This window comes from Siphateles boraxobius, unplaced genomic scaffold (genome assembly GCF_051911475.1).
Source record: "Siphateles boraxobius isolate OS27281-9 unplaced genomic scaffold, OSU_SipBor_1 31, whole genome shotgun sequence".
In the NCBI taxonomy this organism is placed as follows: Eukaryota; Metazoa; Chordata; class Actinopteri; order Cypriniformes; family Leuciscidae; genus Siphateles; species Siphateles boraxobius.
In genome coordinates, this window is record NW_027508931.1 from 14538573 (window position 1) to 14610661 (window position 72089).

A 72089-nucleotide genomic window follows, 5' to 3' on the forward strand; every position below is an offset into this window, starting at 1 on the left:
GTAACTTTTTCGTCCATTTGCATCAGTCTGATTAGAAACAATTTTAACAACTGTTTTATTATGTCGACTGATACGGATGAATTTATGATAGAATCCACGATTTTATGCCTGAAAGAGATCACCTCGCCATTAACAGACTTAAACATCAAACGAAAAGGTATGTGTCTAAGTTTGCACATGTTTATTAGTTTAATTATCTATCTTTGCACTCTGTTCATTTTCATGGCATCGATCAAAGATATTATAACAATGTTGTGTTGTGTGGTTGATGGTTCAGTGTGTTTTTGTGAGGAAAAAACAGGAGGATGCAAGATGCAAGTAAAAAGTCCAGTTTATTACAGAGAGTCAGATGTAAGACACAGGTCGGGACAAACACTCAGGTGGTACGTGAAGCAGGGACGAGATGGCGATCCGGTGGTGGTGCTGTGAAGAGCGTGCTCGAGTGGACACAGGAACCGTGGAACATCCAGACGACATGAGGAACTGACGAAAATCCAGAAGACGAACTGATACAGCCGAGGCACGAAAACAGGACACACACCGAGGAACAACCACAACGATCTGACAACAAGAGGGAGAAAATGCTGGGCATAAAAAGGAACTGGAATTGATGACAGCTGGTGACACTAATCAACACAACGAGTAACCACACCCACACAATTACACTCACGCAGACACTTCAGCATGAGACAGCCGATTAGTGAACCGTGACAGTTTTTAAAGCATTAATGACGATTATTATTGGTTACTGAATATTGTTAATAATAATATAAATAATGGGTATTTGCACCTTTGGTTGCTAGAATGGTATGTATGGCTTATAATTTATAGTTATTCATATTTGTTATTTGTGTCTTTCAGAACCACACACATTTTAAAGTTGTATAAACTAATATAAATACTGACTGTAACCAGTACAGTACAGTGTTTTTTTGTTTTTTCGTTGATTTTTTTTTATGGTCTCATTTTACAACTCCCATAGAGAAAAACATGAATTTGACCATTTTTGAATCTGTTCAGCTAATCTCTAGGTCTGGTGAGGGGCACTTTTAGTTTTCATTAAATCCAATTGGTCTAGTAGCATCTTACTCAAAAATGAAAAGTTAAGCTTTAAATAGGCTAATTATTGAAACTATTTGGTAATTTAAGCGCAAGATGCTACGGACTAATACGATTCAGTGTGTGAAGGAAAAACCAGTGAAGACGTCCAGGGTATGTGTGGCAGTCGCAAAGTCTTACTGGTCTGATTTACCCAAGTCGCTTCAGGACATCGAAAAAGCTCAGCAGACAGACATCTTATGCCAAGAGCTTGGTCACACCACCTGCCAGCACTCACCGGGACGTCTTCATTATCAACAACAGCAGGGGGTGTTGTACCGGGGTGTACCGTCTAAGTATGGTGGATTCAATTACCAGTTGGTTGTTCCCGCAAGGTTAATTCCAGAGTTCCTGACTTACTTCCACGACAGTCCGTTTGGTGGTCATCTGGGAAGGATGAAGACTCTTCTGAAGATTCTGGAGGTAGCATGGTGGCCAACAGTTCGCAAAGATGTTTGGAGCCATGTCCGAGCTTGCCATATTGGTCAACAGTACAAGGGATCAAATGACAAGCCAGCGGGCCTCCTCCAATCTACAGAAGTCAAAGCACCAGGGGAGATGATAGGAGTGGACTTCATGGGGCCATTCCCACTCAGCAAAGCCCGGAATTCGGTTCTAATGGTGGTTGTTGACTATTTCAGTAAATGGGTGGAACTGTTTGCTTTGAAGGATGCCAAGACTCCAAAGGTCTGCCATATCCTGAATAATGACATCTTTACACGCTGGGGGGTACCTGCCTTCCTCGTATCCGACCGGGGGCCCCAATTCACTAGTCACTTATTATCCAGCCTGTGTGAATCCTGGGGTGTTACCCAAAAGCTCACGACAGCATACCATCCCCAGACGAATCTTACGGAGAGGGTCAATAGGACATTAAAGACTATGATCGCCTCCTTTGTCGGGGAACATCACCAGGACTGGGATCGGTGGCTGTCTGAGTTCCGGTTGGCTATCAACACAGCTGTGCATGAGACCACTGGCGTGTCCCCTGCAGCGCTGGCTTTGGGTCGTAACCTTAAAGGTCCATTAGAGCGTCTTATTCACAAGTCTCCTGCACCCAGCACAGCTGCATACCACACACTACACTCACATGCACTACTACTGAAGGAGGTTGAAAGACATGTTGGAGTGGCAAAAGCTAGACAAGCCAGGTACTATAATGCACAACGCAAAAATGTACACTTTGCAGTTGGGGATCTGGTCTGGGTTAGGTCACACCCGCTGTCTAAAGCCTCAGCCAAATTCTCTGCCAAGTTTGCACCCAAATGGTCAGGACCTGTTAGGGTAAAGAAAAAACTAGGTCCTGTAAAGGTCCTAGGGGGGATGTAATAGTCACCTATTCTGCCTTCATGTACAGCTTTTAATGTGTGGGTAAACAAACATAATTGTGTGAATTGGTTTTTCCTTCACATGTAAGAAAAAAAAGAACTGTTAAATCAGATGCCTATGGTGTAATCACGGATTGTTATAAGGATTTTCCTTTTATGTGTTTGTTTTTCCCTTATTGTTTTTGCCACTGGGATGTTGCAGTAAGTCCAGGAAAAATGGCTGCATATAATCCATCACAGAAGAGTTTTTGTCCCTTGGTTGAGTTCCTCTGGCAAACATTACACAGAGCCCGCTAAAACATGACCGCTTCCCCGGTTACACTCCAGAGGGCTCTTTTTCCACGTCACTTCCCACTCTTCTGTTAAAACTTACGGCTAAACAGACTGTGGCGAGGTTGCGTAAGTTAATTGTGGACTATTACCAACTGCGGCGTCTCGCCACGCTTCACAAAGTTTTTCTTTTTGTTTTGTTTCTTTTTTCTTCTCGTTACCGAGAAGGACACCTAATTTAAACCGGACTCTTTGAGTTGTTTGAATAAACATTTAATCTGCTGGGACATTGGGGTTTTGAGGGTTAATTGTGTGGGGAAGATTGTGGTAAGGTTTGCAATATGTTGTTTGATGTGTCGGAGTGCGGCCGAGCGTCCAATATCTGTGTATTGCCCGACGCAGTATAAACCCGGTGTATCTGTATATACGTTGCCTTACCTATCAATATGGTCTTTTTCGTTAAAGGGGTCATATAATGGTACATGCACTTTTTCAAGTTGATTGTACTGAAATGTGTGCTGGCAGTGCCTATACACAACCATCATATAATGATAAACATCTATCCAGTGTTTTTGTTTTAATCTCCTTATATGTTTTCCCCTGCCTCAAATTGAGCCGTTCGATTTTGTGACGTCACTAAATCGGACGCCCCTCCCACGAATGTTGATTGACAGCAGCGTTTCAACAGATCCCTGCCCTGAGCGAGCTGTCAGTCATCATAGTCCGTAATTGTTGATACGCTGGAGAAGAATGGCGTCCAAGCGATTGTGGTGTTCTGTTCTTGGTTGTAATAACGAACACAATAATTTTGATGTTCGTAAATCCGAACAATCCGAACAAAAACAAGAGTTTTGTTTTCGAAGGGAATATTCCCCACGAGCAATGTCAATGCTTTCATGTTTGCGCGATTCGCAAATCTTTTCTCACCAGACTGCTTTATTAACGAAGGAAGTAACTTATAAAGCAGATTTTGATAAGAAGCTGCTCCTGAAAAAAGAATCGTTACCAACTATCCATGTCTCCCTGCTGTGCCTCCAGAAAAAGTAAGTGTAAAATTTTATTAACCTTTACTGCAGCCATATTAATCTTTGCAAATCGCTTCACGATGAATGCGGCTAAGGTTTACACTCAGGGTACATACGGCATGTTTTCTATGTAAGACCTTCTCAATATAATTCATAATCCCACGTTTATAATGAACAACGCGTTATGGTTATTGTGTTATTACAAACTGAGTACGTATAACTTACATCAGTAAACACATAGCGTTTGTACATCTCACTAAGTTACTCTACCCTGCCAGTACACAAAGATAGATCAAAGTGACAATATAATAACCAACCATTCAGAAACGTCATGTTCGAGCCTTAATTGTCGAACTTCTTCGGGCTGTCATCTTGTTCCGACTCCGGTTCAAACTGATACGGTTGCATAGATGTGTCCTCCTCAGAGACTCCCGCTGCCATTTTTTTCCTATACTCTCAACTGTTGTCAAGGAAACACTCCACGTGCGGTGTGGTCATAACGCTGTTATGAATGCCCGCAGAACAGAGGGGTGGAGTGAGCGAAGCTCATTATCATTTAAAGGCATATGCACTGAAATGGCGTGCTGAAAACAGAGCTGTTTTTGACCAGGTAAAATTTGTGTTTTCTTACAATACTAACGAAAATTTGTAATTAAAGTATATTACAAACTTTTCATTTAGACCCTAAAGAATCAAATTAACTTGTATGTAAATGGCATTATATGACCCCTTTAAGGTATAATTATTTTGAGTGTATTCAAGTGCTGATTGATGTTGTTTACGGTTTACGTAGGGGTTGATTAACGAAAGTAAGCAGGCTGATGGCCGTATTCACCCCCAGCAGGTATCAGATCCACCCGTTACCTTATGATTTGCGTGATGTATTATTCCCTTGTTTTTTTAGCGTAAGGGAATTGTTACAAGTGATCTGTGCTAAGCTAAACTAAAAGTGCCTCCGCCAGACCCAAAGATGGTTTGAACATATAAAAAAAAATTATAAAAAAAAAGATCAAACACATCTGCTTTTCTCTAGAGGGATGTAAAAAAAAAAAAAAGTCTATTTCCAAAAAACGGGTAATGTATTGCAATATAATTAATACTGCAACAATATTGTATCATAACACATGTATTGTGATTATTATAATATGGCAACGCTGATGATGCACACGCCTTGTTGAAACTAATGTATTTGACAGAATGCCAGCTTTAATGCCTGAAAGAGATTGCCGTGTTATCAGCTGAATTAAATGGCAAACAAACAGGTATTGTCCCATCTATTTGCATTGGTGTTATTAAAAACAATATTAGCCAACTGCTTTATTATGTAGGTTTATACTAATGTATTTATGACAGAATGCACGATTTTTTTATGCCTGAACGAGATCACCACGCAAACAACTCAAATCAAACCTCAAACAAACAGGTAACTTGTATGTCCATCCATTTGCATCATTGTGATTTCATGTCTGTTGATACTACTGCTTTTATGATAGAATAGCCATTAGGGCTGGGAGATAAAATGCATATTAGAGATAATACTGCACTAATTGTAAGGACAATGTAGAATTTTGGAATATCACAAATTTAGTATATTTTAGATTCAAGCATGCTTAACTAAAACATTGTTCCAAGCGTCCAGTATTGCCCCTTTTTATATTCATATGTTTTATATATTTTCTTATATATATATATATATATATATATATATATATATATATATATATACAGGTCCTTCTCAAAAAATTAGCATATTGTGATAAAGTTCATTATTTTCCATAATGTAATGATAAAAATTTAACTTTCATATATTTTAGATTCATTGCACACCAACTGAAATATTTCAGGTCTTTTATTGTTTTAATACTGATGATTTTGGCATACAGCTCATTTAAACCCCAAATTCCTATCTCAAAAAATTTGCATATTTCATCCGACCAATAAAAGTAGTGTTTTTAATAAAAAAAAATGTCAACCTTCAAATAATTATGTTCAGTTATGCACTCAATACTTGGTCGGGAATCCTTTTGCAGAAATGACTGCTTCAATGCGGCGTGGCATGGAGGCAATCAGCCTGTGGCACTGCTGAGGTGTTATGGAGGCCCAGGATGCTTCGATAGCCGCCTTAAGCTCATTCAGAGTGTTGGGTCTCTGTAGCCCAGGTCAGGCGCTTCTGCCGCTGTTTCTGGTTCAAAAGTGGCTTGACCTGGGGAATGCGGCACCTGTAGCCCATTTCCTGCACATGCCTGTGCACGGTGGCTCTGGATGTTTCTACTCCAGACTCAGTCCACTGCTTCCGCAGGTCCCCCAAGGTCTGGAATCGGTCCTTCTCCACAATCTTCCTCAGGGTCCGGTCACCTCTTCTCGTTGTGCAGCGTTTTTTGCCACACTTTTTCCTTCCGACAGACTTCCCACTGAGGTGCCTTGATACAGCACTCTGGGAACAGCCTATTTGTTCAGAAATTTCTTTCTATGTCTTACCCTCTTGCTTGAGGGTGTCAATGATGGCCTTCTGGACAGCAGTCAGGTCAGCAGTCTTACCCATGATTGTGGTTTTGAGTAATGAAACAGGCTGGGAGTTTTTAAAAGCCTCAAGAATCTTTTGCAGGTGTTTAGAGTTAATTAGTGGATTCAGATGATTAGGTTAATAGCTCGTTTAGAGAACCTTTTCATGATATGCTATTTTTTTGAGATAGGAATTTTGAGTTTTCATGCCAAAATCATCAGTATCATATATATATATATATATATATATATATATATATATATATATATATATATATATTTTATACGTTTGCATTTTACTCCATAATAGCTGTTTTAAAGTAGTTCTTTTATTTTATTTTTTTATGGGGATACAAGAAAATCAAAATTTTTGTATTTAAAAGAAAATGCAAACATATTGAGAAATATATTCAATATAGTTAAGAAATTTGACAATATCAAGATATCAAATAATTGTGTCTGAGTGACGGAGACCTGGATCCGTCCAGAAGACTCAGCAACCCCTGCTGCTCTCTCTAACAAATTCTCTTTCTCCCACACCCCTCACCAGTCTGGGAGGGGTGGGGGTACTGGTCTTGAAAATCATGCAATTATACTTACAACTCCCATTAGGATCCATATTGTAGTTATTTATCGCCCCCCAGGTCAACTGGGAAGCTTTGTTGAGGAGCTGGATGTGCTGCTGTCCTCTTTCCCTGAGGATGGCACCCCACTCGTAGTCTTTGGTGATTTCAACATTCATCTAGAAAAGGCATATGCAACAGACTTTATCTCTCTTCTAGCCTCATTTGACCTCAAACAGCTAATCACCACGGGTACTCACAAGTCAGGCAACCAACTGGACCTGGTTTACACACGCAACTGCATCACAGACAACATTTTGGTGAAACCTCTCCATGTTTCAGATCATTTCCTCATTACTTTCAATCTACAACTCACTACCCATGCTCCACCAACTCCCCTACCAGTTACTTTCAGACGTAAGCTGCGCTCACTTTCTCCTTCCTATCTTTCCTCTGCTGTGTCATCTTCACTTCCCTCACCCTCACAATTCTCATCTCTAGATGTGAATACGCAACAGATACTTTATGCTACACTTTAACTTCTTCTTTAGACAATATCTGCCCTCTCTCCTCCAGGCCAGCATGCACTACTCCCTCTAACCCCTGGTTATCTGAGGTTCTTCGTGAACACCGGACCAAACTCAGGGCAATGGAGAGGAAATGGCGCAAATCAAAAGACACGTCTGACCTGAGTATGTATCAATCTCTGCTCTCTTCCTTTTCTGCTGATGTTCACGCTGCAAAATCTTCATATTTCCACAGCAAGATCAACAGCGCCTCTAATGGCGCTTTTCCACTACACAGTACCAGCTCGGCTCGGCTCGACTCGACTCGCCTTTGTTTGGTTTTCCACTGTGTAAAAGTTGTACCTGTACCTGCTTTCGGGTACTTTTTTTCGTACCACCTCCGGCGAGGTTCTAAGCGAGCTAAGGCGATACTAAAATGTGACGTGAAAACAATGCCGACTGCTGATTGGTCAGAGAGAATCGTCACTATTCACTGCGTCATCATTGCACGCGCCAGATGGAGTATCCAGAATAACCCCGCCTTTTTTAAATAGTTTAGCCAGAGATAGTTACTAAACTTACTACTATTATTATGGCAACTCGGAAGAATACGCCGTGGTCAAACGAGGAGGTGCAGACATTCCTTTGTTTGGTTGCCGAAGAGAGGATCCAGCGAGAGCTTGATGGGGCAACGAGGAACGAAAGTCGTCGCTATGACGACCGGGTACTATTTGTGGCGATACTTTCTGCAATGGAAAACGGAACGAAAAGCGAGCCGAGTCGAGGCGAGGCAAGGCGAGTCGAGTCGAGTCGAGCTGGTACTGGTAATGGAAAAGCGCCATAACACACGAACACTTTTCAAGACATTTAACTCTCTCCTCTGTCCACCTCCACCATCACCCACCTCCTCTTTAACTGCTGATGACTTTGCTAACTTCTTCACCAACAAAACAACCTCTACCAGCAGTCAGTTCTCAACTCCACACACACAGGAACCCAAACCATCCTCTCCCACTACCAGAAACCTTCTCTTTACCTTCTCTCCGCTAACCGAGGAAGAAGTATCTAAACTTCTCCTCTCCAGTCCTCCTACCACCTGCCCTCTAGACCCCATCCCCTCACACATTCTACAAGCCATCTCTCCCACACTTCTACCAGCACTCACACACATCATCAACTCGTCCCTCCACACTGGCATTTTCCCTACAGCATTCAAGCAGGCTCGGGTAACTCCACTGCTTAAAAAAACAACATTAGACACATCACTTAGAGAATTACAGACCTGTCTCTCTCCTACCATTCATTGCGAAAACACTTGAACGAGTTGCTTTCAACCAAGTGTCATCTTTCCTGTCTCTGACCAACCAGCTAGATGTCAACCAATCTGGCTTCAAGAAAGGCCATTCAACAGAGACTGCACTACTGTCGGTCACAGAAGCCCTGCGGATCGCAAAAGCTGCTTCCAAATCTTCAGTTCTCATTCAGCTGGATCTTTCTGCTGCCTTCGACACTGTGAATCATCAGATCATTCTGTCCACCCTCTCATCACTGGGCATCAAAGGAACTTCCCTCCACTGGTTTGAGTCCTATCTCACAGGTAGGTCCTTCCGGGTTACATGGAGAGGCGAGGTATCCAAAGCACATCAACTGAACACAGGGGTTCCTCAGGGTTCAGTTCTTGGACCGCTCCTCTTCTCCATCTACACCACATCATTGGGACCCATCATACAGGCACATGGTTTCTCTTACCATTGCTATGCTGATGAGACCCAGCTCTACCTCTCATTTCAACCAGATGATCCCACAGTAGCTGCACGTATCTCAAGCTGTCTGGCGGACATCTCGGCATGGATGAAGGAACATCACCTGCAGCTCAACCTGGCAAAGACTGCCAAGCCGTCTCTACAGCACGACTTCACTATCCAGCTAGAGTCATCCTCAATCACCCCATCAAGGTCGGTCAGAAATCTTGGAGTAATATTCGATGACCAGCTGACCTTCACAGACCACATTACAAAGACAGCTCGATCATGCAGGTTTGCAATGTATAACATCAGGAAGATCAGGCCTTTCCTAACTGAGCATGCAACACAACTTCTCGTCCAGGCCCTGGTTATTTCTAGGCTTGTTTACTGCAATGCTCTTCTAGCTGGACTTCCATCATGTGTTACTAAACCACTACAAATGATCCAGAATGCTGCAGCCCGCCTTGTCGTCAACGAGCCCAAAAGGGCTCACGTCACTCCTCTGTTCATCTCACTGCATTGGCTACCACTCGCTGCTCGCATCAAATTCAAAGCTTTGACGCTTACTTACAGATCTACCACAGACTCAGCTCCGTCCTACTTTCACTCCCTACTACAAGTCTACGTCCCTACCAGAAGCCTACGATCGGCCAAGGAGCGACGGCTCATGGTGCCATCACAGCGAGGCACTAAATCACTCTCCAGAACATTCTCATTCACGGTTCCATGCTGGTGGAATGATCTCCCCACCCTCGTCCGTAATGCAGAATCCCTGACAGCATTCAAAAGACAACTGAAAACTCATCTCTTCTGTGAGTACTTAAAAAAAATAAAAATAAAAATAATATATATATTTATATATATATATATATATATATATATATATATATATATATATATATATATATATATATATATATATATATTCTCTTTTAAATCTTTCCTTCCATTTTAAATCTTCCCTTGTCTGGCTTTTGCTACTCTGAGCAATGCCTGAACTTTGTATTTTGAGCACTTCTTGTGTCATTCTTCCCTCTTCACGATGACTCGCTTGCTTTAGTCCTCAGATGTAAGTCGCTTTGTATAAGCGTCTGCTAAATGACAAAATGTAAATGTTGTGTATATGGCCCGGCTGTAATAGCTTATTTTTGTAGATAGAAATGATTATTGTTGGTATGGTTTCAAACCATGAACTACAACAATCAACAATTTGTTTGTTTTTTTAATTCTTTTTTTCTAGATTGTCTGACAAATTTTCTTTGGCTTAACACTGAAAGACCCATTTAGATATGTGGAAGTGTAATACCTGTGAGTTTTCAGCATCTTCTAGATCAAACTTGTTGAAACATTACAAGTTAAAGTATAAACACTTTGGCCGAAGCCACTCGTTCCCATGCATGCATTCAAGTTGTCCTTGTTCTTTTAAGACATGGAATGCTTTATTGGTCCATCTTAGTAGAGTCCATGCACATCATCAAGATCCTGCACAATCAGTACTGACTACCTTCAGCTGTCCTTTGTGTTCAAACTGTGGACTTTGTTGTGAAAATGATTATTTTGCTCACATCAGAACACAAATTTGAAGAAAAATGAAGTGATTACTTGCATATTTTCTGGTTGTGATTTTCAGACAAATGTTTACGGTACCTTTAGGTCCCAGAAAAACAGAAAACACACTCCCTATTCATTGAGTGACTTTAAGTTTGGTGTAGTATCTACGTCTAAAACACATGTGTCTGACAACGACATTCACGAAAGTGTACAGGTTAATGAAGTTGCTTCTGATAATGTACGTTTTGAAAGCAGTGCAGAAGTTCAGGACCTACCTGGTGGTGTTGAAAATTTTGCAGCAATGTTATTGAAATTGGAACATTTCTTTCATGTTCCAGGCATAGCAGTCAATTAGTTTTTAGAAGAGCTGCACTTTTTGTTGAGTACCTCATCCCAAACTGCTATGTGACAGGCTCAAAGATCTGTTTCAGGAACACAGTCTTGCCTGTGATGACGCAATTATTCAAGACGTTGCTAAAGCTGTTTGTGAATCTCATCCACTGCACACAGCAATAGGACAGCATGGTCCACTAAACACAGTGTATCGGCGCAAGGAGTTTTATAAAAGTCACTTCTGTGTTGTTGAACCTGTTGAGTACATCCTTGATTCACAACAGGGAAAAACCTTTCAGTATGTTCCCATTTTAAAGTTCCTGCAACAGCTGTTGGCCAATGAGGACGTGATTGAAACAATACTGGCAAACCACATATATGAGCGTAAGGAAGCTGTTTATTCATCATATCAGGATGGCAGGATCTTTAGGGAAAATGCATTCCTGTCAGGAGATGATTTAAGACTTTTGTTAAGATTTTACGTTGACGATTTTGAAGTGTGTAACCCTCTTGGTACCTCTCAGAGAACACACAAGCTCTGTGCAGTGTATTGGACTCTAAGCAATTTGCCTACAAGTTCTCATGCAACAATGTCGTCCATTTTCTAAGCTGTGTTGTGTAAAAGTAATGACGTGAAAGAATACGGCTTCAGTAAAATTCTTGAGCCTCTTCTACAGGACCTTAAGTTGGTCATTTTGTGAAGGGTACTGTTCATGTTGTGATTGCAGACAACCTTGGGGCCCATAGCATAGCTGGTTATGTTGAGAGTTTTTCTTCTGAGTATTACTGCAGATTCTGCACTGGAAAGAGATCGGAAATTCAGACTAATGAGGTTCGGTCAGGTAGGTTTAGCCTTAGAAAGAGAGAGCTATGATGCTCACCTGAAATCTGCACAACAGACCGGCAGCTGTTGTTTTGGTGTTAAAAAAGAATGTGTATTCTCCACACACCTTGCTCATTTTCATGTTCTCCATGGCTATCCCTCAGATGTCATGCAAGATGTTTTTGAAGGTGTTGTACCATTTGAGCTTAAGCATTGTTTGTCAATGCTTTTATCAAAGAAGTACTTCAACTTTGAATTTCTCAATGAGCGTGTTGTTAATTTCCCCTATAAATGGACGGATAAGACAAACAGAGCTCATGCAATCCCTCGCTCAATGTTCAGCCAGAATACTATTGGAGGCAATGCTCACGAGAACTGGAACCTGATAAGGTTGCTTCCATTGCTTGTAGGACACATGGTGCCAGAAGATGAGCCTGCATGGCTGGTGCTTATGGATCTCAAAGATATTGTTGAACTTGTGGTATCACCAGTTCACACTGATGAGTCAATTGCATACCTTGATGGCAAAATTTCTGAACACCGACAGAGGTTTCAGGAAGTTTTTCCAGAAGTTAATTCCAAAACAGCACTTCTTGGAACACTATCCTGAACTTATCAAGTCATATGGTCCACTTGTGCATCTGTGGACTATGTGCTTCAAATCCAAACATAGCTTTTTCAAGCAAGTTGCTCGGCTTACCAATTGTTTCAAAAATATCCCCCTTACACTTGCAGCTTAGCACCAGCTAATGATTTCTCACAGTTTGAATTCGTACCATCTTGAAAAATCTGCACTAGACGTATCAACTGTGTCAACAGTGCCTCTGACTGTTTTGAGAACAGAAATAACACAGGTCATCCAATACAAGTACCCAGGCACTGAATTCATCCAGATAACCACAAGTGTCACCAGTAAAGGCGTCAGTTACAGAAATGGGATGATTGTTGTTTGTCGCTCTTTAGACGGTCTCCCTGAATTTGCAGAGATTATTCAGATGTGTATAGTGCAGAAGGGACTGTGTTTTGTACTTAAAGGTCTTTGTGGTTGGTATAGGGAGCATTTTAGGGCCTTTGAACTGACCTCTTCTCCATCACGGGAGATTTTCTTTCTTGAACTAAGTGAATTAGCTGATGGCTATTCATTGGCTGACTACAAGGTTGGAGGTCTTCATTTGGTGTCACTGAAAAGACAATTTCATTCATAACAGGTGCCATTTAAATATTTCTTGTTTGACTGTATGAATGAAGCTTATGTACCTACAGTCTAAACAATACACTTTTTTTTCTCACCAACAGGATTGTAAATATGACCTCCACCATCATCCTGCAGGTAATTCTGGGAGAGAACGATGCACAGAAAGATAAACTTCAGAATGGGTTCCCTTGTTCTTTGGCAGAATTAAAGAATGAGATACAGACACAGTGTAATTTGTTGGGAGAAATCAGACTTCAAATCATGAACCCTGACTTTAATGATTTTGTGAACCTGACTTCCGCAACTGATGTTCAGAACAAAAGCACCCTTAAGGTCATGAAACTCTGTGACTCTTTAGCAGTATCTCCATCTCCCTCATCATGTGACACATACATTCTAACTTCAAGATCATCCTCTGAAGCATCATCTTCATCCCTTGACCCCCAAGAGTTGACTTCGAATAAAAGGTATTCTTGGCCAACATGTTTTGTTCTGCCCCGTTTCTCCTATGATGCAGAAATTAAGCTGGAACAAGGCAATTCAGAATCCCAAAAAAAGGCTCTCTACTGAATCCAGACCTAAAGCTGAAATCAGACATTTTGGATGGACTTGCTGAAGAAATAGTAACATTCAAAGTGTACCTCTCTGATGCTGAATTCAGTGGCAGAAGCCCTTATAAAACGGCATCCTTGCCTTAAGGAGCAGGGATCCTTAACAGGCTGCAGTGGCTGGAAAAGAAGCCTTAAATATAAAATGTCAAATTACAGAATCAAGCTGTGAAATCTTGGTTGTAGTGAAGTGACCGTTAATTCCATGAAGCACAAACCTATGGGTGTAAGCAATCCAGGTTTTGGTTTCAAGAAGCCACGCAAGGCTGAAGTAAACTTTTGTCCCTCATTTCTTTCTGGTGAAACTCCTGACAGCATGGAGCAAATCAGAGTCTCCCTTCTTTCTGAGGCTAAGAAGAAGAACAACGAGCAAACTGTGAGAAGATTAATGGACCTTTCATTTGCATTGAGAAGACAAGAGGTTGTCAAAGAATCTCCACTTAATGCTGACTTTATGAGCAGATGGCTGGCTTTGTTCCAATAAAATGAGGTAATTCACCCTAATGTCTTTAAGTGGGATTTAACATAAAATGAAATGTATTAAAATGCCAATAAGTCAAAAAATAATAATATCACCATATAAGCAAGTTAGAACACATAGGCTAGCTAGCTTTTTTGGGCATACATTAAAGTTTTGGTGTTTTTCTCTGTGTTTTAGGTTTGATCTGAATTTGCACAGGTAACAACTGTTGCCTTAATTTCAAAACTCTTCTCAAAGCTGGATGAACACACTCTAAGTCTTCTGAGGATCTTTGCCAAGAGAGGTGGAGCTCAGGGACAAAGGATAAGGTAACTTCTTGTGCCACTTACACAGGTATGATGACTGTGAAAATTGTTTTTCTAGATAAATTAATCATATGTTTTTCACTTATGATTTGTGTGACTTGAAAATGTATTAGTTGATTGGTACATGTTGCTAATTTTCTTTATTTTCCCTAGTGTGCCAGCATTAATGTTAAGAGGGAGTGTGTCCTCAAAGCCCTGTTTGTTTATCTAAATGAGGATCCTGAAAATCTCATCAAGGAGTACATTGTATTGACTGAATATTCTGACAATATTTTGTGTATAACAATACATTTTATAGTACATTAGTATTAATGTACTTTGTTTCTGTTTATAGGATGTAGATTTTTCCAACACTGAAGCTGCACTCAAAGAAATGTTGATGGCCGTTTTTGTCATCAGATGTGAAGGATGTGAAGTTGGTGATGAACCTGCAGATGTTGGAGTAGTTCTTGAAGGAGTTACAGCACTAGAAGGGCTTGGTAATGTAGCTAATGGTATTGCATTCCTGATTGGGGTTATTTATACCCTAAATATTAGTTATCCGAAGGAGTCTCGATACACCTTTGAACTCCTGCAAAAAGTGTTCCTGGAGCTTGATGGACACAAACTCTCCACCAAAGTTAAAACCCCTCAAGACCAAGCTTTTTACACCTCATTAAAGGACTGATGAACACCCTGATCTTTACCTTGAAACTGTTTTTTGTGTCAAATAGTCAAAACATGTTCATGTTTCATGTTCACCTTGAAACTGTTTTTTGTGTCAAATAGTCAAAACATGTTCATGTTTCATGTTCACACAATTTTAATGCCTTTATTGATTTGAATTTTTTTTATTATTTTTTGTACATCAAGGCATATGTGAAGAGGAATAGTTTCCTTAAAAAGTAAATTTGTCCTTAAATCACCCAAAGAAGGTCAAGGAAAATCATCAAGGGTTTCAATGACTCATGGGCAAGTTAATGGTGACTATTTTAATTATTTATTTATTTATTTTTTGTCAAACTTGCCTTTTTAAACACTTTTTTTCAATGACGGTTTTAATGGCTTCTGACTGTTCTTCAAGGAAAGACGTTTGAATGACAATGTATTTTAAATAGTTTTCAAAGATGTTCCACATAGCACACATTGTGTTTTCTTTTCCTTTACAAAAATTATTCAGGCACATTTTGGAATTAGAATACATTTACAGACAGCTTGATGGACACAAGCAGTTTGATAAAGTTTTGCACTTCAGTGGAGGCCTGATGAACAAACATAACCCAAACATAATATTATTTTTTTCTGTGGAATTGCAGATTACTTTCTTTTTGTGAAATGCATTAAAAGCAAACACACTTTGCTATTTTTTTATTAATGGGTTGTTGTACATGTAGGAATGTAAACATGTTGTTTCAGTTTGCATTGTAAAGGAAAACATTTCTGTACACATTTGTGTTTTATATAAATTGTCAAATTCTGGCTTAAGGTGTTATAAGTGTTTGAAATGTATTTGAAAGTGTGACACCTGCTTAAGCTGTTCCCTAGTAAAAATAATTTATTTCATATTTGCTGCCTCTGTAGTCATCATTGAATTATGGGGAAAACGGGTGATATTCATTAATTTATAACATAGTAGTAACTTGACTAAATGGGATTCATTGGAAGTGATGTAAACATATCGGCTTAACATCAAGGATTACATTTAAGATAACATGATTAATTGAAGTTCAATAAAAAACATTAATTCAAGTTAAAAATAAGTATTTAAATCATGTTTAGTGAATGTCATCTGTTCATGTTAAATGAACACAAATATTTCAAGCTGGTTGAACATCATCCATTGTTGTTAAGGTAATGTGGTGTAATCACGTGGAACCACTGTCCACGATTAAATCAAGTTCAACCAATGTGCTATTTTTTTTAGTGTGGTTGAACAGCACTAGAAGAAGACGACCTCATTTTATTAGCGTGCTGTTGCCATGTCGAAGAAATGCTGTTTTCCCGATTCCAAAATCCCTTTGCTTAGCCTTAGAAAACGAACTAAGAAAACAGTGGTTTAAATGAATTTTAACAGTGTTCCTGAACATTATAACCCCACATTTTATCTGTGCACTACACATTTTACGGAGGACAGCTTGCAGAACCTAAGAGAGTACAATGCCTGCTACGCACAAAAGCTTCTCATGAAAGGCAGAGCAGTTCTCATTTTGTAGTGACAATCAGTTTATAGATCACAACCTGTAACTATGTTTTATTATTTGTTGTTGTGCTTTCTATTAACAGTTCCAATTATAAGTTTTATCTTGTTGCTACAATGTAAACAAAGGGAAAAGCTGTTTGGCTTGAGCCAGACTGGGAAGAGACATGCTGCAATAATGTAAAATATGTGATAACATAATCTATACTATACTCCCTTCAAGTATTATCTTTATGAAGTTTGACAGCAAGTTAAACTCATCCACTATAATCACAAAAATGCGAGTTGAAGTTCTAGCATTTATTAAATCTTGATGTCACAACATTACGATGGATCAGAGTGAAACTAAAAGAAAGAGATACAATTTTCAATTAGACTCATGACTAAACATAGCTTCAAATAACACAAATAATAATATACAGATTACAGTAATACTGTTGATATCAAACACATTTGCATATCAAAATGGATTACGTGAGTATTTCCTAGAATATTTACTATTTGCATTACAAACTTAAGATAGCATGTCACATGCTTAAATTACACTTTCTAATAACTTTACATGTTAATTACAAAATATACTTTTGAGATACTCAGAGCAATTAAATAAAGAAAACTTACAGCTCTTGCTCTCCAAACTTCCAAAACTTTCATCACTGTGGTTGAATTTGAAGCTATTTTGTGGAGTTTTATATTTGACCTTGCAAGAGATTTCTGGGTAGGCTTCAGTAGGCTGATGGCATCCTCTTCGATTGGCAGAGATATCAGACCATCATCTACATAAAAATGTCGCTCAACACATTGGCGAGTGTCTGACCCATGTTCACGTTCACCTTCCTGTGCAGTGCGTCTCAGACCATAGATTGCAATGGCAGGAGAAGGGCAGTTTCCAAAGACGTGTACACGCATCTGGTAATCAGTGATCTCTTTTGACAAGTCATTGTCTCGGTTCCACAAGAACCTTAGGTACGTCCTGTGATTATCCTGTACCACAAAGCAATAGAACATTTGCTGAATGTCAGCAGTCACGGCTATGGGTTCTTTTCGGAAGCGCAACAACACTCCAAGGAGGGAATTGTTCATGTCTGGTCCTGTGAGAAGAATGCTGTTCAAAGAGATACCATGGTACTGTGCACTGGAATCGAAGACTACCCTTATCTGGTCGGGTTTTCGTGGATGATAGACTCCAAAGGTTGGTAGATACCAGGATTCCTCATTCTCTTCGAGTGGAGGAGCTAGTTCGGCGTGCTTGTTTTCTAACATCTTTCCCATGAATTCTTGAAAGTTTTCTCTAACAACCGTTTTTTTGTCTAGAGTGCGTTTCAAGGAGAGATGTCGAGAGAGTGCTTGATCTCGATTGTTAGGGAGAAGTGGTCGGGTGATTTTAAGGGCAGAGGAGCGACCCAGAAGTTTTTTATCATCTTTGTGAAAGTCCCTCTCCATGATCTTTAGAAAGGCTTGATCTTCAAATGAAAGAGCACACTTGTTGTCATCTTTAGTTCTCTCAAAAACTGAGTGACCAATGTCATTAGATATCTTATGGACCTTTGTAACTGCATTTAGACGATTATGTTGGTTGGACTCCCCGCCATTATTTGTCCTCTCTTTCAAAGATATGTGACTTGCACAAGGAGTAAGGAAGGAAGGTCTGCCATTTTCTAGCCCATTCGTCCTAATGCTGCTTACATTCGGCTTATGAGCATTACCGAGGCAGACTTCGCCGATCAGGACCCAGCCTAGATCAAGTCTTTGGGCGAAGGGAGAATTATGCAGACCGTTGATTTGCTGCCAGACCTTATGTACTCTAATAAGATCTCTCCGCAACAAAAGCAGGATTTGGGCATTTGAATCTAGTTTCGGTATGAATCTTGCAATAGATTTCAAGTGAATATGACAAAGTGCTATCTCTGGGATTGGAATTTCTGACCTGTTGTCAAGGATTTCATTGCATTCGATAAGTGGAGGAAGATCAATGCTCACACCTCCGCTAAATGCTTCTATCTGGAATCCATATGCTTTCGTGCCCATCATCTCCATGACACCTGCACAGGTTCTGAGTGAGTAAGGACGTGGGCTACTTTGAACGTCAAACAAGTCAAACAATTCTGAACAAGCCAAGGAGCGATTACTTTGGTCATCAAGGATTGCATAGATGTTGACTGCATGCTCTGATTGTCCTTTCTTATACACCTTCACTAAGCATATTTTCGAACAAGAACGAGCTGAATGGTTAGTACCACATACCTCTGTGCATTGGGAACTTACAGCAGCTGAGTCACTGAGGTTCTCTTCCCTTTCGATTTCATGTTCTGTGCGCTCTTGTTCTGCTGAGTTTGAGGTCCAAGGAGCCGGACCTGGATGCATAGCTGTGGAGTGGAATTCACATTCTCTGCATTTCAGTGGCATTCTGCAGTCTCTGGCTAAGTGAGAGGTTGATGCACAACATCTAAAACACAAATTATTTTCCTTAAGATAGGTTATGCGTTCCTCCATGGGCGTCATGACAGCAAGTTGAAGGGGACAGGAAGAGATAAGAGCACATCCGGTGAAACCGGCATTAGCTTCGAAAATTGCCGAAGCAAGTCGATCACAGGGATGCAGGAAGCATGGCAGGGCAACGCATCGTCTCGTTCGCTTTCAAATGCCTGAGTGTCAGCCTGTTGTCATAACTCCACTGAGCATTAAGCACCTGAGACCGTGGGGCAGTGTCAGGTGCAGGCTAAAAATCTGACGAATGTGAGTGGTGAGGACCAGCCCGCCGCATCACAAATGTCTGGAGAGAAACTCAAGATAATAAAGCTTAGAAGCGATACTCCTAGTAGAATGAGCCCTGACCACCAAATGGTTGGCCAGAGGACACCAACATGTTGTCTGTGGGACAAGAACCAGAGTTTCCTCCATATAACCAAGGTGTGGGGATACTGCCGCGTGATCTTGATTGTACGGAGTGGGTTTCCCCTGGGGGAGAAGCCTCTGGCCCTGAGCCACCACTGTAAAGGTCTCACGTACAGCAGGTCAAAGGGTATCACACTGGATGCTGCTGCCCTGAGGCCTAACAGTCACTGTCACAGAGCAACACATGATGGCCCCTTAGGTCTGGGAGGAGATGTCTCAACGCATTGAAGACGACCATCATCTGTAGGCAATTCATGTGCCAAGAGAGATGATGACTCCACCACAAGCCCTGAGCTGAGCGGCCTTCCAATACCGCTCCCCAGCTGGTGAGGGAAGCATCTGTCGAGATAGCAACTCGATGGCAGAGAGCTCCCAACACCGGAACCTGGGACAAGAACCAGTGTTTCCTCCATATAACCAAGGCGCGGGGATACTGACGCGTGATCTTGATCGTACGGAGTGGGTTTCCCCTTAGGGAGAACCCTCTGGTCCTGAGCCACCACTGCAAAGGTCTCACGTACAGCAGGCCAAAGGGTATCACATTGGACGCTGCTGCCCTGAGGCCTAACAGTCCCTCGTACTGTTTCACAGTGTGTGACTGGCTTAGCTTTAGCTCTTTTGTGGCAGTAAGGATAACAGCTACATGAGCGGCTGACAGAACGGCTTGCATCGTGACTGAGTCCCAGACCACTCCAAGAAAAGTGGTCCTCTGTACTGGAGAAAGCACAATCTTCTTGGGATTGAGCCTCAACCCCAACCTTCGCATATAAGCGAGGACGACATCTCGATGCCGAACCGCTAATTGTTCTGATTCCTCTAGAATCAGTCAGTCATCTATGCCAGTAGTTCCCAAAGTGGGGGGGGTCGCGGAGTGGGGAGCGGGGGGTCGCGAGATGATTTACAGAAACGTAAACAATTTTTTATGTTAAAAAAGGTTGTAATGATGCTAGTATAAATTTAGGATCATTTAAATAAACTGGAAATAAAACTTTGTTTGCTCCCATTAATTATGACAGTGTGACGTGTCAATCACAATTTACAGCACAACAACATGCGCTAGCTAGCTAGATGCACATTTGGTGTTTTGCTAAACAGCGACCGGTCTATTTTGAGATCCAAACTTGATAAAAAATGAAACGGTGGTTATTATCATCAAAAGAGAACGAGAAGGGAGCAGAGATGCCTGCTGATGAGAGAGCGGGATCACCAGAAAATACAGAGGGCAGAGAAGAGGATGAGCCGCCAGGACTACCCTCCACCTCTGGAAGGGCAGCCCGCCAAACCCGTGCCCCGCAAGCGGAGCATCCCTCCTCGAAAGCCAGAAAATACAGAGAGGAATAGATAAACTATGGTTTCACGTGCATTGTTATAAATCAGGTACAACACCCTCAATGAGTTGTGTGCTCCGAAGTCCTCGCACATGAGAGTCTGAAGCCCGTGAAAATGCAAAGACACCTGAACACCAAACACCCCAGCCTCACAGATAAACCCACTGACTTTTTTTCGCAGAAGGAGAAAGAGTTGCAGGGACAAAAAAAAGTAATTTTTAAACAAACCGCTATCCCCACTAAAGCTCAGAAGGCTTCATATGAAGTGGCATATTTAATTGCACAGACCAAAAAGCCACACACCATTGGAGAAACTTTAATCAAACCAGCAGCAATAGTTATGAGTCGCATCATGCATGGAGATAAACTGGCCACTGAGCTGGAACAAGTGCCGCTCTCTGATGGGACTGTATCCCTCCGCATTACAGACATGGCTCAGGATATCAAGTGTCAACTGATTGACAGAGTGAAGAAGAGTGGGAGGTACGCCTTACAACTGGATGAATCCACAGACGTGTCCAGCACCGCTCAACTCCTTTTATTTGTCAGATATATTTTTGAGGGGAAACTAAATGAGGAAATGTTATTTTGTACGCAACTGGAGGGAACATGCACGGGCGAGGACATTTTCAATAAGCTGGACAGCAAACTTAAAGATGAAGGACTATCTTGGGGTGAGTGCATATCAGTGTGCACAGACGGAGCTGGGACAATGCTGGGAAAAAATAAAGGACTAAAGGCACGAGTCCTCCAAGTTGCACCTCACCTCAATTTCACGCACTGCATCATACACAGAGAATCCCTCGCGTGCAAAACCCTGAATGCGGAGTTTAAAGGGTTAGTTCACCCAAAAATGAAAATTAAGTCATTAATTTCTCACCCCCATGCTGTACCAACCCCGTAAGACCTTCGTTCATCTTCGGAACACAAATTAAGATATTTTTGATTAAATCTGAGAGCTGGATCACTGCTACATAGGCTGCCAGAGGGAATGAAACTTGACGGCCCAGAAAGTCATTAAAGAAAATGTTTAAATATTCCATGTGCCTACAGTGGCTCAACTATAAGTTTATCAAGCGACGAGACTACTTTTTGTGCGAAAAAAAAACATAAATAACGACTTTATTCGACTATTCCATTACTTCCTTGTGGGCCTGAGACGAGAGTTGAAGAGATTTCCAGAACGCATGCGCGAGAACTGAGATGAGGACTTTCTTCTTCTACTACTTCTTGTTACCGGCTGCTCACCGCTTAGGAGTATTACCGCCACCTACCGTATACGATGACGTGTTGGAAGCGCAAAACTTTCTGTTTACAAGCAGAGGAAGACGCGCGCTGTACATACGCTTTACAATTCGTAAATATGTCTGCTGATTTCGACGTAGATGAAGACTTACATTTTTTTAACCAACCGTACCTATTCGAACCAGAATACACTGACACTGAACTGCAAGAGATGGAAGAGGCTGCAACACAACCGCAGTCCCAAGCTCTTGCAAGACCGAGAGCATTGGAGAGCTGGTGGTGTAAATGCCATCAGTGCCAAGCGATGCCTACCGAACAGGAGAGCATGTGCTGTATCGATTGGGACATTGTAATGCCACAACTGGAAAATCTGGAAGACGCAGACAATGGGACAAGTGTATCTAGCTGTATAACAGAGGATCCCGGTTTTCCGCCCCTGCTAAGTCGCAGTGTTTTAGAAGTTTTTTTTATTTGCCTAAAGTGAACTGGAAGCGACGTCCGAGACCAGAAGGACCAGGTGGCACACTATCTGTAGAGTAAGTAGGTTTGTTTAAACTAGAGTTAATACACGTGATGCATAGCTTTCTACAATGCATGTTTTACTATGCTGTGCGTGTTTTAGTGTGTGTGTGAGAGAGAGAGAGAGAGAGAGAGAGAGAGAGAGAGAGAGAGAGAGAGAGAGAGAGAGAGAGAGACACACTTGGCAATAAATATTTTTTGTGATTATGATTCATTTTCTGTTTTCAGTCAATGCAGACTGGTGGCGTACCGGGTTGTTCTAGAGTGGATACTGAAAGGTCAAAAACTTGGAAGACACAACAGAAAAGCTCTGCCGTCATGTGTTGTGCAAGCCATACGGGAAAGATATCCATCATCATCAGGAGTATATGTTGGTTTCAAGGAAGCAGAAGAAGCTTTCATGCCAATTTAAAAAAAAAAAAACACCACAATAGACATATTTTAAATCTGTTTTATTTTTCAATATTATTTTAAATATGTTTAACTAACTCGAGAGGGTATTGCTGCTATACATCTCTATTTAAATAAAAATTTACATTAAAAAATTGGCTTTTGTTTGTCAATTACAGTTTACCAAATATGTTTTTTTGAAATGTTGATTAGATTGTTTTACCATATGAAGTAGCTTCTATATGTTTTGTTATCACTGCAATAGATAATCACTTTGTTATTCTGAGATGTTTTACACATCAAACATTTGTTCTAACCAAAATAAAAACGATTACTTAAAAAAACATGTTGAGGTAGCATTTTACCAAAAGAAAAATCAAGCAACACGAGGTAGCATTTTACAAAAAGAAAAATGAAGCAACACGTTCAAGTGTAATACAACTATTACAGTATGACACTGACTGTCGTTTAATTGCTAAACCTTGACGCATGTTTTGCAATAACAGCTTCCTTTTCCGGTTTCTGTTTTGTTGCGATATTGCACGGTAAAACGGGCAAAGAAACTTGAGAGGTTGGGTCCTTGAAAAGTACAGTAGGGTCATTGCGCCGGTCCAGTACCTTTTGAAGAAGTTCATCCCTGAATTTTTGTGAAGTTGGTTCATAAATTTTCCTGGCCAACCACTCTTTATTTTGCTTGGGAAAAACAACGTTGTATCGAGGAATACCTATAAAATAGAAATGTATATAGTTAAATGCTATTATTTTATAGAATAATTAACTTACCCAGTTCATTTTTCTCTTAGTGTGTGTTTATATATATATATATATATATATATATATATATATATATATATATATATACACACACAATTCAACTGTGCATTTAGTGTTGTAAACACCCCACTTTTGAGAAGCTAACTACTTGCCTGATCTGGTTGTGGCCTGTTGACGGTTTACATTTTCATTGTGATCCATGACAGCAAGTTGAGAACGTGCTGTCATCGAGGAGTAGTGGAAATGCAGGTTCTTTCTACAGTATTTCAGAAGAACTGAATGGTAAACCTCAAGACTGCCTAAGAGAGAAAAAAAAATGGCTAAAATTTATAGTGTTTCCATTTACTTGTGAAATTGAATACATATTTGTTTAGCAGTAACTTACCAGTGTGCTTGAATAAGGCCATTTGCCTCATGTCCTTCAAGAGATTTTGGTGTAAAACAAGAGATGTTAGTGTGTGAAAGGCAGGAGACTCTATACGTAGCCATCGTTTCCTTTTTTGCTGGTCAGGAGTGAGGTCATCGTGGGCACATCGTTGTTGCCGTCCATTTTCTTCCCACTGGTGTTCACCGCAAAGGTGATGGAGAAGGGATTTCCACTTTTCTATCAACACCTGTTCAAAATAATTTACAATGTAATTTTTGTAATGTGTTTGCCGATATAAGATTCTTCCAAAAAAAAAAAATTGATAACATACATCGGGGTCGCCGCTGCAGGACGCACAGGCATACCACAAATGGTTACATATGCTTTTAATCCATGGCTGAAGGTAAATATTTTCTTTTTTTTTGGAAACTGACAGTAATTTTTTGAAGAAACCTGAAAAACATTACGACAGTTATCTATTCAACAATTTGTTATGTTTTGTGGTAACCCTAGTGCATACAAATATTTGTTATATTTTATGTTATTGTTAAAATGCATGTTATTTCAAAGCTTTTTTATGTACTAATTTAGAGATTATCGAACAAAAATTACATTATATGTAAACAAACCTATAAACAATTAAGAAAACATGTACATACCCTTCACTACATGCCAGATGTCAAACTCGTGATGAATTTGTGGATAATCAACCCTCATAATCTTTCTTATAGATGGGGATCTGTCCGTAGTCATCACTTCAATGTCCATTCCCATTTCCAAAAGAGAGTTTAGACCTCTCTTAAAGCCCACAGGCTCCATGCCAACTGAGCTTGATGCTTCTGTAACCTACATTTTATTTGTTTATATGTATATAATTATAAAAACAATTGTTATTACTGCAATAACCTTATTACCTTTTAATCATAAAAAATTAAAATAAAGACTACGCATACTTGAATTGAATTAATGAATTAAAAGGTCAAATATCCATGTAGATGAATAGTTAGAAATAATTGCATGTACACTGACCTGCACCAACTCGTAGTGGACTACCTGATTGGTTGAATCGTCCATTAAACTGTATGTACAGTACTTTGCTGAGAATCCAGGGCTGTAAAAATAACATCAATGGTGATAGAATAGTTATCACCATTTAAAAAGAAAATATTTTACAATTTGTTTCACTTATACAAATAGTTATGATTTACACTTACCTGTCATTTCTCCCATCCCCAGACAAATGCACAACTTTTTGCAGTATGTTCTGCATCCGCAAGCCTTCCAAAATATTCTCCTGTTGTTCTTTGTACATAACATCTATAACAGGGATTAGATATGAGGACTGGATAGCGTAGAAGGTTGTTTTCTTTGGTAATTGTAGGTTGAGCAATGTAGCCCAATCATCAATGTCCACATATGTTGCCCCAGTGAACAGTGTACACGCTGCCACAAGAAGGTTGTTAGCTGGCATTCCTCGAATATCATCACATGAATCCCATTTTCCATGATGACCATTACAACATTCCCATTTAACACGTATTAGGCTACCACAAGTTGTTTTTTGGGTCTCAATTACTGATGCTCCACAATAATGGCATCTATTAAACAGCTCCATCAAACTCGACTCATTCACAATCCATTTGCGATCTTTTAATCTATTTTCCTCATCATCCTCTGTAGTCGGAGTAGATGTTGAGGTGGAACTTGTAGGAACAAAACTTGTGTCTTTCTTTTCTGTCGGAGGATTCAGGGAAAGCATGCTGACATCAAGACTAAGACATTCAGATAGGTTGTCATTTTCAGCGTCTGTTTTTTCACACTAAATGGAAAAAAAAATATATGATTTACATTTGTGTTTGAAAATAATTAAAATGAACAACCACAAAATAGTAAATAAAGATATAACATTTTTAAAAAAATCTTAAAATGTATGATATTTTTATTAAAAAAAATCTGAATAGTAACATTTTCATTATAAAGTTAACTCACGAATTGATCGGACTTTGCTGCAGGGAAGGCGTTGTACGTCCCTGATGTTGATGGCTTTGAAGACTTTACAGCTGTAGCTGGACTTGATAAAACCAAAAGAAGACTTGACGGCAAGGTATAGTCCGGTTCTTGCTTAGAACTACGGATTCTATGTTGTTTAACTGGGGTTGACTGGGGAACAGCATTTAAATATGAAGCCGAGAATATTTCCTCTGTTACAGTGTTTTCACTTAGATCAGTTTGTGGGAGAAAACTGGTAGGGACTGGATCTGGTGAATCGGGGTCCTGACTGAGCTGAGATGGTTCTTTAGTCTAAAAAAAATAAATAATAATTCACTGTTGTAACTCGGATGTAATAATTTTGTACCATGTGCAATTTATTATATATACACATATATATATATATATATATATATATATATATATATATATATATATATATATACATATACATACGGGTAAACAAAATTAACATAACTAATATAAAGTTAAGTTATTGTTATTTTAACAAACACCACATGCCGCTTACACTTACATTGTTGTTCAGTATAACCAAGTTTGGCACAGCAGTTGATTTCAGTAATCGTCGACTGTTTTTTTCAACTGGCTTGAAGTCGTCAGGTGTAAAATGTTCACTGCACAACCTCATTTGTTTGACGACTTTCAGTGGTAAATTAACATCCCGCTGAACAGCCAGCAGCCATAGCTTCATTCGCTCAAGATCATTAAATGGGAAAGTGAAAAGGGTAAGCCGTTCATTTTGCAACATTGAAGCACTTTTACGTTCTCTGGTTGGTTCCTCACGATTCGGACATCCTGGAAATGCACACTTTTTAACCATTGTATATAATATAGCGAGACCTACAGCACATTAAGTGTCTAATTGAAAAGCGTATGTACAGCGCGCGTCTTCCTCTGCTTGTAAACAGAAAGTTTTGCGCTTCCAACACGTCATCGTATACGGTAGGTGGCGGTAATACTCCTAAGCGGTGAGCAGCCGGTAACAAGAAGTAGTAGAAGAAGAACGTCCTCATCTCAGTTCTCGCGCATGCGTTCTGGAAATCTCTTCAACTCTCGTCTCAGGCCCACAAGGAAGTGATGGAATAGTCGAATAAAGTCGTTATTTATGTTTTTTTTTCGCACAAAAAGTAGTCTCGTCGCTTGATAAACTTATAGTTGAGCCACTGTAGGCACATGGAATATTTAAACATTTTCTTTAATGACTTTCTGGGCCGTCAAGTTTCATTCCCTCTGGCAGCCTATGTAGCAGTGATCCAGCTCTCAGATTTAATCAAAAATATCTTAATTTGTGTTCCGAAGATGAACGAAGGTCTTACGGGGTTCGTACAGCATGGGGGTGAGTAATTAATGACTTAATTTTCATTTTTGGGTGAACTAACCCTTTAAACATGTTCTTGACACTGCTGTGAAGATTGTTAATTACATAAAATCACGTCCACTGAACACACAACTGTTTTCCACTCCCTGTAATGAAATGGGATCAGAGCACAAAGGCCTGCTCTTACACAAAGAAGTCAGGTGGCTGTCGCGAGGAAATGTGCTGAGACGCCTGTACGAGCTGCGGGATGAGGTAAGCATTTTCCTCACAGACCAAAGATGCCCACTTGCTGAGCATCTGTCTAATGCTGACTGGGTGACAAGACTGGCATATTTGTCATGTATTTTTGAAAAACTCAACGGACTAAATGTGTCCCTGCAAGGTGAAAACAAAAACATCTTGTACCTTAATGATAAAGTGCAGGCATTTACGAGAAAGCTGGTGCGTTGCAGAGAGATAGTGGAAATGGGACGCATAGACATGTTTTCTGAACTGGAAGAATTCATGGAGGAAAATGCACTCAGTGTTAACAGCATCAAGGCGTCTATTACGGCTCACCTTCAGTCCCTTTTGGATCACTTTCATAAGTATTTCCCTGAAGGAGATGCTCCCGACCAATATGACTGGATAAGGTCACCATTTAATGTAACCACGGCAAATCATCTGGCGTCAGATATGGAAGATGCACTGATAGAACTTTCAACCGATCGAACCCTGAGGACGGCATTTGACGGCAAGACGCTGGATGAGTTCTGGGTTTCTGTCGCGCTGGAATATCCACAGTTGTCGAAAGCCGCGTTGGATGTACTCATGCAATTTGGCTCAACGTATTTATGCGAAAAGACATTCTCCGCGCTGACTTACATTAAGAATAAACACAGGTCACGGCTTAACATGGAAGATGATCTGCGGGTGGCGATCTCCAAAATTGAACCTAGAGTGGACCTGCTTCGCTCCGCGCACAGCGCCCATCCATCACATTAGGCGTTTTTTCTGAATACAAAGTTATTGTTGTATGCGTGTTATAGGCAGCTTGTTTTCGTATTCTGTCTGTAAGCATTTCACAGTTATGGATGTATTTGTTTTTGTCCATAATTTGTTAATAAAATAGCCTGGCTTAGAGATTGTGTTCCTTTTTGTTTTAGCTCTGTCAGTATGTAGGCTAACCAAATCGCAAATCCTCAGAAGCTGTCGGAGGGAAACACAGAGAGGAGAAAGGAGGGGGGAGGGGGGGTCGCTGGTCGCCAGCAGTCTAATATTGGGGGTCGCGGTCTGAAAAGTTTGGGTACCCCTGATCTATGCAATTCAGAATGCGTATGCACTGCAGCCTGAGCGGGGCCAGAGCTGCATCTACGCACTTCATGAATGTAGAGCTAGACCGAAAGAAAGTGCCTGATTCTGGTGTTCTTTGCCCCCGAAAGAAAACCTCAGGAATCTCCTGTGCTGAGGGAGGGTGGAGATATGGAAGCATACATCTTTCAGATCTATCGTGACAAACAATTCCTCAGATATGATTTGAGTCACCATCTGTTTGAGTGTCAGCATCTTGGACTTGAGTTCCAGCACCGAACACTCCAACAGACGAATATCTAGTATCAAATCAAATCAAATCATTTTTATTTATAAGGCACATTTAAAATCAACCTTGGTTGGCCAAAGTGCTGTACAGTAGAGTATGAACTAGACAAGACAAAGTAACAAATACAAATAAACAAAATAAATAAAAGTAATTAATCAAGAAGCATACAAGTTATGGTACACTGAACGCACTGGAGAAAAGGTGAGTTTTCAGCAGTGATTTGAATTCAGCTACTGTGGAAGCTGATTTTATATATAATGGTAGAATGTTCCACACCTTGGGGCCGGCTACTGCAAAAGTACGATCTCCTCTATGTTTTAAACGGGATCGTGGGACAGCCAAGAGATGTTGGTCTCTTGATCTGAGTGATCTGGATGGATTATGAGTAGTAATTAAATCCGAGAGGTATTTGGGGGCCTGGTTGCAAATCGATTTATAGACAAATAATAAAATTTTGAAATCGATTCTAAATCGGACTGGTAGCCAGTGCAAAGAACGAAGAATTGGAGTGATATGATCTCGTTTTCGTATGTGTATGTATGTAGTATGTGACGCAGTTCTCCATCATTTTTTGGAACAATGAGATAACGCCTGTAAAGACCCGACGCAATGTTGAGTGAGTACACCTGCTCTATAGCTTTCTTTGCTAACAGGGCCTTTACCTCTTTCTCCATTACCAGAGGTAATCCCTGAAACATGGGGGATTCCCTTCAGAGAATCCCCGATCTAGTTAATCTGCCGGTTCATTTCGGCAGACGGCTACTTTGGTGATTCCTGTTGGTGAGCGGATGAGGGTTACCGTGCAGAACGTCCCGTCTGGTGAGAGATCCTCACAGGCTTCTCACGCCTCTAGTAGCTCGTTGCCATTGGTTGTCCCGGGGGAGCTTTCAGGACCGCCTCGTGCGGTTCCGTTTGTCTCCTTTGGGGCACCGCCTGAGGATCAGATGTCGATCGCGGCATTGGAGGAAGAGCGGTCATCTTCTGGTGATGACTCAGCGGGTCTACCCCCTTCGGGTGTAGTGGCTGCAGCTGAGCCGGATCCGGAAATGGCCGCTATGATTGAAAGGGCAGCGGCGAATGTCGGGCTCGTCTGGAACCTTCCACCGGGTCGCGAACCTTCGTGGCTGGATGATTGGTGTCTCGGAGCGGGCCGTGCTGTTGCCCCGCGGCCTGGTCCAGTACCATTCTTCCCTGAAGTGCATGAGGAGCTGAGGAAGTCTTGGCTGGCCCCCCTCGCGATCAGGCGTAGGCAACCTCGCTCCTCCTTCCTCACCACTCTTGACGGCGGAGCGGCGCACGGGTACGAGGGAATCCCCCCAGTGGAGCGGTCGGTTGCGATGCAATTGTGTCCTAAGACCGCTTCCTCCTGGTGGGGTGCCCCTTCACTCCCCTCCCGTGCCTGTAGGTTTTCCTCTGGTCTGACCAGGGATGCCTACATGGCGTGTGGAGATGCCGCTTCCGCCCTGCATTCCATTGCGCTGCTGCAGGTCCACCTGGCCAAGGCACTCCATGACATGCAGGTGGGTGGTCTCGATGGTCTCGACCCGGGATTGCTGCAGGAAAGTCACCGCATGTTCCCTGGGTCGAGCGATGTCCACCTTGATGGTCCAGGAGCGCCACCTGTGGCTCACCCTTGGGGATATGCGGGAAGCGGAGAAGAACAAACTTCTCAACTTCCCCATATCCCAAGGGGGCCTCTTCAGCGACGCGGTGGAGAGCTTTGCCCAATAGTTCTCCACCGCCCAGAAGCAGTCGGAGGCGATACGGCACGACCTGCACAGGAGGCGGACTGCTTCTGGTCCGTCCTCTTTGGCCGTAGAGCATCTGGCTGCTCGTCGCCGAGTTTGCCCTCCTGCGGCCGCTCCTCCTTCAGGGCAGCAGTCTACCCTTGGAGGGCGGAGGGCGGGTCGTAAGAGGGCGGCCAAGCCCGCTCAGACGCCTCCCACCCCTTCCCGTAAAAGGAAGGGCGGGAAGCGTCCCTGAGACGGGCGACCTGGTCGGGGATCTGGATGCTGCTCTCCGGGAGGGTGCCCCTGCACGCCTCCTTCCCCCGGGGGAGGGCCGGGTGGAAAATCTTTGTTTCAGTTTTGTTTCTGTTCCACCGCTGGCCACTCGGTCAGCGGTACCCACATTTTCAAAGAAAGAGCAGTTTCTTCTTCCTCCTCCAGGTCATTCACGGCCGAGACTGGAAGGCACACAGTCTCCCCCATCCAAGAGGCCCCCGAGCGGTTACACCCCCGTTCCCCTCTTCCCAGTTTGCGGATAGCAGTGACTCACTCTGCGGCTGGACCCGGAGGCGCAGAGACCAGCACACGAGGAGGCAGGGCCTCGTTCCTCGTCTCTCCCCCTCCCCTTGCCACCGGGCACTCCGCAGCAGAATTCCCACGAGCCTTCTCTGCCGTCTGTCCTTCGGTGGAAGCAGGTTGGTGTCAAGCACACCCAGACCCCGCTCTCGGTCGCTAGACATTCAGAGACGACACCAGAGCCGGATCCCTGTCTTCCACTTCGCTGCCCCTCCGCGGGTACGCGGGTGGTCCAGGTGGGTTTGTTGGGACAGTATCTGGAAGCCTGGCGAGCGCTTCCGGGTCCGTCCCGATGGCTCATCCGCACCATTCTGTTCGGCTATGCAATTCAGTTTGCACGCCGGCCTCCCAAGTTCAGGGGCGTCGACTTTACCCGTGTGTGGTCAGTGGCCGCCCCTGTCTTGCGGAAAGAGATCGATGTCCTGCTGGCGAAGGACGCGATCGAGCCGGTCCCTCCTGCTGAGATGAGGTCCGGGTTTTACACCCCCTACTTCATTGTACCCAAGAAAGGCGGTGGGTTACGGCCAATCCTGGACCTGCGAGTCTTGAATCGGGCCCTGCACAAACTCCCGTTTAAGATGCTCACGCAGAAGCGCATTTTCGAATGCATCCGTCCCCAGGATTGGTTTGCAGCAATCGACCTGAAGGACGTGTACTTTCACGTCTCGATTCTCCCTCGACACAGACCGTTTCTTCGGTTTGCTTTCGAGGGTCGGGCATATCAGTACAAAGTCCTACCCTTCGGGCTGGCCCTGTCACCCCGCGTCTTCACGAAAGTCGCGAAGGCGGCCATTGTTCCCATGAGAGAACAAGGCGTTCGCATTCTCAACTACCTCGACGACTGGCTCATTTTAGCTCACTCGCGAGATGTGTTGTGCGATCACAGGGACATGGTGGCGGTTGGGGCTTCAGGTCAACTGGGACAAGAGCAAACTTTGCCCTGTGCAGAGGATCTCTTATCTCGATATGGAACTGGACTCAGTCGCCCGGACTGCACGCCTCACGGAGGAACGCATCCAGTCAGTGCTCACCTGCCTCACGTCTTTTCGAGACAGGACCGCGGTCCCACTGAAACAATTTCAGAGGCTCCTGGGGCATATGGGAGCCGCAGTAACGCCGCTCGGCCTGTTACATATGAGACCGCTTCAGCGCTGGCTTCACGATCGAGTCCCGAGGTGGGCGTGGCACAGTGGCACGTTCCGGGTCAAAGTGACCCCGCACTGTCGCCAAACCTTCTCCCCGTGGTCGGATCCTGCGTTTCTACGGGCCGGAGTGCCCTTAGTCCAGGTTTCCAGGCATGCTGTGGTTTTCACAGATGCCTCTGCCACTGGGGTGGGGGGCCACGTACAACGGGCATTCAGTTTCAGGTCTGTGGACGGGGCCTCAACTGCATTGGCACAAACTGCCTAGAGTTGCAAGCAATACGCTTAGCCTTGCGTCGCCTCAAAGGGGTTCTCAGACACAAGCATGTACTGGTCCGTACGGATAGCACTGCGACCGTTGCGTACATCAACCATCAAGGTGGTATACGCTCCCGTCATATGTCGCTACTCGCCTCCCACCTCCTCCTTTGGAGTCAGAAGCATCTGAAATCGCTTTGTGCCGTTCACGTTCCAGGGGAGCTCAACCGTGTGGCAGACGAGCTCTCACGGCTGCCTCCCCTGCCAGGAGAATGGCGACTCCATCCCCAGTCGGTCCAGCTGATCGGTTCACGGAACTCATGCTCCTCGCGACAGCCCCTCCTTGGCCGATTCATCTGAGGAAGGACCTTCTTTGTCAGAGACGGGGCACTCTATGGCACCCGCGTCCAGACCTCTGGAAACTCCATGTCTGGTCCCTGGACGGGACGCGGAGGTTCTAGGTGGTCTACCACAGGCAGTGCTAAACACCATCACTTCCGCTAGAGCCCCCTCTACGAGGCGCCTCTATTCGTGGAAGTGGAACCTGTTCGTCGATTTTTGTTCCTCCCGTCAGGAGGACCCCCGAACTTGCCCGATCGGAGTCGTGCTTTCCTTCCTGCAAGATGGGTTGGAGCGAAGGCTGTCTCCCTCCACCCTCAAAGTGTATGTCCCTGCAATAGCCGCGCATCACGATGCAGTAGAAGTTAAGTCCTTGGGGAAGCACAAACTGGTCATCAGATTCCTTAAGGGTGCCAGGAGGTTAAATCCACCTCGTGTTTTGCACTCTGTACCCTCTTGGGACCTTGCTCTGGTACTTAGAGCTCTTCAAAGTCCTCCCTTTTTTAGCCTTTGCTGACAGTAGAGCCTAATATCCTGTCCATTAAGACAGCGCTCCTGTTAGCATTAGCCTCCTTCCAGAGGGTCGGGGATCTGCAGGCTTTTTCGGTTGACGAATCGTGCCTAGAGTTCGGGCCGGGCCTTTCTCATGTTGTATTGAGACCCCGGCTCGGATATGTGCCCAAGGTTCCTACCACTCCCTTGGTGGACCAGGTAGTGAACCTGCAAGCGCTGCCCCAGCAGGAGGCAGACCCAGCCCTGGCTTTTCTCTGCCCCGTCCGTGCCCTGTGGGTTTATATTGACAGAACGCAAAGCTTCAGAACCTCAGATCAGCTCTTTGTCTGTTACGGAGGCCAGCAGAAGGGGAAGGTCGTCTCCAAGCAGAGGTTAGCCCACTGGTTAGTGGATGCTATCACCCGAGCATATGAGTCTCTGTGTGAGCCTTGTCCTCCCAGGTTGCGCGCTCAATCTACTAGAGGTGGTGCCGCTTCCTGGGCTTTGGCTCAAGGCGCCTCGCTGACAGACATTTGTAGAGCTGCGGGCTGGGCGACATCGAACACTTTCGCTAGGTTCTATAGCCTTTGTGTGGAACCTGTTTCCTCCCGAGTTCTGGCTACGGCCAGTGGGTCGAGGGAATAGGTTGTGTCGACTTGCTATGCCACTCCGCCTCGATCAGCGGATACGTGCGTTCTTTGCTCCGTTGGCGCCATACGTTGGTTAGCCTCGTGAGTTCCTCCTTCACCCTTCCGGTGCTGGGCGTGGCGGACCGCCCAATGCCAGGTCTGCTACCTCTAGTAAGGAGTTGTTAGTAGACTGGGTGCTCCAGTGGTCTCTACTTTGACCCATCCTGCCAAGTGCAGTTCAGCCGTGTCTTCCCCTTGACGGACTCGTTCGTCGTCCCTGTTGTGTACGCTCCCACTTCCCTTGGATTGGGACCACCTCAGGGACTGCCATATGTTTCCCTAGCCCATTGGGTTAGTACATATGTGTATTCCTGGCCTTCCTCAGTCAGGCTGGGGCTTCCGCAGCGTTCCCCCTCTCTTGGACTTACGCTTTCCCAGTGTTATCCAATATCCACTGTGCGGGTCTTGCGGAACAGCAGTGTGATTCCCGTGCTAGATCCCGCAACTTATTTTAAGAAACTGCTGCTGGGTAGCTTAGCCGGGCACTGGAAGGGGCCAGCACCATGGCGCTTTATTAGGGATCCCAATTCGTCAGGGAACTCCCCCGACGACACGTCGGAGTTCCCAGGACGAAAGGGAACGTCTCGGTTACATATGTAACTCTCGTTCCCTGAGTACAGGGAACGGAGACGTGTCGTCCCTTCGCCATGACGCTGTACCTTCACGGAGGACTGGACACTGTTCGGCTCCTCAGCGAAAAGCATTGTGCAAGGTAGGCAAAGTATGCGGGTCGCGGAATGCAAATCTTGCATGCCAATGTCCATTGGCTCGTTTTTAATTCTCTCGGCGGCAATTCGCTCCCTAGCATTATCTCAATTCGTCAGGGAACTCCCCCGACGACACGTCTCCGTTCCCTGTACTCAGGGAACGAGGGTTACATACGTAACCGAGACGTTATGCTATATCATCACTCAATATTGGATTCATTTAATTATCAATTAATTATAGGCCTCATTTATCTATGAGTAGGCATCTCATTTTTTGAGTAAAAAAAGCATTGTTTATGAATAATTTTGGAAATATTAAATAAAATATGAAAAAAATCTGCACTGTTGATCACACTAGTCTACTTTAATGTTTCACCAGGAAGTTCGTTTTGAAAAACTTTTATGTACAAAATGGCACAGAGTCACACTTGTGGTGTTCCCGGTCAAAAAGGGAGGGCCATTCTCAGAACAAAAACAACAGAACTGCTGTATACAAAAAGGCTTCATATGAACAAGTTTAAACTAAAGGATTTATTCTTCGATTAATTTGATATGCTACTCCACAGATGAAGAACATGCCAACTAGTTACTGACCTGATACAAACACATAGTAGCTGAAGCGGACTGATATCGTATTGGTCTGGACCTATGTTCACCTGAGTTAATGTGAAAATAAGCAGGGCAGTCTGAAATCTGCCCCAATGGCTCTCAATTAGGGCACACTGCCGTTCTATTTTTCACCATTTTACATTGTAAAATCAAGGGTCGCTGTAGCTGGGGAAAGCTCAGAAACTGGCTGCCCCACTTAGTATCATGATACATGCCTGCTGAATCCATGTGCTAAATTTTAAAATTTAGACTTAAAATAGTCTGCAGATTTGTTGCAGCATGCTGAACACATTTATAATTTATTATTAATTCAGTGTATAGAGGTCTATGTTTGGATTAATATTTTGGTGGGGCCACCTGCCCTTAAAGATGAGCCGCAGCTGCACTGAGCAAAATATTAAACACTTCAGCATCAGTTCAAAATCTGTGTTCATGATTTCAGCATGTTTGTGTCACAGGTCGGGGGGGCCAAGCCAGACTGCGCCCACCCCTTAGACCCAGGACCACCTCGAGGAGCGTACCAGAGACCAGGCAGACAAGAAGAATTTCTAAAAGTAACAATCTTTATTGAATAAAAGCAAGAATTAAAAGTCTTAACGCGGGCTTCGTCTCTCTTTCCAGGGAGGAGGAGGCCGAGGGGTTCACTGCGAGGGCCCGGGTTACTGGCCGCCACAGAGGAAGGATTTAAACGCCCGTCCGGCGTGCAGGTGAGTACCGTGGTAAGTAGACTCTTTTCGGCGTAATACAGGTGGGCAGCAACCCGCGCAAACCAGGGCCGGGGCCACGGGCCAGGAGGGGACTCTCCACAGGACAGGGGGGGTAGCAGGTAAGTTTTTCCCAAGCGTCAACTATTCGGTAGATGTCCGGCACAGGGGGCGATGGAGTCCAGGTGGGGGACTCGCTGCCGGCCAGGTAGGTAGTCGGGTAGGCAGATCCTCTCCGTGTAGGGTGCTCTCCTCCGTGGCGTCACTGAGCAGCAGGTGTGAGGTCCTCCGGATGCCTTTCCGCCCTTGACGGCTCCACCCAGAGACAAGGGTCCCCTCTAACCCAAGATAGAGACTAGTTTTATAGGTTCAATTCTATTTCGGTGAAGTAAGGACTTACAGCTGGAGCGGGTGGGTCTGAACAAGCAGCGTTGCTGCGGGGATATACCTCTCCTCTGAACAGGCAGCAAACAGGAAGGCAGAGGCAGACGAATCTTCTATTTAAATAGAAAAGCCTTTGATACAAGAACGAACATGATCCTGTCGTATAATGGAGAATCGGCTTACGGCTGGACTGGGTTGCTCCACACAGGCACTAGGGCTGGGATGTGTCTCTCGTCCGACCAGGCAGCACCCACGAAGGTGGTGGCAGGAGAATGGCTGGGCTGGGTTGCTCCACACAGGCACTAAGGCTGGGATGTGTCCCTCCTCCGACCAGGCAGCACACACGAAGGCGGTGGCAGGAGAATCTTAAATAGACGGAGCATTTGATACAAGAGCAAACATGATCCTTCCGTATAATGGAGACTCAGGCTTACGGCTGGGCTGGGTGGTTCCCACAGCAACACTAAGGCTGGGGTGTGTTTCTCCTCCGAACAGGCAGCACACACGAAGGCGGCGCCAGAAGAATGTTCTATTTAAATAGACAAGACAAGTTAAACAGGACAATCACACTCCTCTCTCATATCACAGGACCTGGTTGCCGAAATGGAACATACACATTCAACCTGAGGGCTTTGCTCCGCAACACTGGGCGAGGACGTGGACTGGAGAGTACTGGCGGTTAAGTAAATGTGTACATCCACACACTGCAACCTCACGTCAAGTCCAATACTGTGTGACACTTCAATTCGGGCACCGCAATCCACTCTCAAACCTTCGTGGAATAAGGCCAGCACTCACCCACTGTTCAATCCCTCCACTGTTGCGCTGGATCAATACTCAGAAGCTGAAGAGATGCAGAGGACTTCACACCGCATGGAACACAGCGTCTTCAACACTTTCACACTCAGCAGAAGATATCAGGGTTTCACAGATGAATCAGTTCACACTTTTGGTGGTAATTATATTTGTGGTCAATACACTTCACAATTCCTTATTCAGTTCAATACACAACATGCATTCACACGGATCCGGTGTTTCATTGCTTATCTTTCTCTCTCGAGTGATGACATTCTCCAATCTTGACTCAATCTCCAAAGACCACTCACTTCACATCCAATTCACATTCCAGCTTGTACTCCCACAACCACTGTTGCACCCCTTTCCAGTCAGATCCTCACAGCCGCTCCAAAAATCCCAGCAAATCCAAGCCACTGCCAAAAGAATCGATTTCTCCCGGGGAAGTACCACACCCGAATGCCTTTTCCTTTTCCTTTTAACTGCTTCTCTAGGCTGTGTTTTCCAATCACAAATCCCCACACCAAACGCCCGCACCTGGTACCGCTTAGCTAAATCAGCTGCCACTGTCATGGCAACTGACAACAAGCAAACCCGCACGGTGTGTCAGTGAAATCGTCCCGGGGGGGAAACAGACTCCCAGCGGAAATTGGTTCCGCTGGATTTGTCACCTTGTGACATTTGCATTACTTACATCAGCTTACCTCGCGTACAATTCTTACTCAAATTTAAACCACATAATGTTGCCTTCAAGTTTATTGAAACGTTTATATGAATTATATTATATAACACTATATAATTTATTATATTATAGTTATTATAGTTTATTTCATTTATTTACTTTCAAAGTCAACTTTCATCTGGTGTGAATGTTAATTTTGGACCCTGCATATAAGTCAACAGCTAAATCCCATCTTCATGATCTCATCATTTTTAACACCTGTGTTTATTCTTGTTTAGCAACACTTTATATTCTGAAGAGTTCAACTAAAAGAGATTATAATTCCTTTGAGACTTTGCATCATGGGGGAATTGAGGTACGGTGGCTTTTGTCACCTGATATGTATCAAACTCACAGAGGCTTATGTGTTTCGATAAGCTCTTGCCATTGAGGGTCAACGGCAGTGATTCAACACTGGATAACACTAATAAAGAAACAAATCTATACTTTAATCTGATCTGCCAAAAGGAATCCCTTTGACACACACATGCTCAAGATTGTTTTCTAGGTTTCTATGGGGGGATAGAAGAGGAAATGAGAATTATTGATCAGAATATATATGTTTTACACAGACTATGTTGTTTCTCTGTGAAGCAAGCCTTTTTTGTTAATTGTTTTGGCAACTTGTGGTGCCGCCTTTTCCAATAAAATCACCTTGGAATTGAAAACTGAATTGAAGCTGAATAGACTGCTGGAATTCTATCTGCACTGCAGTGGCAAAAAGGGATTACAGCATACTTGCTCTAGAACACAGCTAGGAGGAGTTCAATTAGCTCAGCCCGAATGCAAATCCAAGTTAAAGGTCTTGCCTCGATGAGACCTGAAAACAATGAGGCTTTTCCACACCTCCTTCCATTTAATTCCATCCAGGCCTTAATCTCATCAAATCCCTTTCAAAAGACAGAAATGTACAAATTCTCATTTGAAATCTCTTGGCATTCCAAGTCATTCAGATGTTGGGCCCCACCTGAAAACCATCGCTTTTATAGCTACTGTATGTTGCTTCTTTGTTTGCGAGATTTCAAATTAACTCAAAAATTTCTCATGAATTACTATTTTATAATTTGTAATTTGCATACATTTATGTCAGGTTTATGATCCACTCTATGGACTTATGTTTCGCTGCTCAGTTTCCTTGGTTTGTTTCTATAGTTATGTATTAGTTTTACCTATCTAGTTTTGTTTCCTTTGTTCAAACCCTATATTTATAGCCCTATATGTGTTACGGGTTATAAATAAAGACTCCAGTGTCTTATTCGTGATTGCTGAAAACCACCCGTGACACTTATGACAATAACTGTTTAATTTTGTTTTGTTTTAATTTCTCCTAAATAATTTCTTAAACAAATTTAGACGTAAGTTTAGCATGTGCAGGATAACATTTGCTATGTTTCCCGGGATAAGGTTTTGCAGAATGTATAAACGATTTTGATATAATTCTTATTAATATTTACATATTTTAAAAGTGTCACTAACCCTTAAACACATACATCGGGTCTTTAGTGAACCGGAACGTCATTTATTACTCTCATCCCCATTCATTTTTTAAAGTTAGACATCAACCTTCTTAGTACTCCTCAATCAATGAATTATAAACAATATAACAAGACAAAAAATTGTAAAAGAAAGCCTGTTTTCCCATTCATTTTTTGAAAAAAAAAAAAATGTATAGGGTTGCTAATTACCTGAGGTGTCTAACAGTGTAACAATAATTTGATGAATAATTTGAAATCTTTGATGACTGAAAGTGCAAGTTCCCTTTATTCCACAAGGTGGCAATGTCTGATACACAATGATGAAGTCACCTTTCATAGGCTCATAGGCTGTGTCTGAAAACTTGAGGATGGACGAGAACTCACAGGCCTTAGAGGGGAGACGAGGATCCCCCGTCCAAGAGGCAGCGGCCGGACACAGGTGTGCCGCAACAGACCGCTCCACTGGAGGGATAGCCTCGTAACCAGGGCTTGAACCTAACACCAGCCATCCCGCCAAATGCGGGTGGATTTTGCACGGGTAACACAGTCACTCCAACTAGCCATTTTAGCGGGTTGAATAATTGTAGTCTTTTCAAGTTTCGGCACCAGTGTAACGCAGTTCAGATGTTATGGGAAGAAGGAGGCGGGAACCGGCGAAAAATCGAATACATTTTAATGACAAAATAAAACAAATACAAAAACGAAAGTAAAAACAGCAGTCCCTCATGGTCGACTGCCGCCACACACAATAAAACAAAACATCAAATAAAATGCAGGCCTGTCCTCTCTCACTCTTCACAGTCGTCGCTCCTCCTTTTATGCTTCCGCTCCTCCGTGAGAGATACAAGACCGGTGCGTCGCGCAGATGTCGTTCATCATTTATCAAGCCACCGAGAGAGGAACAGGCCTGAACTTATGTTTTGTTTCTGTTTTGTGTGGCCAGCAGTCGGTTGTGCTGGCTTGTACTTTTGTTTTTGTATTTGTTTTATTTATTACTAAAATTGTTTGAATATTCGCCGGTTCCCGCCTCCTTCTTCCCTGAATCTTAAACATAAGTTCAGGCCTGTTCCTCTCTCGATCTCCTCTGTCGTCGCTCCACCTTTTATGCTTCCGCTCCTCCGTAAGAGATACGAGACCGGTGCGTCTTGCAGGTGGTTCTCATCAGTAATCACACTACTGGCCTCGTGCCATTCTCCTACGGCCCTCGGCCTCGTACTGCTCGCTACAATATATATATATATATATATATATATATATATATATATATATATCCCAAACCCCTCTAAAACCGATGAAACACACCAGCATTACCAGCTTATGCTGCTTTAATCTGCTAGATGGGGAATACACATGAAAGATTGTTTAGCCTTCAGCCAGCTGTTCTGCTAGTGAGTTACTGTGCCACATGGGCCAGATTTTGTGTCTTAATTTACCGTTGACCCACGTCATAACACATGTTAAGCACAATCATGGGAAAATTAAATGGAAACTGAGTTCAGAGAGGGTTTTGTAATGAGTTTGCCTATCTTTGTTTACCTGACAGGGCACACAGACGGAGGCATTAGGCTTTAAACCATGTTACATAGGCGGGTAAACAACAGATGGCAGAATCATATCCCTATGTAACAAACTTTGACCCGAGAGCACACTGCACTGCTTGACATCTTTATTCACTGCTCAAAGTTTAGGAGGGAAGAACTTGTTCTTTCATTCCATCACCAGATAAGTAATGGAAGATCCGGTGAGCCAAATGCTATCGGGCCATGGGAAACCAGTCACAGAGCCATAAGGGATAAAACAAAGAGAGAGGAACCTCCCATTCTCTCAAGTGCATTTTGACACATTCATTTAAAACACATTAATCTCCAGCAGTTCTCTTCAATGCCTGAGGTGCATGGGTCAGTTACCCAGTGTTTACAAGGGCTATAGACAACTGAAGTACAAGGTTAATAAGGTTAATACCAGGTTCCCCTGAGAACAAACCACACAACTTACCATTTTTATAGTTTCCTGGCAAAATCTGACCTGTCTTTAAGACTGAATGACCATTAATAGGAACTATTGGCCTTAAAAATCAGACCTGTGCAACATTGATTCATTCATATGAAACACACAAGAGGACGTTTTGACATAGTTTTGAGACTGAGAGGCCATTAAACTTAATAGGAGACCAAAAAGCAAAATAATAGTTCACACGACTGCCATTGCCTTGGTAATCTCACTTGTGTATGTGTATGTTCAAACCGGATGTCATGGATGAATGTATGTATGTATCTCTGTGTGTGTGTGTGTGTGTGTGTGGTGTGGTGTGGTGTGTGGTGTGGTGTGGTGTGGTGTGGTGTGGTGTGGTGTGTGTGTGTGTGTGTGTGTGTGTGTGTGTGTGTGTGTGTGTGTGTGTGTGTGTGTGTGTGTACCAGCAAATTCACCCCAAGGTTAGACTGTCCAATGCTCAGAAAAATTGTAAAACACCCAAGAACTACACCACTGATTCTACAGGTCTCAGTTAACATGTTAAAGGGGTCATATAATGCCATTTTCATACAAGTTAATTTGATTCTTTAGGGTCTAAATTAAAAGTTTGTAATATACTTTAATTAAAAATTTTCGTTAGTATTGTAAGAAAACACAAATTTTACCTGGTCAAAAACAGCTCTGTTTTCAGCACGCCATTTCAGTGCATATGCCATTAAATGATAATGAGCTTCGCTCACTCCGCCCCTCTGTTCTGCGGGCATTCATAACAGCGTTATGACCACACCGCACGTGGAGTGTTTCCTTGACAACAGTTGAGAGTATAGGAAAAAAATGGCAGCGGGAGTCTCTGAGGAGGACACATCTGTGCAACCGTATCAGTTTGAACCGGAGTCGGAACAAGATGACAGCCCGAAGAAGTTCGACAATTAAGGCTCGAACATGACGTTTCTGAATGGTTGGTTATTATATTGTCACTTTGATCTATCTTTGTGTACTGGCAGGTTAGAGTAACTTAGTGAGATGTACAAACGCTATGTGTTTACTGATGTAAGTTATACGTACTCAGTTTGTAATAACACAATAACCATAATGCGTTGTTCATTATAAACGTGGGATTATGAATTATATTGAGAAGGTCTTACATAGAAAACATATCGTATGTACCCTGAGTGTAAACCTTAGCCGCATTCATCGTGAAGCGATTTGCAAAGATTAATATAGCTGCAGTAAAGGTTAATAAAATTTTACACTTACTTTTTCTGGAGGCACAGCAGGGAGACATGAATAGTTGGTAACGATTCTTTTTTCAGGAGCAGCTTCTTATCAAAATCTGCTTTATAAGTTACTTCCTTCGTTAATAAAGCAGACTGGTGAGAAAAGATTTGCGAATCGCGCAAACATGAAAGCATTGAAATTGCTCGTGGGGAATATTCCCTTCGAAAACAAAACTCTTGTTTTTGTTCGGATTGTTCGGATTTACGAGCATCAAAATTATTGTGTTCGTTATTACAACCAAGAACAGAACACCACAATCGCTTAGACGCCATTCTTCTCCAGCGTATCAACAATGACGGACTATGATGACTGACAGCTCGCTCAGGGCAGGGATCTGTTGAAACGCTGCTGTCAATCAACATTCGTGGGAGGGGCGTCCGATTTAGTGACGTCACAAAATCGAACGGCTCAATTTGAGGCAGGGGAAAACATATAAGGAGATTCAAACAAAAACACTGGATAGATGTTTATCATTATATGATGGTTGTGTATAGGCACTGCCAACACACATTTCAGTACAATCAACTTGAAAAAGTGCATGTACCATTATATGACCCCTTTAAATGTTCAATTTCATGGCAGTACAACTAGAAAAAGACGGGACAAGTATGGCATGGAAGGGTTTGGAAGGGTTGCCAGGAGAAAGCTTATTCTCTCTAAAAGTAACAGCACTGCTTAGGTTTGCAAAGTTGCATCTGAACAAACCTAAAGACCTCTGAAATAATGTCTATTAGACAGTCGAGACCAAAGTGGAGATGTTTGGCCATAATGTTAGGCGAAAATTAAACACAGCAAACCTCAATGAACTGAAGCAACGTTGTAACGAAGACTGGGCCAAAATTCCTCCAGAACGATGTGATAGACTGAAATATTCTTTCAACTTACTGCTGCTAAAAGTGTCTCTACAAGCAATTGAATCATGGAGTGCACTCAGTTTGTAACCAGGCTTTTCCATTTTGGCTTTATGTTTGTTAAATAAATAATGACACGGTGTGATATGTAATTTGTTGTTGTTCATCAGTGATTGTATTTACCTAATTTTAAGACCTGCTAACGGCCAGATGATTTTTATTATGTTCTGATGTGTAAAACCATTACATTCTAAAGGGTTTCCTTTCTTTTTTACATGATAGATAGATAGATAGATAGATAGATAGATAGATAGATAGATAGATAGATAGATAGATAGATAGATAGATAGATAGATAGATAGATAGATAGACTGTAAAAACGCCAATTAATAAAATGTTGGAAGAGTAAAAATATTTAAGTTGAACCAATAATCATGCTTGGGATTAGTTAAGAAGACATATTATATTAAGTCTGCAAAAATGTATTTGAAAATATGTTTAATGAATGGATATTTTCAAATCCAGTCAACTTTAGGATGGCTAACGTTGACTGGACTAATAATCACAAATCTAGCCAATATTTGCTTAAAGTATTAAGGCCAGCTATATGCTATACAATATGCATAGAACATATTTGTTGTTTTGTTGTTAAAATGAACATATATAAACATTTAATAAACATTTGATATAATATCAAAACAACATTTATCAAATTGTCGAGGTTTCGTTTCTGCACTATCAGAGCGGATGGATCCTATACAACACTTTAATATATAAAACCTTTATTTTTTAAATCTTGAATTTAAGCCGTCTATTTTTGTTAGTAAACACCAAAAAGCGCATTGCTACAGAGAATGGAAGGATCTAGATTATGGCTCATTTGATTTTGCGGAAGGATACAGCATTTGACTTTGCAGGTTTTACAAGGCAGCGGCTCGGCTGCGGTACTGCGGGAGACATTTTGTCGAAGACAGTCATGCTTAACTTAAGGTAAGTGGCTCTAAATAAATGATCGATTTTAAACTAATAACGACAAAAATGTACAACATGTAATGGGTTTGTGTTGTTACGTCCTGAGACGTATTTATTGGTATTTAAAAATGTTGTATAAGTTATGTCCGAGAGAAAGTTAAGTGTATAACGTTTGGCCTATGTCAAGTTCACTCGTCACGGAATATGTTAAATTATAGAATATGTTCAAGTTTATTGACAAAAACGTATTATGTGCAACATATTCGTACAACTTAAACATATTAATTGTTTTTGTGTAGATATTTATAAGCGTAAGTTACATTTAAAACCATAAAACGTTAAGCCTGATGTCTGAGGGGAAGGCCACAATATAACGTACGTTTAGCTAGGGGAACGTGATTACCTCGTTTTATTCATAAAACATGTAAAATGTACTACTATAATGTGTAATAGCTTTAATTTCGGGATGTTTTATGATATTTTTGTGTTTCCGTAACGTGAAGAGTTGATATGATGAGAACGCAGTCTTTCATCATTAAGTTATTGCCCAATGTAACGTTAGGCCTACTTTTATGGATGCGAGTTACTGAAATCTATGAAACGTGTAATGTTAAACACATTAATACGCTATTTTAGGGTAACTTAAGCGTGATTAATTACGTTAAGATTGTGAAAACTTTTGCAATTGTCCTGTGCAAAACCTGACATAACCGACATAAACCTAAATACCTAACGTTCGATAAAATGGCGCTCATTTTGAAACAGCGTTTTGACCTCTTGAGGACGGCATTTCATAAGGCTGTTGTGGGTGTCTTGATAAGCTTCCTAGGTCGTGAATCAGCTCATACTATTATTTTGTGTACTCAAATTCGTGCACTGGTAAATGATTTATATTAGTGATCACATAATCTTGGATTAGAGTTCTACAATTTTTGAAACGCTTTGTACTGTATAGCCAAAGTATATTTCAGTTATAAATGCATTGCAATATGGAGTAAAATTGGTTGCAACTCCTGTTTTATCACAAATTTATTAAAATAGGTCTAACTAATATAGTTATGTCAAATTATTTAATAATTATCTCTTTATTATGTTTTTTGTGATCAATTCTACTTTTATTTTTTGTGATCAATTCTACTTTTATTTCTCCCATCAGGGTGTGGCCAAAGTGATGCTCTGTCGTCATTGCAAGTTTTCAAAGCCAATTCTCCTATAGCACATCTACTGAAACACTGGCACGTAACCAGAACACTCCACTGCATTTAGATTGTGTGTGTACGTTTAAAACCAAATGTGCGTTAAAGAGTCATCTGGCAAGATTTCACTCCGAAAAAAAAGCAAGAAAGTTTTCTACATTCAGTTGTTCAGTTTGTGAGTTTCAGTGACATTTGTGAGGAAAATACATATTTTAGCCATCTTGCAAACCATCTAAAGCAACATGAGACTATAACATGCCCTTTTGCAAACTGTACATTTGAATATATATATATATATATATATATATAAACACACATACACATATAAACACAAACTTTTATGTTAGATGTGATTACAGGATTAGTTCACTTTTTTTAAAAAAAACTTTGGCTGATAATTTACTCACCCCCATGTCATCCAAGATGTCCATGTCTTTCTTTCTTCAGTCGAAAAGAAATTAAGGTTTTTGATGAAAACATTCCAGGAATTATCTCCATATAATGGACTTCAATGGGCCCCAAACGGTTCAAGGAACAAATGACAGTTTCAGTGCAGCTTCAAAGATCTTTAAACGATACCAGACGATGAATAAGGGTCTTATCTAGCGAAACGATCGTTCATTTAAAAAATGAATAAAAAAGTTTAAGTTTTATAAGCACAAATGCTCGCCTTGCTCTGTTCTGTGATGCCCGTTGTGACGGCACGTACTATGCATTACGTTGAAAAGGTGTTTACAAATGTGAGGAAGGAGGACCATATACACATTCAAATGTCTTTGTGTCAGTTTACCGTTTAAAATGCCCATTTCGTGTGCGTTTCCTGGGTGTTTAATATTAAATAGGCTAAAAGTATACATTTGTAAACACTGACTCGGTACTTCCGCTTACGTCAAGTGTGACCTTTTCAACGTAATTGTGTATTACGTGCCGTCACGAACAGGCATCACAGAACAGAGCAAGGCGAGCATTTGTGCTTATAAAACTTAAAAAAATTTATTCATTTGTGAAATGACCTATCGTTTCGCTAGATAAGACTCTTATTCATTGTCTGGTATCGTTTAAAGCCCTTTGAAGCTGCACTGAAACTGTCATTTGGACCTTGAACCGTTTGGGTCCCATTAAGTGGAGAAAATTCCTGAAATGTTTTCATCAAAAACCTTATTTTCTCTCTGACTGAAGAAAGAAAGACATGGACATCTTGGATGACATGGGGGTGAGTAAATTATCAGCAAAAGTTTTTTTTAAAGTGAACTAATCCTTTAGTCAACTTGACAGCACTAATTATTTTATGTATTAATTACTTGCAGAGTTCGTAGTTTTTACTACAATTTAAAATGTGCTTTATTGTTCTCAGTATAGGGAAAGATTAGTAAATGTTTTTTAGTTCCATAAATGTTTGAAATGGAATTGGCAGTATTGAATTTAATGTTTGTCAACTGAGCACTTTAGCCTGTATGTTTAGTTTGTGCAGATTGTTGTGAAATAAAGGCTAATGTCTGTTTTCATTTGTGTTTTTACGTGATTTAAAAACACACAGTAAATAATTTTGTTAACCTCTGAATAAAATTTAGTACAGCAATTTTTACCAAATAATAAATACTGAATAAAACATTTTAGTTGAATGAACTATAAACTAGTTAAGCAAACATACTTTTTTAAGTTGGAGTCAAGTTTGGACCAACTAAAACATTTGTTGAATGAACTATAAAACTAGTTGAGTAAACTTACTTTTTAAAGTTGGAGTCAAGTTTGGACCAATTAAAACATTTTAGTTGAATGAACTATAAAACTAGTTGAGTAAACATTCTTTTTAAAGTTGGAGTCAAGTTTGGACCAATTAAAACATTTTAGTTGAATGAACTATAAAACTAGTTGAGCAAACATACTTTTTTAATTTGAGTCAAGTTTGGGCCAACTAAAAAAATATTAATTGAAGCAACACTTTGAATAGAGAAATTGAGTGGACGTAAAAATTATGTGGAACTAGTTACTAAATAATAATTAGTTGAGACAACTTTATTTTTTTTACAGTGGAGATATATATATATATATATATATATATATATATATATATATATATATATATATATACATATATATATATATATATATAGATAGATAGATATCCTCAATGTCTAGGTCTTTGTCACACAGTGATAGTCATTTTATAATGCTAGTGAACCATACTGTAGGAGAAACTATCAGAAAGTGAATCAAAATTTAATGTAATGCTGCTCTTTTTTTATAGGCACACCTGCATCCAATCCAGTATAGGATGAGTCATCCTCTGATGAGGAAGAACATTGTCTCAGTTCACATCAAAGAATTGCAAAATAATGCAACCCTCATTCCTACATGAAAGTAGGAGAGCACCTGATAACATCATACGAAAGACTGCTGGGCCTGTGGGAATTACAATCCACTTTTCACCTGTTTGTGACCCCATCTACTGAGAAAATCAACCTGGACATGACAAGTTAGAGAAAAACACATGCCAACTCACATCTGCATGGTTTGGCTCTCTTCCTCCAGTGTGCACAGGTATAAAAGCAAATGTTAATACTGGTTTGAGAGATGCCAAAACTTAATTTGATACAATTTTAAGCAGGTATGTCACTGAAAAAAATGTGGTTTTATCCAGGGACATACATTTCAGCAATTGAGACGCTACTAAAAATAAAAACTAGTGGCAATAATTAAAATAATAATGCATAGCAATTAATTTTAAAGCTACCATACCAATTAACACTTGCACAGAGTGACAAATGCTGGAAATTAAATAATAATGTGCATACGCTTCTAATTAGAGCATTAAAGTGAGTAATTATAATGAAAATTTTGTAAGTAAAATCCTTAGTGTATAATTTCAGTCTAATCGTGTGCACTGATCTTTCAAATTATTTATATGATAAATTAAGTATCAGAGTTATAGGCTGTAAAATATGTTATGATGTATGTATAATGAATTACAGCTCACAAAATTTAATTTACTGTATGTAACTTTATTTTAAACATAATATAAATTATTATTTTTGAGTCAGTATGAATACAAAGTAAAAACAGTCATAACAGAGTGGTGCAGGTATGACGTCAGAACCCGGAAGTCTAATTCGCCCATAGGAAAATCTCGAAGGAACCAGCGGCAAATTAGACTTCCAAGTTCTGATGTCACCTGTCATGGTGTGGGTTCATGTCTTGTTCCTGTCTGTCCTGTGTTTCCCTTGTCTTGTGTGAACTTTAGTTATTTCCTGTGCTGTGTCATGTTTTGTAGTCCTTTGTAGTTTTTCTAGTTTATAAGTATCCCCAGGTGTTCTGATTAACCACGCCCTCTTGTTATCTTGTTTAGCTCGTTTACCCCTTGTAGCAATGTTCAGGGAAGAAGGAGGCAGGAACCGGCGAACATTCAAATAAACTTTATTAAAATAAAACAAAACAAACTAAAATACGCCAGCAGCCCCTCGCGGACAACTGCTGGCTTACCTAAAATAAACATAACGGCCAGCAACCCCTCGCGGACGACTGCTGGCTAAAATAAAACACAAATACAAAAAACAAAACTCAACTAAAATACAGGCCTGTTCCTCTCTCGATCATCAACGTCGTCGCTCCTCCTTTATGCTTCCGCTCCTCCGTGAGAGATGCGAGACCGGTGTGCTTCACAGGTGTTGCTCATTAGCAATCGCACCACCAGCCTCGCGCCGTTCTCTCTCGTCCCTCTGCCGTCCTCTTCGCCACATACCCCCATCGCCCCTCACAGGCCGGGGGGTACCCACGAGCCTGTGCCTACTCCCCCCCCCCGGCGGCGGCGATCCCTGGGGGGTATGGACCGACAAGCTGAGGGAAACGGAGACGGAAGCATGAGGAGCGACAGATCGAGAGAGGGGAGAGAGGAAAAAAAATAAAGAAATTGGTCCGGTTCCCACAACGCGCTGCCATCTGGTCCTCCACCAGCTGGGCGATCTTCTCCGCGGTGCCTGGCGGTGACGCTGGGTAGCCCTCGGTGGACGGCTCGATGGTCCTCCGCCGCCCGGTGGACGGCGACGGCTCCTCGGGTGCCTTTGGCAGACGGTAGGAGTCCCCCGCTCCCTGCTCCTCCCCTCCATTGGTGGACGGCAGCAGGCTCCGGCCCACGGCGAGCGGCGGCGACTCCTCCTCTACCTCCCGGATCTCCAATACCCAGGCGGCCGGCAGCGAGCTCGACCGTCCCACCGGAAACTCACTCCAGCGCAATGCCTCGAGCGTCCATGGCCGCGAGTCCCCCGGTCCCTGCTCCTCGTCCAGCCCATGGCGAGCGGCGGCGACTCGCGCACCTTGCTCGATGGCACCGCGGATTCCCCACAGCGGCGAGGACTCTCTGACAGCGCATTCCTCCCTCTTCCCGGGTTTCGGCACCAGTGTAGCAATGTTCAGGGAAGAAGGAAGAAATTTATTATTTTCAAATAAACTTTATTAAAATAAAACAAACCAAACAAAAATACCGCCAGCAGCCCCTCGCGGACGACTGCTGGCTTACCTAAAATAAACATAACGGCCAGCAGCCCCTCGCGGACGACTGCTGGCTAAAATAAAACACACATACAAAAAACAAAACTCAACTAAAATACAGGCCTGTTCCTCTCTCGATCATCAACGTCGTCGCTCCTCCTTTATGCTTCCGCTCCTCCATGAGAGACGCGAGACCGGTGTGCTTCACAGGTGTTGCTCAATAGCATCGCAGCCGTACTCCTAGTCGAGTGAGCTCGTACAGCCAAAGGTGAAGGCTGTCCAGCTGACTCGTAAGCAAGTGAGATAGCCTCAACCACCCACTTGCTCATCCTCTGCTTAGATGCAGAACACCCCTTCCTGGGTGACCTCGGCCCCTGCCTCAACAGGATGTGTGTCCCCTGATTTAGGTACCCTGGGATGTAAATCACCCTCAATGAAATAAGCTTTACCTGGGACCACAGGAGGATCTGGTGTAAGCTTTTTATAAGCGCGACCACGGACACCCCTGATGGTTTATGTAAGAGACCACCAATGTGTTGTCTGACCGAACAAGCACATGATGGCCCCTCAGGTCTGGGAGGAAGTGTTTCTGGGCCTCGAACACCGCCAACATTTATAGACAATTTATATGCCACGAGAGATGATGGTCCTGCCACAGATCTTGGGCTGGGCGACCACTCATGATCGCCCCCCAACCCATAAGGGTAGCATCCATCATTAGCGTAATGCGATGACAGGGATCTCCCAGCATGGGCCTTTGGGACAGGAACTAAGGTTATTTACACATGACTAAGGCACGTAGGCTGTGCCGCATCAGATCGTGACACCAGTGGCGTCAGGACTTCTTCTTAGACAAAGCCTTCTTTCGCAACAATAAAATTCCTCAGATCCGTTTTGCCCTTAGAAGACTTTGCCTGAGAGCGCCGCGCCGCATCCCATTCTTTTTGTGGGGCTCCCACCCAGCAGTCACTGAGACATGAACGCGTAGTGGCAGGAATTTCTGGAACACTGCCACCTGCTTTTTTCTCTTTTTGAAACCTATCGATGACCGTATTTACTGCGTCACCGAATAGGCCAGCAGGGGAAAGCGGGGCGTCCAGAAAGAAGGTCTTTTCTATCTCCTTCATTCCTGAGAGGTTCAGCCATAAATGCCTGATTTAGATACCCTGGGATATAAATCGCCCTCAATGAAAGAGAAGCTTTACCTGGGCCCACAGAGGGACTGGATGGCTGAGAGAGAACCACAGTGGACATTGTGATGTCTCTTTGGAAGTAAACAGGTCTACCTCGGCATGACCGAAACTGGGATATAAATCACCCTCAATGAAATAAGCTTTACCTGGGCCCACAGGAGGATCTGGAGAGCCAGCTTGTATAAGGGGCGTGACCGCAGACGCCCCTGATGGTTTATGTAAGAGACCACCGATGTGTTGTCTGACCAAACAAGCACATGATGGTCCCTCAGGTCTGGGAGGAAGTGTTTCTGGGCCTGGAACACCGCCAACATTTATAGACAATTTATATGCCACGAGAGATGATGGTCCTGCCACAGATTGCCCAACCCGTAAAGGGAGCATCCATCGTAAGCGTAATGCGATGACAGGGATCTCCCAGCAAGGGCCTTTGGGACAGGAACTAAGGTTATTTACACATGACTAAGGCACGTAGGCTGTGCCGCATGACCTTGATCGTGCGGAGTGGGTTTGCCCATAGGGAGATCCCTTGGTCCTGAGCCACCACTGCAACGGTCTCATTTACAATAGGCCGCAAGGTATAATGTTGGACGCTGCTGCTATCAGACCTAACAGTCTCTGAAACTGCTTTATAGTGAGCGGCTGTCCTAGCTTCACTTGTTTCACGGCTGAGAGAATTGAAGCAGCCTCTTCGTGGCCACCAGGGCTGTCATAGAACAGCCCACTGACTTAGCCGTCTCCTTGGTGGGACGGAGAGATAAATCTGCTGATAAATTCTATCAGCAGATATCGAGAAGATAAATTCTTCTCGAATTACGTCAGTGCTGACCTCCTCACTCTCGCTCATGTCTTTTAATAGGTCAGCCTGGTATGCCTCTAGGATGGACATGGTGGGCAGGCATGCAGCGGCCTGACCCGCCGCCGAATAAGCTTTACCCACCAAAGCTGAGGTGTTTCTGAGTGGCTTGAAGGGTAATGCCTGTGCTTTAAAAGACGATGCCAAATCAGGAGAGAGATGGCTCGCAAGTGTCTCTTCCGCCATAGGCATCGCCCCATAACCATGCTGTTTAGACCCATAAATGTCCGAATATGTGGACGTTTATGGACTAAATATATGGTATGAAACTGGCTTTTTCTAGGACTTCAACACCTTGGTGTGGAGGTCTGGAAAATACGGCAAGCACCGGCGTGGAGGCTGCATACGGGAAGACAGAAAGCATTCATCAAGTTTACTTTTCTGCCTTGACTCTTGTTTATCAGCTGGCCACTATATGCTTAATTTTTCAACAGGACGAGTGAGCATCTCGACTAGCTCCTCACATGCAGGAGACAGAAAAGACGAGTCTTCAGTATCTCCTGTACCGAAACTAACAACATGAAGAAACTGCAGAACGTGATTCCAAACCCTGAACTGAGGCACTGGATCTGACACGTGAAGGCTGAGATAGGGCTTGAACCCCTGCTGTCAGATCCATTTGATAACCCCATGTCTGAAGTCGCTGCTCTGCCTCGGCAGAAGCGGGACCCGAGCTGCGTGGAGCGCGAACCAAACCGCCCTCCTTGAAGAGCAAACGGCGGGAGCGTAGCATTCTTAATGGTAAACGCTCACAATGCTCACAATCAGCCCCCTCGAGAACTGATTTGGCATGCTCTACTCCCAAACAAATAACACATAATTGGTGTGTATCCCCATGGTGAGATATCGAATGCTGGGCCTTTGCCCCGTGCAGAGGATCTCTTTTCTCGGTATGGACATCGACTCGGTCGCCATGTCCGCGCAGCTTACGAGCGAGCGCGCGCAGTCACTGCTGACTTGCCTGAGACAGTTCGAGGGCAAGAGTACGGTTCCACTGAAACTCTTTCAGAGGCTCCTGGGGCATATTGCATCTGCAGCCGTGGCAACACCGCTCGGATTGCTTCATATGAGACCGCTTCAGCTTTGGCTTCGCGACCGAGTCCCGAGGTGGGCATGGCAACACGGCACCTTCCGAGTAACTGTTACTCCGTCTTGCCGTCAGACCTTCACCCCGTGGTCGGACCTCAGTTTTCTACGGGCCGGAGTGCCCCTGGAACGAGCTTCGCGGCATGTTGTTGTAACGACAGATGCCTCCTCCAAGGGCTGGGGTGCCATGTGCAATGGACGTGCTGCCGCGGGCTCCTGGACAGGACCCCGCCGCCTCTGGCACATCAATTGCCTCGAGTTGCTGGCCGTACGTCTTGCTTTGCGCCGCTTCCGGGCCGTGCTCAAGAACCAACACGTACTAGTCCGTTCAGACAATACCGCCACTGTAGCGTACATCAACCATCAAGGTGGTCTACGCTCCCACCATATGTCGCAACTCGCCCGCCACCTCCTCATATGGAGTCAGAAGCATCTGAGGTCGCTTCATGCCATTTACATCCCCGGAGCCCTGAACTGTGCAGCCGACGAGCTCTCACGGCTTCAGCCCCTCCCGGGAGATTGGCGACTCCATCCCCAGTCGGTTCAGCTGATTTGGGACCAGTTCGGGGACGCACAGATAGATCTGTTTGCCTCTCACGACTCGACCCATTGTGCCCTGTATTATTCCCTGACCGAGGGCACGCTCGGCACGGATGCACTGGCGCACAGCTGGCCGCGGGGCCGCAAATATGCGTTTCCCCCAGTGAGCCTTCTTGCGCAGACCCTGCGCAAGGTCAGGGAGGACGAGGAGCAGGTCATTCTGGTCGCGCCATACTGGCCCGCCCGGACCTACTCCTCGCGACAGCACCTCCCTGGCCGATTCCCCTGAGGAAGGACCTCCTTTCTCAGGGACGGGGCACCCTATGGCACCCTCGTCCCGATCTTTGGAACCTCCACGTGTGGCTCCTGGACGGGACGAAGCAGGTTTGAGTACCCTTCCACCTACGGTGGCGGCTACCATCACTTCCGCTAGAGCGTCGTCCACGAGACACGTCTACGCGTTGAAGTGGAACCTCTTCGTCAACTGGTGCTCTTCTCTTCAATAAGACCCCCGGAGATGTTCGATTAGTGTCGTGCTTTCCTTCCTTCAAGATAGGCTGGAGCGAAGGCTGTCTCCCTCCACCCTGAAAGTCTATGTTGCCGCTATTGCCGCACACCATGACCCAGTCGAAGGTAAGTCTGTTGGAAGGCACGACCTGATCATCAGGTTCCTGAGAGGAGCGAGGAGACTGAATCCTCCTCGCCCTCCTCTCGTTCCCTCTTGGGACCTCTCAGTGGTTCTAACTGCCCTGCGGAGTGCTCCCTTTGAGCCTTTGCAATCAGTGGAGCTTAAGTTCCTGTCTATGAAGACAGCGCTCCTGGTTGCATTGGCCTCCATCAAGAGGGTGGGGGACTTGCATGCATTCTCTGTTGACGAAGCGTGCCTGGAATTTGGGCCGGCTTACTCTCACGTGATCCTGAGACCCCGGCCTGGATATGTGCCCAAGGTTCCTACCACTCCCTTCCGGGACCAGGTGGTGAACCTGCAAGCGCTGCCCCCGGAGGAGGCAGACCCAGCCTTGGCACTGCTCTGTCCAGTACGCGCCCTCCGCGCCTATGTAGACAGGACGCAGTGTTTCAGGACCTCAGACCAGCTCTTTGTCTGTTATGGTGGGAAGCTGAAGGGAAAGGCTCTCTCCAAGCAAAGGTTGTCTCACTGGATAGTGGACGCCATTGCCTTGGCATACCAGCAGCAAGGTCGACCGTGCCCCCTTGGTGTGACTGCCCACTCCACCCGGAGTGTGGCATCCTCTTGGGCTCTAGCGCATGGCGCCTCGCTAACAGACATCTGCAGAGCTGCAGGCTGGGCGACACCTAACACATTCGCCAGATTCTACAATCTCAGAGTGGAGCCAGTGTCCTCTCATGTACTCGCTTCAACCAGCTAGTACTGGACCCGCTCAGGTGTCTTCGCTTGCTCGCCATTCCACTCCACGGACTGGATACGTGCGATATTCTCCTCAGGTGAGCTTCCCCGAAAAGCCCTGAGTTCCTCCAGCACTCCTGACGTTGGCGCCAGTGTCTATTGCCTGTGCGTCGGCTAGGTGCCTCCCGTGTGCATGGTCCCTCCCCTGAGCGACCCCCACATGTGTATTTCCACTGTAAGCCTCCCGAGCATGTGTCTTTCCCTTGGCAAGCCACCTTGCCACCCCTGGGGTTGAAATATTCCACCTGCGGCTGGACACCCCAGTGTTCTCCATGTCTCCTTCGGGTCACATGTGTATTCTCTAAGTCCCCCCCTCTGGGTTGGCAGTAATTGCATATTTCCCCTGAACTTGGGATATGCTCCCAAGTGTACCTTGGTATTCCTGTGCTAAATAGGAGTCCTTCGTCCGTGCCAGTCTCACGACAGGGATCTCAGATTTACGCAGGGCACTGGAAGACAGCTGAGAAGGTGGCGTGATTAGACTGGTAACCCCATTCGTCGTCATCCGACGTAACTCGGAGTTACGTCTGCCTGCCACTTTCCGCTGTACCGCGGGGATCGCCTGAGCTCAGTCTTGGCTCCTCAGCGAAGAAACATATCTGCCTGTTGCCGGCGTCCTCCTTTTATACCCACGAGGTGGGGCGGAGTTACGCCATGCAAATTCTGCAGACCCATGGCATTTCTTTGCCATTGGCTCGTTTTGTAATACTCAAAGTTGATAGGCTTTCTAAGCAAAACCCCATTCGTCGTCATCCGACGTAACGTCTCCGTTCCCTACTCAGGGAACGAGGGTTACATACGTAACCGAGACGTTCCCTTGTAAGGGAACTCAATTTGTCTGTATGTTCGAACGTGACGTCTCAATTCCCTCCTTCAGGGAACGAGGGTTACATTAAAAAAATAGCTGTTTAATGGCTGATCATTGGCTGATCTTTTATTTTATTTTATTTAGTTTTTTTATTAAAAATCTGACAACTTCAAATAATCTGGATTGTATGCTTTTAACTAAAATACGTCTTAACACTATTGGTGCAGTAACGCTGATTGAGACCTATCCTGCTAACTACAATTCTAATCTGCCCATTAGACAAAACAGGAAGGGTGGTGGGTTTTTAGTTATTTTCTCTTCAAAGTGTGTGTGTAACAAGGTTATTATAGTTTTGCTTTTATAAATTAGTTTTTATTTTAATGTCGTTTTCAAATTTGCTTTAAATTTCAGTTTAGTTTTAGTTAGTTTTATTAATGGTTTTGTTAGTTTTAGTTTAGTTTTTATTTTGCAAACACATTTCTATTTAGTTTTTATTTTATTTAGTTTCAGTTTTAGTTTTAGTAATTATAGTTTAGCAGAGCAAACAGAACACTTCCAGTGTAGACCAAAGCGGGACGCTTAATTTCAGCAAAGTTTAATGTTTGCCCAGATTACAGTTAACTCTTGAGAAGACATCTTAATAATAAAAATAAAATAATGGTTTGAGATTGAACAAAGCACCAAATAAATGGAACTTAAAAGTATACAAGAAAAAAAAATATGAAAAATTCAGACAAACTAATTCATATTAAAGATGAAATCTTGTTAAACGTGCCTAGTTTACTTTTTTTCAGCTGTAAATGTGGCAGAGTGACCACTGGTACATAAAAAAAAAACCCAGCTCAATTCATCTGACTACAGCCAACACAACCTGCTGTGAAGCCAGTGTGATTAAATAATGAAGTATCTATGAAGTGTGTGAGTGTGTATGTTTTTCTATCCTGGTGGAGACTTAAACCTGAATACACACAGACTCGTGTCACTGTGGAGACCCACATTGAGGTACACAAGGCTAATTTGTAAATGTAAAAATGCAGAAAGTTGTGTGATGGGTAGGTTTAGGGGTCAGGTTAGTGTAAGAAGACAGAATAGTTTGTGCAGTATAAAAACCATTACGTCTATGAAGAGTCCCCACAAAGATAGTGCACCAGAGTGTGTGTGTGTGTGTGTGTGTGTGTGTGTGTGTGTGTGTGTGTGTGTGTGTGTGTGTGTGTGTGTGTGTGTGTGTGTGTGTCCTGGTATTCCATACATTGCGGGGAAATCTCTCCACGTGGATATTATTAGCAGTAAATGTTTTATAAAAACAAAGATAATAACAGCACCTTTCAGCCTGTCAACCTCCATGCAAACATGACATCTCAAACATAGTAGCCTAGAACATTAAAGGTTTTTTGTGCTTGACGAACTTGTTTTGCTGTCGCACCCGCGTCTCGCAAATGAAACGGCATTCTAAAAATGCTGCGCTCAAGTTAAAAGAAGTCCAACTTGCCTCTTATTACCTTGTGTTATTTCCCATGCCACTGCAACAGATGAATCCTTTATGAACAGCGCTTAGCACTAGCCATGTGTTCTACGTTAAGGTCCTTCATTGAGCGCGTCACAGCAGGACAGCGGTTAATCGCCTCAGAAACTTCACGCGTATGAAGCGCAATGTCAGCCACAGGTCAGATTTTCCGCCAAAGTAAAGAGCTTAATAACGAAAACTATTATTTATTTTTGCTAATTATTATTTTATTTCAGTTAGTTTTTCAGTAACTGTTGTTAGTTTCGTTTCGTTTTAGTTTTTCATTTATTATGAATTTTTAATTTTATTTCAGTTTACGAAAATGTTTTTTGACCAATAGTTTTAGTCTTAGTTTCAGTTTTCGTTTTTAGAAAATAACCTTAGTGTGTAATGACATTGATCTGGGTGAATCTTGCTATTGAGCTTAAGGATAATTATCAGTGGTCATCATTACACCAAAACAAGTTCCATTTTTTTCAGGAATTATCATAGGAGATTTCACTTGGTATTACTAGATATGATAAAATAATTTTGAGTGGGGATTTGAAATTTCCAAAGCTATGGAGCTCATTAATATACTGGATAGTTTTGAACTCACCCAGCACATCAATGAAGACACTCATTAGTATGGTAACACATTAGGTCTTGTAATAACGACAGGATTAAATTATGATAACATATTATCTCAGTTACCAATTTAAGACCATTATTGTGTTTTCTTCAATGTTAATGCAATATTAACACAAGGGAGAGGAATTAATGACCCAGAAGTGAATATCAAATGACGAGGCTCTGGTAAATTTTGCATATAATTTAATATTGTCTGAGCCATACAGTTGTGACTGTTCCTTAAATGAAAATACATAATCATATGTTTTAAATACTGTTGCTCCATTTAAGGTCAAAAATAGGTTTACTTATAAAAATGATTCATGGTTAAACAAGAATAATGTGAGAGGCTAAGAGAAGTTGTTGAGCTGCTGAAAGAAAATGGAGGAAACCTCAGTTACAGTTATAATATATATATAGGCTGTTTATGATAAAAAAAGATAATTCTGGCAATAAAGGATTATTTTCCCAAGATTATTACAGATAGTTCTGAAAATCATAGAATACTATTCTCAGTTACTGATCAATTGGTACTGCCCCAAAATGCAAAGTGTCTGCATTGTTCTTCAATGACACACATTTTATCAATCAGAACTAGTGCAGGTGAATCTTGTGAAAGAGATGTTGGGGGAATTTACTTGTATTACTAAATTGGACAGTAGTGTCTTGGCAAATTATTGACCCATTTCCAAGCACCCAATTAAGATACTCAAAAAGGTAATTGTAGCACATATAAACACTTTTCTTGAAGAAAATCAGGTTACACTTTATTTCAACAGTCACTTTAGACATTCTACCAACTATAAGTAACTTTTCAACTACATGTCAACTAACTGTCATTAGAGTATTAGTAGGCTGTAGTAGACTGTCAGTAGACTGGTAGGTTATGGTTAGATGTTAGGGTTTGGGTTAGGAGAACAAGTTGACTTGTAGTTACTAAGTTTCTTATAGTCAGTAGAATATCTGTTGGGAGACCAACAAAATAAAGTGTTAGCAGATATTAAGCAGACAGTCTACTAATACTCTAATGACAGTTAGTTGACATGTAGCTGCAAAGTTACTTATAGTTAGTTGAATGTCCAAAGTGGACTATCAGAGGTTCCGAGCAACAGACAAACAAAAATTCAGTGATGCGGCTTTTGTAAATGATGCTCCAAAACTGTGGAATACACTACCAATATATATTAGGGAAGTAAAATAAAAAAAATAAAAATAAAAATAAATAACAGATGTTACCTTAGACTGTGACTGACAGAGTCAAAAAATGGGTGTATCATTGTTATTTTCACATCTTGAACAAGAGCAGGATTTGAATGGCACACCACTATTTTCCTGCAATCTATTATCAGCACTGTCAAATGATACTCTGTGACCTCTAAATAGGCCAATGACTGTTAGACACTGACAAGCCGCTTTGCAAACTGCATCTAAGCAACATCAATAAACTAGTGCATGTGTATCATCAGAAAGTGTTTGGTGAGTCATCACGATGGAGACTGATAGCAGATGTGAAAACAAAACCGTCCTGTCAGATTGGTATTTTTCACATCATAAACTTTAAAGAACTCACAATGGCTGTGCAAAAATTCCTATAAATATCAGATACACAACTAAATTTAATTTGATTATAAAACAATTTAGACTGAAGAAACATGATTGGTGCTTGCTCATGTGGTTGCTTACTGCTTGAAACTAGCTTGAAATTTCAAAATAGTTTTAAAATCATGCCGTATAAAGGTTGTACATTGATGGTTGCTTAGCATTATTTGGGACTTCTGACTGGTTGCTAGGTTTCTCTGGCTGGTTAGACATTAATAAATGGACATTCAAATTTGAAAGAAGAAAGATTTTAAAAAGATTGTTTGTGGTCAGTAAGTTTTCATTTTATTTATTTATTTTGTTTGTGATTTAAAAAAAAAATATTTTATTCAGAAAGGACACATACAGTATTTATCAAAAGTGACAGTAAATATGTTTATAATGGTAAACCTTTTATTTTAAACTTTTTATTAATTAAAATACAAATAATAAAAAATAATTGAGAAAATAATAAGCAGCAAAACGTACTCGGTTACATACGTAACCTCGGTTCTCTCTAGAAGAGGAAACGAGTATTGCGTAAGCTAGCTTATGGGTAAAGTCATCGGTTTTTCACTTTTTCCTCGCGAGTGAATGCTGGCGGAACTTGCTGCCGCTGCTCACCGTTAGCTCACCTGTTTTGTTCTGGCTTGAGCCTCATCTGGCGTTTTCACTGGCCGTGGACGCTGCTTAAATCTCCCTCTACAATGTGGGCCGGTAGAAAATACATTTTGTTTGTCTGTGCCTGGCTCTTTCTACTGCCTGCTCACCTGCTAGTGGCAGGTTTGCTTCAATACTCGGCCATTGACCTGCTCCGGCTGCGCTATCACCTGCCTGGACCTGTGCCGGAGGCTTTCCACCTTCATCCGGACATCGCCTTCCAGCCTCGTCCGAGATACATCCACCGAGGGTCCCGCGGGAATTTCCATCACAACAGCTCAACAGTAATAAAGTCCATCTGGTCAAGCTCACGTCGCCCTCCACGCTCCACCAACCGGGCTGTCGACCACAGTGTGTTAGCCCGCCTAGCTCGGTCGGCTAGCACTACCACCAGCTGTGACAACACTGCACTTAACTTCGTTCTGCTCAACATCCGCTCATCCAGGACCTCATCAACGATCGTGAGCTAGACTTTCTTTTTTTTAACCGAGACATGGCAACAGCCCAACGACTTCTCTCAGCTGAATGAATCCGCTCCTAGTGGGTTTGTTTACATCTGTCAACCTCGTGGCTCCGGCCGGGGAGAAGGTCTCGCGATAATCTATCACAAAAAGTGGAAAGTCTCAACGATATCCATGCCTGTCTCTAGCTCGTTTGAATCTGCTGTCTGCAAACTGTCTGGTCCCACTCCAACCATCATTGCAACTGTATATCGCCCACCAAAACTGAATTGTGAAATTTTAAATGATTTTGCTGCCTTTCTCACTCACTTATCCTCTCTCTCATCAAACATAATACTGCTGGGTGATTTTAATATCCACAATGACAATATCAATCTGCCTCTTACTAAAGATTTCACCTCCTGCCTAGAGAGTGTTGGATGCCAGCAATATATCACTTTTCCCACACACTCCAAAGGACATACTCTGGACTTAATATGCTGTTCTGGTGTCACCCCATCTGACATTACAGCGGTTGAACTCCCTATAACTGACCATTTTCTCCTATCATTTACTGTAAAACTCACTCTCTCCATTTCTAAAACACCACGCCTTATTACATTTCGGAATATAAAGAATATCAATCGTGTCACTCTCACTTTAAGTATTCACTCCTTCTGCCTGCCTGACACTCACAATCTATCCACCCCCGATGATCTGGTCTCTCACTAAAACACTGGACTCCATAATATTCTTAACTCCCTTGCTCTGTTAAAAAAAACAGATCTGTTTCTTTTTCTATTTCCACCCCTTGGTTCACCCACGATCTTCGTCTCGTGAAAGCCAAAGGGCGGCAACTTGAACGTCTTTTAGGAAAAACTGGTCTCACTATTCACAAAGAAATGTACAATAAACACATCTTAATTTACAAGGAATCTGTTGCTAGCACCAAAACCCACTATTACTCCAGTTTGATCATTGCCAATAAAAGAAACTCCAATTCACTTTTTTCCGTACTTAACAACATCACCCAACCAAAGGACCTTCTCCCCCCTCATTTGTATACCACCTCCTTCTGCAACTCCATTATATCATTTTTCACTGAAAAAATCAAAAACATCCACCAGCACCTTGGATCTATCCCTGTCCCGAGCATCTCAGCTGACTTTCACCCATTCACACATTCATTCTCTTCCTTCCAGCTTCCCGCTATTTCAGAAATCACGGAACTCATCAGGAAATCCAAGGCTTCCACTTGTCAACTTGACCCCATTTCCAAACAACTTGTTAAAGCTTGCCTTCCTCCCCTCATTTCTGCTATCGTCCACTCCTCTCTTACCACTGGAACTGTACCTACATCATTCAAAACTGCTGTTATTGCCCCAATAAAAAAAAAAAAAAATTGTTGCCGATCCCTCCGACTTCAATAACTTTCGCCCTATATCCAATTTACCATTCATTTCCAAAATACTTGAAAAAACAGTTGCCTCCCAACTCCATTTTCATCTATCCCACAATAAACTGTTTGAACAGTTCCAGTCTGGTTTCCATCCACTTCATAGCACTGAAACAGCACTCATCAAAATCACCAACGACCTCCTCATGGCAGCTGATTCTGGACTCCTTACCATCCTCTTCCTCCTCGACTTAAGTGCAGCCTTTGATACCATCTGTCACACCGTCCTTCTCAACAGATTATCTTCCATCGGCATCACCCACACTCCATTAGACTGGTTCACATCTTACCTCTCTGACCGCACTCAGTTCGTTCAATTTAAGTCTTTCAAATCTTGTCCCTCCATTGTCACTTCAGGTGTGAACTATTCATCATTTATCTCCTTCCCCTGGGCAATATATTCCACAAATTTAACATTCAATTCCACTGTAATGCTGATGACACCCAGCTCTACCTTTCGACCAAACCTTCGTTCATTCTCCCGCCCACCTCCCTCACTGACTGTATCACGGAACTAAAAACCTGGTTTTCCAAAAATGTTCTCAAAATAAACAGTAATAAAACTGAGGTTCTCCTCATTGGCACTAAATCCACTTTATCCAAAAACGACAGTTTTTCACTCACTATTGATAACTCCCCCGTTTCACCCTCCCCCCAGGTTAGGAGTCTGGGTGTCATCCTTGACAGCACACTATCTTTTCAGGCCCACATCAATAACATTACCCGGTCTTCTTACTTCCATCTACGAAACATTAATCGCCTCCGCCCCTCCCTTACACCACACACTGCCGCCGTTTTTGTCCACAGTCTTGTCACTTCCCGTTTGTATTACTGCAACTCTCTCCTTTTCGGCCTCCCTCACAAATCCCTTCATAAACTTCAACTGGTCCAGAACTCAGCTGCCCGCATCATAACTCGAACCCCCTCTATTCACCACATCACTCCCGTTCTCCAACAGCTTCACTGGCCCCCGGTCCAGTTCCGTATCCAATTCAAAATCCTTCTGTTAACATGCAAGGCCATCCATAAACTTGCCCCCCCCCCCCCCCATATCTGTCTGATCTCCTCCAGGGCCCAACATCCACCCGGTTGGGTTACGCAATACTCGTTCCCCCTTCTAGAGAAAACCGAGGTTACGTATCTAACCGAATACATTCTCTTACGAGAGGTTCTTTCGTATTGCGTAAGCTAGCTTACGCTACTGGAACCCATTGTCTACACCGTACGTGCCCAGCCTCCACTTCATGAGTCCCAGGGATTCCCGGGGAGCATAGATAAGTGGGAAACAGGTGGCCAGCAATCCGGTCCAGCACATGTTATAAGCACATACAGGTTATACAGAGCGGTGTCGCCGGTCCATATAACTATTCACCATACAGTGCAGCTCAACCAGGAGAGCTAACGTCGCGTGAGAGTAGTCTGCGCATGATAATCTTGGCAAAGTATAAACACCGCTCACACTGACAGAAGTCTAGCCTGCAAGGCGGGAACTTCCAGGTTATAAAACCTAACAAATGTGGACGGAGAGGCCCAGCCTGCCGCCTCACAAATGTCTTGAATGGATATTCTGCTGGACCAAGCCCACGACGAGGCCACGCCTCTGGTGGAATGCACCCTGATGCCCAAGGGGCATTGCAGACCTTTAGACTTATAAGCGGATGTGATAGCTTCCATTATCCATCTGGACAGGCTCTGTTTCGAGGCGGCGATACCCTTGGTGCGCCCACCAAACAAAACAAAGAGCTGTTCCGAACGCCTGAAAGAGGCGGAGCGCGTAATTTAAGCCCTCAGCACCCTGGCGGGGCAGAGGAGATTAACATCACCCTCACTATCGGATGCTGGCAGAGCCGAAAGAGAAATGACCTGCGCTCTGAAGGGGGTGCCCAACACTTTAGGGACATAGCCATGTCTTGGCTTAAGGATGACTTTAGAGTCATTTGGCCCGAACTAAAGACACGCAGCGCTAACGGAAAGCGTGTGTAAATCTCCTACACGTTTGACTTACAACAGAGCTGTCAGGAAAACGGTTTTGATCAAGAGGTACTCTAGATCCACGGAGTATATCGGTTCAAAGGGGAAAGCTTTCAGGGCCTCCAGGACCAATGAAAGATCCCATATGGGAACCGACGGGGGTTGCGGGGGATTCATCCGTCTGGCTCCTCTAAGGAAGCGGATGACGAGCTCGTTTGTTCCTACTGACTGACCATGCGTCGACTCACGCTCTGGATGGGGATGCCAGATTGAGCCGCGGGCTTGAGAGAGGAGATCTTTCCTCACCGGAATCGGCCAAGGGGCTGTGTGAGACAGCCACATCAGCTCCGGGAACCAAGCTTGGTTCTTCCAGCGTGGGGATATAAGGAGCACTCGAGCGGCATTTGCCAGCTTTATGAGAGTGGGCTCTGTGAGTGTGTGAGACACGTGGGGCATCGTGTTTATGTAGGGGTGAGCACTAACTTGTGGGCACTTTTTCTATACTTAAAACACCCTCGGCGTGAGCCGGATAACCATAATTTATACTCTTTCTGAGATTTCTCTGGGTCGCCATATAAAATGGCGTTTGTGTGCATACGAGCGGGCTGTGTTGCCGACTCGTTGGCTGCTAAATGTGCGTCTGTAGTAGCCTTCTCTGAGGGGACTGACAGGACGAGATATTTTGACGGTGGTCCGGCCGCAGCGAGACTCAGCCGTCTTTTCCTCTCTTGTGTTGCTAGGAGGACTTTGCCTGCTCGGGCTTCAGCGCAACCATGGGCCAGGGTCCCCGGTGGGGAGGCGGCCTGCGTGCAGACGAGCATGATCTAGGTCGGCCGCCCTCTCGACACTGCGGAGGCTGGGGCTGAGCTGGGCACTGGCTAGCGTGTCTACAGGCGGCTCACGTGGGCAGATTGCAGAGGAGCTAGAGCGTCGAGGCAGGAAAAGGTTCATGGCCTGCGAGGTCTTCTGCACTTCAGAGGAGCGGTCGACAATCCCGTTCACCGCTGGGCCGAAGAGACCAGTAGGGGAGGGCGGCACGACAAACTCTCTCATATCCGCAAGCGTCAGCCAGAGGTGCCTCTCTGTGACGGTGAGCGAGGCCATGCATCTGCCCATTGCCTGAGCTGCGGATTTCGTAGCACGAAGGGAGAGATCCGTCTATGGTGGCTGGGTCCTTGCTTCTTTCGTCCCATTCACGGAGGAGATCAGCTTGGAGGATCTGCAGCACGGCCATCGAGTGCAGGGAGGAAGCAGCTTGTCCGGCGGCGGCGAACGCGCGGCCGACAAGGGCTGAGGTGGTCCTGCAGGCTTTAGACGGGAGGGCAGGCTTTGAGTGCCATCTCGCAGAGGGCGGGCAAAGGAGCGCTGCAACCGCCTCTTCCACTGGGGGATAGCTGTGTACCCCTTCTACCTTTGTACCGCCGTCCACTAGTGAGAGCAACGAGGAGACATGTGAGTGGAGCCTCGCGGAGAATGGTGCGTTCCACGACTTAGAAAGCTCGGCATGAAGCTCTGGCAGAAATGGCACAGATCTGGAAACGGGCGTGGGGCGGCGGCTGTGAAGAAAGCAGCCTTCAAGTTTATAGGGCGCAGGCTCCTTAGGCGGTGACCAATCCAGGCCGAGTTGGCCGAGCAGGATGGAACAGCTGTCACCTGGGTATGCTCCTTCAGCTTCGTCCCCTGAGGCGGCGGCAGCGCAGGCCGAAGCCGGCGGCTGCGCGTCCGGGAGGGACGGAAAAGAAGAGAGTGAGGATGGCGGGATGCGATCCGGCGAGCACTTCACTGTGACCACAGGCTTCGGCATCCTCTGCGCACGGCGCTTCTTCTTGTGCGGTCCAGACAGGGTCGACAACGGAAGCGCTTCACAGTGCTCGCAGCCGCCCGAATCCAGGGCGAGGGCTGCGTGGTCTGGGCCCAGGCAGAGAGCGCAAATGACATGGCGGGCTCCTGCACTGAGCGGGGCTCTACACGAGCCGCAGGAAAGGCGAGGTATTTTTAGAAAAACGCTCAGCTCTTTTAGTGAGAGAGAGTGAGTGTCGCAGCGCGGAACACTCACAGAAGGCAAGCACAAAAAGGATACTCAACGCTGGATGGCGTAGCAGGTACTGAAGGCTGAAGGTGGCGAAGACGGCCGGCTTCTTCAGGCGCTTTCCTAAGCTTGCTGGTTGCTAGATTCAATGGCGGAAATGGCTTTAAACTGGCTGAAATCAGTGAAGCAGCCTCTGAGCCTGGCTTTTATACGCTAAGCCACCCCCATTCTTGCGGGCTATGACGCGTAGAGGGCGCGAAGTCACACGTGAGGCTCAATGGTAGGCTGCAGCAGTTGCCGCACGGCAGCCAATGAGAATGCAATATGGCCTGCTCTAGGTCTGCTGGCTGCTGCACTGCGTTGACAATAAATGGTAAATTGACAATAAATGGTAAATTAAGGATAATTTTTGGCTTCAATATCTCGAGCAAAGATGACTTTACCTGTAGCGTAAGCTAGCTAAAGCAATACGAGAGAACCTCTCGTAAGAGAACTTGAAGAGATGAAGAGATGATGATTGGAATAATGGCTGTTAAATTATGCAGCTTTGTCATCACATGAATAAATTACATTACATACATAATCAAAATAGAAAGCAGTTATTTTAAACTGTAATGATTTTTCACAACATTTTAATCAAATAATTGTAGCCTTGGTAACCATAAAAGTATTGTATTTTTTTAACATAAAAAAAAATTCTTACAGACCACAGACTTTTGAACAGTAGTGTACATATACTATATTTTAAAACCATAATGCATTATACTGTATGGTATCATGCATACGGAGTATAATGTATTGCAATAATGCAACTGATTCCAAGTAAAGTGTAACCACCAGTATTCCTTATAGTTTCATAAAGTAGGCAGTGTTGCTCTCAGTAATTATCTGTATTTTTGTCTGTCCTGTCCTCCATCCTGCCAAGCACATACACAGCAGAAACACAAAGATACCACACACTCTGACAACCCCAGAGAGAAGGAGAGCGAGAGAGGGGTCTATGAATCTTTGATGTCACCACAAATTGACACAAATTATCACTAGCCTGAGCTTTAACAGTTTATTTCTTGCTCTGTTATTTGTTTCTCGTTCTCGTATTTGTTTCTCGTTGTTTTCATAATGCAAAAATCACATTTAGCACAACTACAAACATCACACGCATTGCAATTATATGTTAATAAATAATTCATTAACCTTTATTTAAATATAGTTTTTAAAAAATATAGTCAACATAGTTTAATACAATTATTTTAGATATGTATTAGATATTATATTAATTATATAATTATTTTTATATTTATAATATTATATTTACTATTTTTTCAATTATATATTAAAATATTTATTTAAAAAGTAATTTTTTCCTGTTTAAATAAATTAATTGAAAAATAATTCAAAGTTTTTTTTTAATAAATATTAAATTACTGATTAGTAATTGTTTTAAACTATTTTGACTTGCATATAATATTTGCTATGAAAATACGATAATTTTTAAAGTATAGAATATATTGTGGATTTACTTTTGGGAGATTTTCTTATACATATTATGCAATTGATTTTGAATAATTTGATAGTTTGATTATTTAATTGACAGCTTTAAGAAGAGTAAAAAAAATAAAAAATAAAATAAAACACTTAAACAAATGAAGTCTCACTTTTTAAAGTGTTTAAACTGCATTGACAAGCAATATAAATGCTATTTCCAGTTGAATGTCTGTCCTGTCTCTTAACATCTCAAATTGTGTGCACCTACTTGAGGGAAAATAAATGTAACAAGTCAACAACCCTACTGTAAAGCATCTGAGGCAGATCCCTGTGGTGGGAGAGACAGTTGTGTCAGCCATGACAGGCACAACTGCCCTGTGTATCTTCTGTTTATCCTCACACACCTTTCCTCTCGAGTCGGACCCCCCACTGTCACACAAACACACTCGCACAGACTCAAAACGCCACTTCAGATTCATCAGTCAGCATTCTTGCAACTCATTGAACAGAGGGAAGGTCATATCCATCTGTCAGTATTTCTGAAGACTCCTCGGAAAAGCAAAGTGTTTTTTTTTCTGAATGATATGACAGCAGTGCGGGGTGAAGAGAGGCGGGCATTGTTTCAGGGCAGGTGTGTCCTCTGGAGCATTTGGTGACTGATGCGTCTTGATATGAGAGGTGAGAATCTTTTCCCGTGTTTGTTATGGACCCAATAGACCTGACAGGTTAAACTGAAAACTTCTCTGTATGTTTAGTTTCAAATCGATTTATTAAAGGAGGCATATAGAGTTTTAATCCTCCTGCAGCCAACTTATCAATGTCACTCAATGTATGCATCCAAAAGAGTCATACTTCCTTTCAAACGTTTGGGGTTTGTAAGAATTATTTAAATGTTTTATACTCACCAAGGCTGCATTTATTTGATCAAATAAAAACAGTAATATTCTGAAATGTTATTACAATTTAAAATAACTGTTTCCCATTTGAATGTTTTTAAAAATGTAATTTACTCCTGTAATCCAAAGCTAAATTTTCAGCATCATTACTCCAGTCTTCAGTGTCTTCCAATCCTTCAGAAATCATTCTAATATGCTAATTTGTTGCTCAAGAAATATTTCTTATTATTATCAATGCTGAAAAAAGTTGAACTGCTTAATATTTCTGTGGAGAGCATGGTACTGTCACGAATCTGGTCCTTGCACTTCCGGTTGGTCACCAGCAGAGGTAACCGACTCACAGCATGGATTCTATTGCACTACAATCCCCATCGAAACACACAGCTGATTCCACTAATCACACTCACACCTGAGAACTATCTCACACTCTTCATAAACCTTGGATTTTCTCTCCCTGTGGCCGAGTATTGTATTGAGTTTAGCGCTCCCCTAGTGTTAGATACTCTGCAGAGCCCATCCAGTGTTCTTAGTCTTGCCTGTTGTGTTTTCCTGTGTTCTGATTATTGCCCGTGGTTCTTGGATTTACCCTTAGCCTAGCCCGTTGGACTCTGTTTGGACTATTGCTGCTTACCTGCATTATCTTTCTTTGCCTTGCCCCTGTTGGATATTGTTCGCCGATCGTCGACCCACACTTGCCCTAAGGATCACTCTGTGTCATACCTCTGCCATTCCTGTTTGCTGTTTATTGACCTTGCCTGTATAACAACCATGTGTTGGAATAAAGCCCTGCATATGGATCCGCACGTCTCTCGTCTTGTTCAGCCTGTTACAGATACTGTCTTACTTAGTGCAGAGGATGATAAAAAAGAAGATTCAAAAAGAGTTTAAATAACAAAAAGGGTTTATTAAATAAAACAACCTCAGGTAATCCACAGGTAAGAAGGCAACAAAACAGTGTGTAGACCCGATAGTACTGAACAACTATATATATATATACACAGTGATGATGACTAAATAACAAACAGGAGTGATGATTGAATGAATGTCCATGACAACTAATGACTGGCGGGAAAATAGAACAAAGGAAACAGGTAACTCAAGAGAAACAAACTCAAAGTCCATGGAAATGATACTAAAATCTCAGACCGTGACAGTTTTGTTTTTCTTCTTTTTTGTCTGGATTATTTTATGAATACAAAATTCAAAGGAACAGTATTTATTTGAAATAGAAATATTTTGTAACAGTATAAATGTCTTTACAGTCACTTCAATTTCAATTTTATGCACTGATTAAAAGTATTAAAGTCCCCCTGTAGTCAATAATTGTATCCCTTAAAACTCATATTTGATCACCACAATTTCATATTTAATTGTTATTTCCTAGAAAAAAACTCCATCCCTTCATCCCGTCTGCCCAGCCAGAGACTGTTCATGTCCCGTCTGCCCAGCCAGAGACTGTTCACGTCCCGTCTGCCCAGCCAGAGACTGCCCAGCCAGAGCATTTTCCTGACTCTCTCACTCTCCCCAATAATTTTTTTTTTGGGGTGCCTTGGATCCTTTGCCGTGGCCGCCCAAAGGCCCACGGCCACCAGAAACATCATCTCCGCCATGGCCGCCCGAAGGGTCTTCGCCGCCTTGGCCACCCGAAGGGCCTGCTCCGCCCTGGCCGTCTGCACAGCCTGCTCCGCCCTGGCCGTCTGCACAGCCTGCTCCGCCCTGGCCACCTGCACAGCCTGCTCTGCCCTGGCCACCTGCACAGCCTGCTCTGCCCTGGTCATCTGCACCGCCAGCTCCACCCTGGCAGCCCGCTCCGCCTTGGCCGTCTGCACATCCCGCTCCGCCCTTGCTGCCTGCTCATCCCGCTCTGCCCTGGACCCTGCACTGCCAGCTCACATTTACATTGTTATGTTACATTGTGAATGCTGAACAGTCTATTAATGTTAATTAATCAAAATCCAACAAATGCTGAAATAATTTAAAAAACATTGTTTGAATGGAATGAGTATGTTAAGCAGTTGGGGTAGAATTAACTGTAAACATGTTAATACATATAGGGTTATTAAATTACAACGTTTGATGAATATCAGTACTGTTGTAAATGCACTGCAATTCTGTTTTCCATTACATATCAGACATGAATCTAATCACAGCTAATGTCACAGAAAATTACAAAATGTATTTTGCCTGGTCGTTTATCATTGGAATTAATGATCAAGACTTTAAAAGTGGTAATTTTCTGATGTTCTAGTCAGATGTGTAAGTCATATTCCAGAGAGTGCTCTATTTGAAATGTGTATATCTATCATGAATTTTTCTGTTACTTCCCAACATGACACTCATTTTGAACCCTGACTGTGCTTGCTTACTGTGAAATCACAAGATCTTTTAACTCATCATAGATGAGTGTATTCCCTCTGTCTCTGTCGGGCTCTCAGAGGAATGAAAGAGAACTTTAGATGTGCTCTCTCTCCCCCAATACAGTTTTACATTGCTAACCGTATAGCCCCTATATATCGCAATGCTGTTTAAAATGTCTTAGTGTTAGTATTCAGCTACATACTGCACAGAAAGCTTGTGTGCTAGGCAGTACGCTATTCTGAACCCAGCTCTTGTGCTGTCCTTATTTACCCTTCCTCTCTTCTGGGAGGAAGACATATATTTCATTAGACCCGTCAATCTCACAGCGATCCATTAGCACACATTAAAACACTCCAACTGTGCTGCTCCGGAACATTCTCCTTACGGCCATCACATGGTGTGTTTGTCTGTCTGCTTTCACACAGGCCGAAGCTCAGCATGTTTTTATCAGATATTAAAGGTGAAGAGTGTAAATTCTGAGCCGCTAGCGTCACCAAACAGAATTGTGAAAATAATAAGCAAGTTTGAACATACTCTCCATCTGTTATCATGCCATTGGTCCATTGTCATATGATAACTGTGTTACACATGAAACAGCTGTAATGGGTTTCCTCATTGGAAGTTATAGTATCATCAATTATATTATTGCAGTTATTTATTTATTTGCAGATATAAAAAATATTGCATTTCTGAATAATACAGTTATTATGTATGTGTGCAGAAAAATGAAGCTACATTCTACAGAAAGGCGAAGAACGTCTCGGGTTATGACTATAACCCTTGTTCCCTGAGAAGGGAATGAGACACTGCGTCGAGAACTCGACACTTTGGGGACGCTCCCTTAGCGCGCGCCTCTGAAGTAAGAATGAAACTATTCCAATCCTGATTG

General features: G+C 43.0%; 1 protein-coding gene and 1 long non-coding RNA gene across 2 annotated transcripts; both read right to left on the reverse strand.

The window, feature by feature from the left end:
* Positions 1-22935: 22935 nt before the first annotated feature.
* On the reverse strand, positions 22936-57818 carry LOC143697076 (uncharacterized). Its single transcript, XM_077194007.1, has 9 exons — positions 57704-57818; positions 26017-26328; positions 25242-25846; positions 25057-25138; positions 24687-24873; positions 24359-24480; positions 24046-24274; positions 23813-23959; positions 22936-23611 (listed from the first exon to the last, which is right to left on the reverse strand). The coding sequence occupies exons 3-9, from the start codon at positions 25784-25786 to the stop codon at positions 23355-23357; spliced, it is 1569 nt and encodes a 522-aa protein (XP_077050122.1). The 5' UTR covers positions 25787-25846; positions 26017-26328; positions 57704-57818; the 3' UTR covers positions 22936-23354.
* Positions 36279-37999, reverse strand: LOC143697075 (uncharacterized). Its single transcript, XR_013186169.1, has 3 exons — positions 37360-37999; positions 36745-37090; positions 36279-36515 (listed from the first exon to the last, which is right to left on the reverse strand). It is a non-coding gene; the product is annotated as an uncharacterized LOC143697075 (long non-coding RNA).
* Positions 57819-72089: the final 14271 nt, after the last annotated feature.

What these genes read in the sequence shown, in the direction of transcription:
- LOC143697076 (XM_077194007.1), bottom strand. Translation starts at nt 25,786, where the DNA reads ATGCTTTCCCTGAATCCTCCGACAGAAAAGAAAGACACAAGTTTTGTT. An exon ending in GGCCTTATTCAAGCACACTG is followed by an intron (nt 23,960 to 24,045) that starts GTAAGTTACTGC and finishes TTTCTCTCTTAG; the next exon opens with GCAGTCTTGAGGTTTACCAT. An exon ending in ACAGGCCACAACCAGATCAG is followed by an intron (nt 23,612 to 23,812) that starts GCAAGTAGTTAG and finishes TCTATTTTATAG; the next exon opens with GTATTCCTCGATACAACGTT.